This window comes from Dendrobates tinctorius, unplaced genomic scaffold (assembly GCF_039654945.1).
Source record: "Dendrobates tinctorius isolate UK_male_01 unplaced genomic scaffold, ASM3965494v1 ptg000021l, whole genome shotgun sequence".
In the NCBI taxonomy this organism is placed as follows: domain Eukaryota; kingdom Metazoa; phylum Chordata; class Amphibia; order Anura; family Dendrobatidae; genus Dendrobates; species Dendrobates tinctorius.
The window spans coordinates 37,522,384-37,594,472 of NW_027361689.1; positions in this window are offsets into that span (position 1 = coordinate 37,522,384).

Sequence of the window (72,089 nt, forward strand, 5' to 3'; positions counted from 1 at the left end):
TTGTCGCTTACAGGTGCAGATAACCCGCTGAACAACGTTAGTGATGGGGATCACTGATTACAATTATTACCCGCGAACAATGATTTCCCAGTAAGTGCAGGTCAACCGCAGTTCCGGAATTAGGCCTAACCGTCATTCCTGAAAAAATGAAAAACTTACGTATGCAAACCACAGGTGCTGTAGCTTGCTTAACAGCTCGCCAGCCGTTCTCACGCCCAGTATGGATTACACGTGATTGCACAAAGGTGAGAAAGGGTACCGTATCCCCAGATAACATGTATGGATAGCGTACACATTCAAAATATATGTCTATACATCAGGAGGCAGGCTCAGACGGTGTTAGGCCCAGTATGGATTGCACGTGATTGCACAAAGGTTAGAAAGGGTACCGTATCCTCAGATAACATGTATGGATAGCGTACACATTCAAAATATATGTCTATACATCAGGAGGCAGGCTCAGACGGTGTTAGGCCCAGTATGGATTGCACGTGATTGCAGAAAGGTTAGAAAAGGTACCGTATCTCCAGATAACATGTATGGATAGCGTACACATTCAAAATATATGTCTATACATCAGGAGGCAGGCTCAGACGGTGTTAGGCCCAGTATGGATTGCACGTGATTGCACAAAGGTTAGAAAGGGTACCGTATCCCCAGATAACATGTATGGATAGCGGACATATTCAAAATATATGTCTATACATCAGGAGGCAGGCTCAGACGGTGTTAGGCCCAGTATGGATTGCACGTGATTGCACAAAGGTTAGAAAGGGTACCGTATCCCCAGATAACATGTATGGATAGCGTACACATTCAAAATATATGTCTATACATCAGGAGGCAGGCTCAGACGGTGTTAGGCCCAGTATGGATTGCACGTGATTGCACAAAGGTGAGAAAGGGTACCGTATCCCCAGATAACATGTATGGATAGTGTACACATTCAAAATATATGTCTATACATCAGGAGGCAGGCTCAGACGGTGTTAGGCCCAGTATGGATTGCACGTGATTGCACAAAGGTGAGAAAGGGTACCGTATCCCCAGATAACATGTATGGATAGCGTACACATTCAAAATATATGTCTATACATCAGGAGGCAGGCTCAAACGGTGTCAGGCACAGTATGGATTTGACGGCCCAGACTACACAGCGGAGGAGCAGGGAGAGGTAAAGATTGCAAATGCTGGGGCCCTGCCCAAGCAAGGGGGGCCCACTCATGGGCGTCGGTACTGGCACTGGGCCCCTCATAGTACGGCGGTGTGTCTGACGGCGGGTGTGCACCACCACCGTCAGAGACACTTGATTGCACTATGAGGGACCCTGTGCCAGTGCCCGCGCCCAAGAGTCGGCCTACCCACCTGTCCAGGGCAACGGCACTTGCACGGTGTCGTGCGCTAGGTGGTGACCCCGGCCATGGGGGAGGGAGGCAGCACAGTTAGGGAGTTTTAGAAAGTGGCATATGTTGATGTTGGACATTCAGCTGATGCAAAAGGTGAAATAGGTCAAGTCCCAGGAAGAGGTGGACCAAAGCAAGCCATTTTTCTGTCACCCTATGTGTCATCAGGGGAAGGTGGGACAAAATCCTTGGAAACCCATGCGTGGTTCATTTTAATGAAGGTTAGATCATCCACATTTTGGGTTGACAGACGGGTCCATTTTTCTGTCAGGATTGATCCAGCTGCACTGAAGACTCTTTCCGATAGCACACTTGCAGCTGGGCAAGCGAGCTCCTGTAAGGCATATTGTGCCAATTCAGGCCAGGTGTCCAGTTTAGCGGCCCAATAGTCAAAGGGGAATGACCTGTGTGGGAGAACATCGATATGGGAGGAAAAGTAGTTTGTAACCATAGTTGACAACTGCTGTCTCCTGTCACTTTCCATCGATGCAGTATTACCAGTTGTGTGAGCGGTACTTGAAAAATCAGTCCACAACATTGTCATGAAACCCCTGTATCCAACGCCACTTCTGCTGTGTGCACCACGAACTCCTCTGCCAAGCTGACCCCGGCCCGTACGGCTCGTGTGAGAACCATCACCGCTGCTGTGTGCTGGGAATGCCTCAAGCAACCGATTTACCAGAGTTGCTTGTTTATTAGCCAATATTAGGTCAAGGTTCTCCTGTGGCATGATGTTTTGTAATTTGCCTTTATAGCGTGGATCCAGGATGCTGGCCAACCAGTAGTCGTCATCGTTCATCATTTTGGCAATGCGGGGGTCCCTTTTTAGGATCTGCAAGGCATAATCTGACATGTGGGCCAATGTTCCCGGTGTCAATGATGCACTGCGAGTGCTGGGTGGAGGAGCACTTTCTGGCAAATCCACATCCCTCCAGTCACGCACAAACCCTGTACCAGACCTTGCCACGCCAACATTTTCACTTGCCCCACGAGATGCATCCTCCTCCCCTAAGTAATCATCCCCATCATCCTCCTCCTCCTCCTCTTCTTCCTCCACCTCGTCCAGGAGAGGTCCCTGAGCAGACAATGGCTGAATGTCATCAAGGATTCCCTCCTCCTTTTCCTCCTCATCAACATTGGCTGCAGAAGCCTGCTCCTTAAGGTGCGTCAAAGTTTGCATGAGCAGACGCATAAGTGGGATGCTCATGCTTAGGATGGCGTCGTCTGCGCTTACCAGCCGTGTGCATTCCTCAAAACACTGAAGGACTTTACAGAGGTCTTTCAGATTCGACCACTGCACACCTGTCAACTCCATGTCTGCTCTCAAAGTGCCTGGCCGTGTATCCTCCCACAAATGCATTATGGCCTGCCTCTGCTCACACAGCCGCTCCACCATGTGCAGGGTGGAGTTCCACCTTGTTGCAATGTCGATAATGAGGCGGTGGTTGGGAAGGTGGAGCAATCGCTGCAGCTTCTGCATACGAACGGAGTGTACAGGCGACCGGCGGATGTGCGCGCACAGTCTTCGCACCTTCTGGAGCAGGGCTGTTAACTCCGGATAATTTTTGAGGAAGCACTGCACCACCATGTTCAAGGTGTGAGCCAACCAAGGTATATGGCTGAGTTTTGAAAGGGCTATGGCTGCCACAAAATTACGGCCGTTATCACTAACTACCTTGCCTGCCTCAAGATGTACACTGCTCAGCCATGACCCAGTTTGTCGCTTCAAGTACTCAGCCAGCACCTCGGCGGTGTGTCTGTCGCCCAAACACATCATCTGCAACACAGCCTGCTGACGCTTTCCACTAGCTGCTCGATAGGGGGACACCTCGTGTGCAACAGTGGCAGCTGCAGATGGAGTGCTCGTACGACTGCACTCTGTGGACGAGCTTTCGCTTCTGGAGGAGGAGGAGGAGGAGGAGGAGGGTCGAACGCCTACAGCCAACTGTTTCCTATACCGTGGGCTAGGCAGCACTGTCCCACCACCGCTGTCCCCTGTGGACCCTGCATCCACCACATTAACCCAGTGCGCAGTGATGGACACGTAACGGCCCTGGCCATGCCGACTGGACCATGCATCAGTTGTGAGGTGCACCTTTCCGCTCACTGACTGCTTGAGTGCATGGACAATGCGGTCTTTCACATGATGGTGGAGGGCTGGGATGGCTTTGCGAGAGAAGAAGTGGCGACTAGGTAGGTCATAGCGTGGTACTGCATAGGCCATGAGTTCGCGGAAAGCTGTGCTTTCCACCAACCGAAAGGGCGTCATCTCAAACGAGATTAGTTTGGCAATGTGGGCGTTCAAACCCAGTGTACGCGGATGAGAGACTGAGTACTTTCTTGACCTACTCATAGCGTCTGGGAGGGTGAACTTGACTTGAGAGCTGCATATGGTGGAAGTAGCGGTGGACAGGGCGGACTGAGAGAGGGTTGATGATGGTGATGGAGTTGGTGTTCTTTCTGATGGCCTAGAATCAGTCTTTCGTTGATATAACAGTGGGATTCCCTGACTGCTGTGGCCTTGCAACGACACCTCAAAATTTGCTGCTGTGCTAACCGGTGGGCTTACAGTGGGGGAAACAATGTAGCGTTGCTGACTACCTTTGTTGTGATCAGTTGCACATGTGGCACTTGAGGTTTGGTGTTGTGTCCACGCTTGCAAGTGCATGGTGTTTAAATGTCTAAGCATGCAACTGGTATTCAAATTTTTCAGATTTTTCCCTCGGCTAAAGGTCTTTGCGCACTTCTTACAGATAACCTTGGCCTGATCATGAGGATTTTGTTCAAAAAAGTGCCACACTGCACTCTTCCTACTTTGGCAGACATTTTGCGGCCTAGCACGCTGTGATCTTTTGACCCTCTGGACAAGCTGTCCAGCAACTCTTTTGATTTTTGGAACCTGTCTTTTGAGTGCTCCGGGCCTGCCAGATAACAGCTGTTGCGATGTCGATGTCTGCTGTGGATGCTCCTCATCTGAGCTATTGGAAGCAGCACCCTCTTCCCCCAATGGATGCCAATCTGGGTCAACAACTGGGTCATACATCACCTCCTCTTCAATGTCATGTGCACCTTCCTCTGTGTCACCGTGTATGGTGGTATAGTGTGCGGGAAGGGGCACCTGAGTCTCATCAGGGTCAGAATCTGGCTCTGTACACTGCGAGGACAATGTAGTGCTCTGAGTGAATGTACCAGCAGAATCATCCATCAGCGGCTGTGCATCAGTGCACTCCATGTCAGATTCATCTTGGCCTGGGTAATTCACCATTTCACTTGATAATCCAGGCATGGTATGTGAAAACAGCTCCATGGAGTAATCAGTAGTATGGCCTGCGTCATCCTTCAATCTTGGTTGGGGTGAAGGACACAAGGAAAGGTGTGGTTCATGAACATGAGCCTCCAATGACGACTCAGTGCTTTTACTTTTTACAACTGAAGAAGAGGAGGCGATAGAGCTGGAGGCTGAGTCAGCAATGTAAGACAAAACTTTTTCCTGATGCTCTGGCTTTAAAAGCGGTTTGCCAACTCCTAGAAAACTAAGCCTTCGAAGCCTTATGGAGCCAGACGATGACGCAGGCTCAACACCTCCTGCATTCGGTCCTATTTTGCTCTTGCCACTACCATCAGATCCACCACCAACACCATCATTACCAGCTGCCAACCCCCGCCCAATTCCACGGCCTCTTCCACCACCCTTCCTCATTTTTGGTAGAAATGTAGACAAAATCCAACAAACTATATAGTAATGTAAAACAAGGTACAAGGTGTCTATAGGACAGGGGAGATTTTGAATTTATGCTCACACTAGTGGACAGTGGACACTTTTGGATTGTGTGAGGCCCACTGAATATCTGAGCGCTATGTCACAGGCTCGATGGCACAGCTGTGACCAAAGTGACTAGAGGATAAGTGAGATTTTGAATTTCTGCTCACACTAGTGGACACTGGACAATTTTGGATTGTGTGAGGCCCACTGAATATCTGAGCGCTATGTCACAGGCTCGATGGCACAGCTGTGACCAAAGTGACTAGAGGATAAGTGAGATTTTGAATTTCTGCTCACACTAGTGGACACTGGACACTTTTGGATTGTGTGAGGCCCACTGAATATCTGAGCGCTATGTCACAGGCTCGATGGCACAGCTGTGACCAAAGTGACTAGAGGATAAGTGAGATTTTGAATTTCTGCAGACACTTGTGGACACTGGACACTTTTGGATTGTGTGAGGCCCACTGAATATCTGAGCGCTATGTCACAGGCTCGATGGCACAGCTGTGACCAAAGTGACTAGAGGATAAGTGAGATTATGAATTTCTGCAGACACTTGTGGACACTGGACACTTTTGGATTGTGTGAGGCCCACTGAATATCTGAGCGCTATGTCACAGGCTCGATGGCACAGCTGTGACCAAAGTGACTAGAGGATAAGTGAGATTTTGAATTTCTGCAGACACTTGTGGACACTGGACACTTTTGGATTGTGTGAGGCCCACTGAATATCTGAGCGCTATGTCACAGGCTCGATGGCACAGCTGTGACCAAAGTGACTAGAGGATAAGTGAGATTTTGAATTTCTGCAGACACTTGTGGACACTGGACACTTTTGGATTGTGTGAGGCCCACTGAATATCTGAGCGCTATGTCACTGGCTCGATGGCACAGCTGTGACCAAAGTGACTAGAGGATAAGTGAAATTTTGAATTTCTGCTCACACTAGTGGACACTGGACACTTTTGGATTGTGTGAGGCCCACTGAATATCTGAGCGCTATGTCACAGGCTCGATGGCACAGCTGTGACCAAAGTGACTAGAGGATAAGTGAGATTGTGAATTTCTGCAGACACTTGTGGACACTGGACACTTTTGGATTGTGTGAGGCCCACTGAATATCTGAGCGCTATGTCACAGGCTCGATGGCACAGCTGTGACCAAAGTGACTAGAGGATAAGTGAGATTTTGAATTTCTGCAGACACTTGTGGACACTTTTGGATTGTGTGAGGCCCACTGAATATCTGAGCGCTATGTCACAGGCTCGATGGCACAGCTGTGACCAAAGTGACTAGAGGATAAGTGAGATTTTGAATTTCTGCAGACACTTGTGGACACTGGACACTTTTGGATTGTGTGAGGCCCACTGAATATCTGAGCACTATGTCACAGGCTCGATGGCACAGCTGTGACCAAAGTGACTAGAGGATAAGTGAGATTTTGAATTTCTGCTCACACTAGTGGACACTTTTGGATTGTGTGAGGCCCACTGAATACCTGAGCGCTATGTCACAGGCTCGATGGCACAGCTGTGACCAAAGTGACTAGAGGATAAGTGAGATTTTGAATTTCTGCAGACACTTGTGGACACTGGACACTTTTGGATTGTGTGAGGCCCACTGAATATCTGAGCGCTATGTCACAGGCTCGATGGCACAGCTGTGACCAAAGTGACTAGAGGATAAGTGAGATTTTGAATTTCTGCAGACACTTGTGGACACTGGACACTTTTGGATTGTGTGAGGCCCACTGAATATCAGAGCACTATGTCACAGGCTCGATGGCACAGCTGTGACCAAAGTGACTAGAGGATAAGTGAGATTTTGAATTTCTGCAGACACTTGTGGACACTGGACACTTTTGGATTGTGTGAGGCCCACTGAATATCTGAGCGCTATGTCACAGGCTCGATGGCACAGCTGTGACCAAAGTGACTAGAGGATAAGTGAAATTTTGAATTTCTGCTCACACTAGTGGACACTGGACACTTTTGGATTGTGTGAGGCCCACTGAATATCTGAGCGCTATGTCACAGGCTCGATGGCACAGCTGTGACCAAAGTGACTAGAGGATAAGTGAGATTTTGAATTTCTGCAGACACTTGTGGACACTGGACACTTTTGGATTGTGTGAGGCCCACTGAATATCTGAGCGCTATGTCACAGGCTCGATGGCACAGCTGTGACCAAAGTGACTAGAGGATAAGTGAGATTTTGAATTTCTGCAGACACTTGTGGACACTGGACACTTTTGGATTGTGTGAGGCCCACTGAATATCTGAGCACTATGTCACAGGCTCGATGGCACAGCTGTGACCAAAGTGACTAGAGGATAAGTGAGATTTTGAATTTCTGCTCACACTAGTGGACACTGGACACTTTTGGATTGTGTGAGGCCCACTGAATATCTGAGCGCTATGTCACAGGCAGAAATTGGCTAGTGTATCACAAACTACAAGGTGTATGTAGAATTGGGCAGAGTAGGAATCTCCCTAGAGTGCAGGTCTGTAAGAACATGTCCTCGACTTATTCTCACAGAGTGACACAGATAGCTTCACTGTGGCTGTGATAACAGCCGTTACACGGTACTGTGTGAGGAGCGTACACCGCTGTATGGTGTGAAAAAATGCACGCTCAGTACCTCAGCAGGACAAAAAAAAAAAATTGGGATTGCTTTTAAAAAAGCAGTTTGCAGCTCAGTACCTCAGCAGGACGAAAAAAAAAAATTGGGATTGCTTTTAAAAAAGCAGTTTGCAGAGCAGTGGGTAAACAGCAATGCAGCTGTCAGGAAGCCTTAGAAGGCAACCCAACAACCAACACCACTGATACACCACAATATAGCCTCCCCTTGCACTGCACACACAGTGACTGGTGTGTTGTACAGGCACAATCGCTAGCAGCAGAAGCAGTTTTTTTTTCTTCTTCCCTGCCTAACACTCTCCCTACAGAATAAGCAGCAACCTCTCCCTATGCTAAGATCGGCAGAAGTAAGATGGCGGTCGGCGTGCACGCCCTTTTATACCCCCTGTGACGCCCACCAAAGCAAGCCAATCACTTGCATGCCCTTCTGAAAGATGGTGGTGACCCGTGCCTATGTCATCACGTTGCCCACAGTGTCCATGGATCCTGATTGGCTGAAAAAGAGCGCAAAACAAACTTTTGAAACGCGACTTTGGCGCGTAAGTCGCCGACCTCGTGGCCGACCTCATCCTAGGGTCGGGTTTCGTTTCATGAAACCCGACTTTGCCAAAAGTCGGCGACTTTTGAAATTTTTCGACCCGTTTCGCTCAACTCTACGCCATGGTTCCGTCACAATCTCCTCCTGAAATTACCTAATTTACAGTCAGCTTCCAGCATGTCACTTCCAGTGGAATGTCACGTGCAAATTTTAAATTGCTCCTCGGGGCTCCGCCGTGTACTCCTGTGTCAACGGGAAAAGTAGCCTCCCGGCCGGAGCAGTAGGCTAGACAGAAAATCAGGACTGTCCTGCTGGATCCGGGACGGTTGGGAGGTATGAATACTCCCAACCATACACCCTGTACATGCATGGCTCTGCACACCTCATACACACATGGTTCATCTTTGTATGCCTCGTACACACACGGCTCCGCTCCGTACACCTTGCGCACACACATGGCTTAATCCGTAAACCTCATACACATGCGACTCTGCTCCGTACACCTTGAACACACGCGGCCATGCTCTGTACACCTTGTACACACATGGCTCCACTCCTTAAACCTTGTACACATGCGGCTTTGCTCCATACACCACGAACATACGCGGTTCCGCTCCATACACTTTGTACACACAGGACTCCATTCCATACACCTCATACACACGCGGCTCCGCTCCGTACACACGCGGCTCCGCTCCGTACACGCCGCACACATGCGGCTCTGCTCCATACATGCCATACATAAGTGGCTCCGCACACACACGGCTCCACTCCGTACACGCCGTACACACGTGGCTCCGCTCCGTAACCCCGTACACATGCGGTTCCGCTCCGTACACCTCGTACACACCCAGCTCCACTCCGTTCACACACGGCTCCTCTCCGTACACCTCGCAAAAACTTGGCTCTGCTCCGTACACCTTGTTCACACAAGGCTCTGCTACATCCACCCTGTAAACCCCTCCTTACCCCACACATAAACTTCCCTCATCCAGGACCATGACAACCAGCACAGCAATGTCCTGCAGACACGGAGGCTCCTGATCATGCTGCTGACCCCTGACTCCTCCCCTCCTGTGACCTCATCACAGGTCCTGTGCCACAGAAAAGAACACAGCCTAGCAACCCCACTGGCTGTATGGGGCTGCGGTGGGTCTCTGGGAGGGTGAGGATGGGGTCGGTGCATGGGGGGGCGTGCAGTTTATCTATCTGCAGTGCGGGACAAGTTGAGTTCCGGGTGGGACAGAGGGTGGGTGGAGCAAAAACGGGACTGTCCCACAGAATCCGGGAAGCTTGGGAGCTATGTAGATCTGGAAATATAGGCTGAACTGGATGAACAAATGTATTTTTTAGGCCTTGCTAACTATGTTACTATGTTACTATTATTGAAAAATTTGCAAATGGAAGAGATATTTTAAATAGCATACACAGATGAAGAGAAGAGAAGAAAAATATCACCTTAATAAATTTAATACGTGTTCCCATTGACATAGATTCAAAAGAAGGAGAACCAATGTCAAGATCAAAAGTCTATGGCATAAATTCAGGGGCACATACAGTGGGGAAAAAAGTATTGTCAGTCACCAATTGTGCAAGTACTCCCACTTAAAAAGATGAGAGATGCCTGTAATTGACATCATAGGTAGACCACAACTATGAGAGTCAAGATGGGTAAACAATCCAGAAAATCACCTTGTCTAATTTGGCAAGATTTATTTTTCAAATTATGGTGGAAAATAAGTATTTGGTCATTAACAAAAGTTAATTTCAAGATTTTGTTATATATCCTTTGTTGGCAATGACAGAAGTCAAACGTTTTCTGTAAGTCTTCACAAGGTATGATAATGTATGCAAACTGTAAAGCACTGCGAAATATGTTAGCACTATATAAAAATAAAGATTATTATTATTATTAAGATTGGCACACACTGTTCGTGGTACATTGGCCTATTCCTCCATGCAGATCTCCTATAGAGCACTGATGTTTTGGCCTGTCGCTGGGCAACATGGATTTTCAAATCCCTCCAAAGATTTTCTATGGAGTTGAAATCTGGACACTGGCTAGGCCACTCCAGAACCTTCATATGCTTCTTACAAAGCCACTCCTTCGTTGCCCTACCGGTGTGCTTGGGATCATTATCATGCTGAAAGACCCATCCATGTTTCACCTTTAATGCCCTTGCTGATGGAAGGAGGTTTGCACTCAAAATCTCATGATACATGGCCCCATTCATTCTTTCATGCACAAGGATCAGTCGACCTGGTCCCTTTGCAGAGAAACAACCCTAAATCATGATGTTGCCACCCCCATGCTTCACAGTAGGTATGGTGTTCCTTGGATGCAACTCAGCATTGTTTCCTCCAAACACAACAAGTTTTATTTCTGCCAAACAGTTCTACTTTGGTTTCATTAGACCATATGACATTCTCCCAATACTCTTCTGGATAATCCAAATGCTCTCTAGCAAACTTCAGACAGGCCCGAACATGTAGTGGCTTAAGCAGGGGGACACGTCTGGCACTGCAGGATCTGAGTCTCTTTCGGTATAGTATGTTACTGATGGTAGCCTTTGTTATGATGGTCCCAGCTCTATGCAGGTCATTCACTAGGTCCCCCCCGTGTGTTTCTGGGATTTTTGCTCACTGTTCTTGTGATCATTTTGACCCCACAGGATGAGATCTTGCGTCCAGACCCTTATCAAGGGAGATTATCAAGGGTCTTGTATGTCTTCCATTTTCTTATTATTGCTCCCACAGTTGATTTCATCACACCAAGCTTCATGCCTATTGCAGATTCAGTCTTCCCAGTCTCGTGCAGGGCTACAATTTTGTTTCTGGTGCCCTTCGACAGCTCTTTGGTCTTCACCATAGTGGAGTTTGGAGTGTGACTGTTTAAGGTTGTGAACAGCTGTCTTTTATACTGATAACAAGTTCAAACAAGTGCCATTACTACACGTAATGAGTGGAGGACAGAGGAGCCTCTTAAAGAGGAAGTTACAGGTCTGTGAGAGCCAGAAATTTTGTATGTTTATAGGTGACCAAATACTTCTTTTCCACTGTAATTTGAAAAATAAATCTTGCCAAATCAGACAAAGTGATTTTCTGGATTTGTTTCCTCATTTTGACTCTCATAATTGTGGTCTACCTATGATGTCAATTACAGGCCTCTCTCATCTTTTTAAGTGGGCGAACTTGCACAATTGGTGGCTGACTAAATACTTTTTTTTCCCCACAGTATATAGTGGAGGAGATGAAATAGGAAAAATCAAGAGTGGAGAACAAAAGTTACAAAAACAATATGTACAAAAATAAGCATAAAAACTGGACGCAACATGCAAACATAACAATTCAAACAGAAAAAAGATATATCAATATGCTCATTGAAATTTGGATGAGAGGAACCACAGAACAAACAACAAAAGTCAAAAGGAACCCATATAAAAAAAGACCATAGACTATAATCAAATGTTGATGGGATGAGTGTGGGGCAGAAGAAAAAAGGAAAATGTTGTGGGCAACCTTTACACTCAAGTGGACAGGCTTCATAGGAAAAATTCATAGAGGAATAGATCATGGGTGTACATAAAATAATGGAAGCATCATAAAAAAAATCTAAAGTGGAAGAGACAAGCTCATGGGTGTAAATTAAAAGAGCAAAACCAAAAGCAAAAAGTAAAACTGTACAACATATGCCAATGGCCATCTATAGAGAAGAGATGGAACAGCAACTGAAATTAGAAGTTGATAGCACATTCTTCTAGACATATATGGTCACTTCCAGAAAATGAAGTATTATTCCCAGAAAATTATTGCAGTTACAAGTGTTGTTTTACATATGTTTATTTCCTTTGTGTGTATTGGAATAACACAAATATAGCAGAGAAAAAAGACAAATTTAACATAATTTCACATAAAACCTAAAAAATGGGCTGAACAAAATTGTTGGCATTTTTCCAAAATTGTGGATAAACAACTTTATTTAAAGCATGTGATGCTCGTTGAAACTCACCTGTGGTAAGTAACAGGTGCGAGCAATATGAAAATCATACCTGAAAAAGGGGAGAAGTTGATTCAATCTTTGCATTGTGTGTCGGTGTGTGCCAAACTAAGCATGGATAACAGAAAGAGGAGATCTTTTGTCTACAGTGTGCAACATAATCAAGAAGTTTACAACCCATGGCACTGTAGCTAATCTTTATGGACGTGGACAGCAGAGAAAAATTAAAGGTTGCAACGCAGGATAGTACGGATTGTGTATATGCAACCCCAATAAAGTTTTAAAGAAATTCAAGCTGTCCTGCAGGCTCAGGGTGCATCAGTGTCAGTAAAAACTATCTGTCAATATTTGAATAAAATGAAACGCTATGGCAGGAGATCCAGGAGGACCCCACTGCTGACACAAAGACTTTAAAAAGCTAGACTTCAGTTTGCCAAACTGTACATGAGTAATCCAAAATCCTTCTTGGAAAGTGCCTTGTGGATAGATTAGACCAAGATAGAGCTGTTTGGTAAAGCACATCATTCTACTGTTTACCAAGAAGTGAATGAGGTCTACGAACAAAAGAACACAGTACCTACAGTCAAATATTGTGGAGGTTCAAATATGTTTGGGGTTGTTTTGCTGCTTCATGAACAGGGTGCCTTAACTGTGTGCAAGGCATCATGAAGATTACCAAAGGATTTTGGGTCACAATGTAGTGCCCAGTGTCAGAAAACTGGATTTGTATCCTAGGTCATGGGTCTAACAGCAGGACAATAACCCCAAAATATATTTCAAGAACCACCCAGAAATGGATGGAAACAAAGTGCTGGAGAGTTCTGAAGTGGTCAGAAAACAGTCTGGGTCTAAATTCCATTGAACATCTGAGATCTTAAAATTTCTGTTGGGTGAAGGCACCTTCAAATATGAGACCTGAAGCAGTTTGCAAAAGAAGAGTAGTCCAAAATTCCAGGTGAGAGGTTATAGGAAGTGATTGATTGCAGTTATTTATTCCAAAGGGTGGGCAACCAAACATTAAGTTGAGGGTACCAACAATTTTGTCCTGCCCATTTTGGAGTTTTGTGTGGAATTCTGTTCAAATTTGCCTTCTTTTCCTAGGTTTTTTGTGTTGTTCCAATACACTCAAAGGAAATAAACATGTGTATAATAAAACATGTGTAATTGCAATAATTTTCTGGGAGAAATACTTCATTTTCCGGAACAATTTCAAGGGTGCCAACACTTTCGGCCATGACTGTACATCAACATAGAAAAAGTGCAATTGGCATGGTTAGTGGTGGTCAAAGAGAAGGCACCATCACAGATATCAAAAGTGAAATGGAAATGCTCATAAACGTAAACAGAAGAGAGGAACACCATAACAAAAATCTACCAAAATACACGTTTGGTCTACTTTTGATAGACATTGACACATCATTAGAGACAGAAGTATTTAAAGGAATGTTCATGTTATTTTGGAATAATGCTGCTACACATGATTGTGGTGGATTTCATAAGCTCCTGATTACAATCTAAAATGGTTACTTAGGTAACTGAGGTAAACAACCAAAAACTAATAATAAAAGAACTATGTGTTTCGGGAAGAATTGTGCGTAAACTCTACTAGAAATGGAACAACATTGGAGGTGGTTGATGGCAGGATCTTCTGAAGCGCTCTTCACGAGTGATGTAGGGAGAGTCTCACGTACATGGTAACACTTGAGACAAATTGAACATGACAAGGTTTCTGAAGTGCAGTTCTTCCAGCTACTGTGGGATTACAACAAATAGCAATAGGCATTATAAATAAAAATTAATATGTTCAATGTGCAACATGTCGACTAATCAACAGCAGATGATCTACATTCGAGCCTGTGGAGAGAGGCCAGCGGGAAATGATCTAATGAATACATTTATTGAAGGCAGTGGAAAATACATAGACCGGTTTAGGAGTCACGAGTGTTTTGTTGTCATAGTTTTTGGATATTGATGGTATATGTACAAAGAGTTTTTGGAGGACTCTTTTGGAGCATGTCTGCTCCAAAAGATGTCTGAAAAATAGCTAAAAAAATGCTTGAAAGACTCTTCCTATTCATTATTTTAAAACCACTTTGCTGATAATCTGTTCAGGCTTTTGAGCATTTTTCTTCGCTTTCAGATTCTGAAAAATGCCTGACGGGAAAAAAAGTCATTTGACACACTGATAGCAACACCGCAGAAGAATTGCTAGTACATGCTTCCAGTATCCGTTGTTTCAGATGCTGCACATCTCGTATCTTCACAGCATAGACAATTGCCTTCAGATGACCTCAAAGATAAAAGTCTAAGGGGCTGAGATCGGGAGACATTGGAGGCCATTCAACTGGCCCGCAACAGCCAATCCTCTTTCCAGGAAACTGTTCATGTAGGAATGCTCAGACCTGACACCCCTAATTGATGGTATGGTGTGGTATATGGGGTACAAAGATAGTGGGGCCATTCTTCATCAATGGAAACCTCAATGCCACTGGATATCTGAAATTGCTACATGATGATGTGTTGCTCTCTTTATGCACTAAAGATTGCACATTCCCTGAGTTTTTCCAGCAAGATGGTGCACCACCACATTATGGGTGTCATGTCCGAGGATTCCTACAAGCAATCTTACCCCCTTGGACTAGTATTTCTTCTGCGGTGTTACTATCAGTGTGTCAAGAGTGGGAGAAGAGGGTTGCATTGACAATCCAACACAATGGGCATCACTTTGAACACATTTTATAAGTGGTCATAAACTTGTAAATAACTCATGAAAGAATAAAGTTATGTTAAAACCAAGCACACCATTGTTTTTCTTGTGAAATTCTCAATAAGTTTGATGTCTCAAATGACCCTCTTCCCATTGGAAAAAATAAAGTTGGATCCAAAATGGCGGTCATCAAAATGGCCGCCATGGTCACCACCCATCTTGAAAAGTTTCCCCCCCATATACTAATGTGCCACAAACAGGAAGTTGATATCACCAACCATTCCCATTTTATTTAGGTGTATCCATATAAATGGCTCACCCTGTACAATCAAAAGACTGCAAACAAATGCTTCGGGAAAAGAGAAAACTCTCCAAAAACACTTAGAAAAACTCTTCAGAATCACTTTTAGGAAATGCTTCAGGAAATGAAAAACTCCCCAAACTTCCATAAGAAGGAGCGTTTTCTGAAGCGATTTCCACAAGAAAGCATGTAATTTTTAATGGGCTCATAAAAACTGAATGTGCACATACCGTATTTACACACATCTTTTTCAGGTGAATTTTGCCTTGAATCTCCCTGAAAAAGTGCTGAATAAACATCCAGTTGAGGTTTCTGCTGGAGTCAGTGGTCCGCAATCGTTATGACGCTGTCCACAAGTGATGTGGTGTCATTGTAAAGCCTAATCTAGCTGTAGTCTTATTAGAAAATGTTCTTAAAGGTCCAAAAGTTTATAGAAGATTAGTGGGCATTTCAATTAGGTCCAAGACTAGACTATAGCCTGCAAAAGGTCTACAGCTAGTGACTATGTATAGATGACCTATGCTAATTCTGAAGACGTTCTAGGCTTCTATGGCTTATGTTAAGAAGATGCTTCATATAGCAATAAGTGTCTGAATATTTCACCTGTCATAGCCTAATGGAGGTCGCTCAAAGAAAAAACCTATGTTGATATACAGTACTTACAGCAGTTTGCCAAAAATATGAGTTGAGCAAAAAGATTTGTAGTGCTGTGGCCACCAGAGTGCAGAGAACCTTCTTCTATCTACGACATCCCTGACACCTCTTCCAATGTGTATGGCTTACTAATTAGAAGTGGCATTGAGGTTGTGTTCTGGTCCTGTGGCTATTGACTGCTCAACTGTACCAAAGATATGTTGTAAATTCTGTAACTTAGGAAAGAACTATGATTAGCTAAATCCAAAACTACACAGGAATGATGGAAAGCCCAAATTTTGACTGTTAAAATACAACTTCGTAAGAAAAAAAAATCAGCACTACAAGTGCCCGACATTCAGCCAACAATATAATACTAACTTCTCCATAATCTGACCTTCCCTTCCAATGTTAAAGACTTTTCTCAAGCTGCACCACGTCTCTGGAATGTGCTATCCCAGAAAATCTTTCAAAGCCTTACTAGGTCAGGTGGATACTCAAAGTCCAAGGTACAGGTGGGAACATGGGCTACTAGCATCGGTGTAGCAGGTGGGTGATGCATGCGGGAAACAGATAGCAGAGCTACTAGAAGCCGCAGGCAAATCAGAAGCATCAGGGACACTGCAAATAGGTAGCAAAGTTATTGGAAGCTGCAGGCAGGCAAAAGATGTCCTGAAAGCTGCATGCAGACACATAGCAGACGTCCTGGAATCTGCAAGTAGACATGAGACATCCTAGAATCCGCAGGTGCACATATAGCAGAGGTCCTCGGAGACTGGGAACAGGTTGTGGTGTACTGAAAAACTAAGATATTTAATACCAAGACAAAGGTGTGTGTGTCTTTGTAGGCCTTATATAGGTCAGGCACATGATTACATGAGATCATGCCAGGTCACCTGCAAATCTCAACATGGAGGACAACAGAGTTCAGTGAGCCGGAGTGAGGGAAACACAATCCGGATCTGGGACAGGTGTGTAACACAATCAAGTCAGGCTAGGTTCACATTAGTGTTTGAGTGTGCATTGTATCATCCGCATGCGCAAACACGTGCAAAAAGGCATGCAGAATGCATGTTTATGCAGCGTTTTTTATGCGCATCATCTTACGCATGACAGGAAAAACGTTGCATGTTCATGCGTTTATATGCGTTTTTGCATGCGTTTGCGTTGTTTATGCGCATGCGTTCAATATGACACCAGACAAAAATGGGCATGTCTTATGGGATTTCTATATGTATTTTGAATAACACATGCATATCGAATGCATGGGTATGCATGTCCTTGTGTACCAATGCGTTCCCATAGACAGTAATGTGTTTTTTTAAACGCACTCATCCGCATGCGCATGCCTGCGCATATTTGACGGATTTTTGATGCCTCAAAAAATGCAACATGTTGCTTTCGCCGCACACCGCGAAATGACGCATGCGTACGCAAATGCACGTGAATGCATGTCCCTGCATACACCACGTTAAATATATCTACGCATGACACATGTGGATCTATGAGGATCAAACGCTGCGCACACAGACGCAAATGTAAAACCAGCCTTATTTCCATAGTATTAGGCCTATTTCACATTTCCGTCTTTTCATGTCACTCAAAATCCTCCAGAGTGTTAAAAAACGGATCCATTTCCGTTTTGGGCCAAACGGATGCCTCTGGATCCGTTTTTTGGACGGATCCGCTGCAGCCGGCATATGGCTGAAATTTAAAGCAACCGCGGTCGAGAGAGAGAGAATTTTTACTGCGTTTCCAGAACGCTATTCAGGGTTAAAATGCTTGGCAGAGCAAATCGGCCGGCCTTGCGCAATTGAAAATAGCGGTCCGTTGCTCCAAAAAAGTTTCAGAGTCCGTCTCCTCCGCCCGGGAGATGCTACAATTCTAACGGATCCGTCAAAAAACGGATGCGACGGACGACCATCAGTCAAAATCCGCCGCTAATGCAAGTCTATGGAGGAATAAAAATGATCCGCAAAAAAGGGGCGGATCCGTTTTTTCTAAAAGTGGCGGATTTTGACAGACGTCAAAAAATGGAAATGTGAAACAGGCCTTAAGCATGCTCTGAAAACACATTTTTTTACAGGCTTTTCATATTCCCTAATCTGACCCTCCATTCACCCAATTCTTCATTATTTCTCTGATGGTTAGCTCATCTATACGTACCTTTATGTATACTGACCTACTTTTATTTTAAGATAACTGTACCATTGTTATCTTCTGTTATTTTTTTATGAATTTTATTTAAAGAGTAGCCATTGTATACATTTTTATTTCAAGAATCAATAGTACATATGAAATAAAGTAAGCAACTTTGTATTATATGTTATCATTGAAAGCAATTTCTTTCTCCTCATAGATTGATATTTCAATTTAATGATACAATCTGTATTTATTTTAGACAGATTTTCACATTACTGGGATAGGAGATGATAGCTGACGCTCATAAGATTCTGTGACGAGGGGAGAAGGAGGAGGAGGGAGGAGCTAGAGGCAGAGACATACATTCTGCTGAAAATTCTCCTAAAACAACAGTTTAAATCTATGGTAAAAAAAAAGTTGAAATGTAATTGTTGTTTTAGGAGAACTTGCAGCAGAATATCTAAGTCTGCCTCTAGCTCCTCCTCTCTACATAGAATCCTATAAGCACCAACTGTCTCCTCCTTTCTCAGTGATTTTTCTTCATTGAAAAATAGATTTTTTTAATTTGTTTTTATTGAAAATATTATAATACAACATTAGCATAAATGTGCAACACAGGTCAATGTAACATAAATACGTAATTATACAACCATTGCAGTGTAAACAAAGAGCTCCGGTATCAACCCTCTCCTCCCTAGGACTCACTCCGACCTTTATTTGACTGGTTTAACTGTGACTCGCTGACTGTATGGCTATCCAAGCCTGCCAATCCCTGGTGAACTTCTGTAAGGCGTTATTTTTGTGGGCTAGCATTTTTTCAAAAATAAACGTGGTAATAACTGCTTGAGCTATGGCCTCTTTCTTAGGAATAACATCTGTTTTCCAATGTTTAGCTAATAGGAGTCTTGTCGCTAACACAATATGAGCCGTTACCACTCTAGAGCACAGGGAAAATGCATGTAGGTGTGAGAGGAGGAGCGCCACCTCGGGAGTCGGCGGAACGATCTGCAAGTGAAATAAGTCTAAAAGCGTGGTCCCACAAAGAAGTTATAAGTGGACAATCCCAAAATACACTGCTCAAAAAAATAAAGGGAACACTTAAACAACAGAATATAATTCCAAGTAAATCAAACTTCTGTGAAATCAAACTGTCCACATGGGAAGCAACACTGATTGACAATCAATTTCACATGCTGTTGTGCAAATGGAATAGACAACAGATGGAAATTATTGGCAATTATCAAGACTCCCTCAATAAAGGAGTGGTTCTGCAGGTGGGGACCACAGACCACATCTCAGTACCAATGCTTTCTGGCTGATGTTTTGGTCACTTTTGAATATTGTTTGTGCTTTCACACTCGTGGTAGCATGAGATGGACTCTACAACCCACACAAGTGGCTCAGGTAGTGCAGCTCATCCAGGATGGCACATCAATGCGAGCTGTGGCAAGAAGCTTTGTTGTGTCTGTCAGCGTAGTGTGCAGAGGTTGGAGGCGCAACCAGGAGACAGGCCAGTACACCAGAAGACATGGAGGGGGCCGTAGGAGGGCAACAGCCCTGCAGCAGGACCACTGCCTCCACCTTTGTGCAAGGAGGAACAGGAGGAGCACTGCCAGAGCCCTGCAAAATGACTTCCAGCAGGCCACAAATGTGCATGTGTTTTCACAAACGGTTAAAAATCGACTCCATGAGGATGGTCTGAGGGCCTGACATCCACAGATGGGGGTTGTGCTCACAGCCCAACACCGTGCAGGATGCTTGGCATTTGCCACAGAACACCAGGATTGGCAAATTCGCCACTGGCACCCTGTGCTCTTCACAGATGAAAGCAGGTTCACACTGAGCACATGTGACAGGTGTGACAGAGTCTGGAGATGCCTTGCAGAGCGATCTGCTGCCTGCAACATCCATCAGCATGACCGGTTTGGCAGTGGGTCAGTAATGATGTGGGGTGGCATTTCTTTGGAGGGTAAAAGAGTGTGATCTTCAATTATATTGCTTAATACAGTGATCCCTCCTATCTTCCACTGGTACAGGTCAAGGTCCTCTGATAATACCTCCAGAAGTTCTAAAGGTGCCTGCAGAGGCAACGCAGGAATGTGTGGGTGGAGGAGTGAAACTGAAGCCAATTTGACAGGGAATGCTTAGTCAGTGGGAGGAGGGCCCCCACGTTCCGTGGGTTAACCAGAGCTGCCCATAGCTCCGCCTTGACATCGTGTGAGGGTGCAAAATGTGCCTCTATTTGGGACCTCCTATTTTGGGGGATCGTAATTCCATCAGTTCTTCAACCGGCTGGGTTGAGTTGCTATATAGCAATCATTTGAAAAATCGATTTTATCCCAGAATTGAGGGTTAAAGAACAATCCAGCAGGTAAAAGAAGCAGATTTCTCTAATAAGATATATTACAAAGTTGCTTATTTTCATGTGTAAAATTGACTTAAATATAAATTAAAACGATGGCCACTTTTTAAAGATTATTTTATCTTGCTGAGGAAACTGGGGATGTAATCCCAGTGAATCACGGGACAAATTTTTCTTTAAAATTTAGAAAGGATTAGCTATTTGAAAACATTTTTAGATGTCTTAACATTATTATTTCTAAAGATCTATGTTTTTTCATTTGATCTCTGTAAATCTTTTTAAACTGTACCTTTGATGTCAGTTATTAATATAATTTATTTTCCAAATTCAGCAGATTATTTTTGCATTGCATATCTTGGCTGCCAGGGGAATTTTGTTTATGATGTCATCGCTTCCACCATCATGGGAACTGTAATGAATGAGAACATGGAGTGATAATTTGTTGAACAGATAATCTCAGAGATACATAAAGCAATGGATATTAGCTGGGCTTCTTTGTATAGCGGTAGAAGAGTTGAGTTTTACAGCAGAGCTATTTTATGGAGGACTATGGACTGTGCATTATACTACATGGATGACTATGAGCTGTGCAATATGTTATATGTAGGACTATGGGATGCATTATACTATGTGGAGAACTATGGGATGCATTATACTATGTGGAGGACTATGGGATGCATTATACTATGTGGAGGACTATGGGATGCATTATGCATTGTGGTGTGTCAGCAATTGATGGACATTGGAAAACTAAGCCTGAATGGGCATGGTACTCACCACAACATTGCAGCATCATGGATCAGGAGTAGATTAAGAGTTGTCTGGGCCTTCAGGCATTAAAGAGGATTTCCCATAAACAAAGATAATTTTAATGAGTAGCTCTTGGAATAATAAGATCCACAATTGGATGTGTTTAAATAAAATGTCCCTGTGCTGAGATAATCTTATAAATGTGCCCCTGCTGTGTACTGTGTAATGCCCGTGTCTGACCGCCCTGGAACATGGTGTGATCATACCACATCTCCTGGGCGGGAAGGAAAGAAAAAGAGCGTGTTCAGACATTAAAGAAGGGGATCACAAATGATTCTCTCTTTCTTTCTTTCTTTGGGGTAAAACATTGTTTAAAAATAGGCAGTGAAATGTTTTACCTCACACAAAGAATCATCTGTGATTTTCTGCTGTAATACCCTCTTTTGCTTTCTCCCCTGCCCATGAGCTGTGGTATGATCAGGCCATGTTCCTGTATGGTCAGACACAGCCATTACACAGTACACAGCAGGGGCACATTTATAAGATTATCTCAGCACAGGAATATTTTTTTAAATACATCCAATTGTTGAAATTATTATTATTCCAAAATGTATCGACTAAAATCAACTTTAAAATTAACTTTTTTCAAGGGAAAATACCTTTAACCCTTTTATGACATCAGGCGTACATTTACGCTGATGTCAGATTACCTTCCTTTGATGTGGGCTCAGGCGGTGAGCCTACATCTTTCCCAGGACATGTCAAATGTTTTGAAGAGCTGACATGTGCCAGCAATAGCCGCGGGTGGAATCACGATCCACCCGTGGCTATTAACCCGTTAAATGCCTCTGTCAAACGCTGATAGCGGCATTTAACAAGCGCTTCCGGCCATCGCAACGGAAATATGCCCACCGGTGGCCCACGTCATGTGATTGCGGGTCACCGGTGTGTTGGCATGACCACTGGAGGTCTCCTGGAGACTTCTATGGTTGTCACTGCTGACTTGCAGTGAGCGCCACCCAGTGGTTGGCTGCTCATAGCAAGTGAGTAATTCTACTACATAGAGGCGAACTGATCATCGCCTCTATGTAGCAGAGCCGATCAGGTTATGGCAGCTTCTAGTCTCCCATGGAGACTATTGAAGCATACCAAAAGTAAAAAAAAGTTTTTAAAAAGATAAAAAAATATAAAAGTTCAAATCACCCCCCTTTCACTCCATTCAAAATAAAACAACAAAAAAATCAAACATACACATATTTGGTATCGCCGCGTTCAGAATCGCCCGATCTATCACTAAAAAAAGGAATAACCTGATCGCTAAATGGTGTAATGAGAAAAAAAGTCAAAACGCAAGAATTACATTTTTTTGGTCGCTGCGACATTGCATTAAAATGCAATAACAGGCAATCAAAAGATCGTATCTGCACCAAAATGGTATCATTAAAAGCATCAGGTCGGCATGCAAAGAATAAACCCTCCCCCAACCTGAGATCACAAAAAATGGAGACGCTACAGGTATTGGAAAATGTAAAAAAACCTACAAAAACAAAATGAGCAAAAACCCTGCTGTAACTAAATAAGTAAAAGCAAAAGTGCATTTAAATAACACAGAGTTCTTAATAATACTGTTTTAGTTCAAAAATAGCATACAAGCCATCCCACCTCGGCACGGTGACTCTGATCGGGATGGTCCCACACTTTCTAATATTAAAAACGTTACCATGTGTTAACGTTGACCTCAGTGTGTGAATAAGGGCAGACAAATGGTCACAACTAGTGGACACCAGTCTGGTGAAGCAGTTAAGTGTAATTTCCAGCTCAGAAAAGGGTGGCCACGCCCCAGCTTGCACATAATGCAGAAATACAAAGAAAAAAACACAAAGATTGAGCATGGCTTGAGTTGGTATACATGCAGTACATAAACGCATGTTCACATTGGCCACAAAACATAAAAAACCTACAAAAACCCAAAGGAGCATGTGAGCTGAAACAGAATATCAAGACCATTTGCTGGGCCACTTGCAAAGCCCAACAAAAGCACAAAAGAGATCAAAGTTTGTAACACCTGTGCAATCACATCTTCTGCTACTCCTTGAAGGGACCAGCAATGACCCTTAAAATGGATCCAGTTCCATATTGTAGTTAATTGATTGGATAATTTTATTAAGTCAACCTTGGCGTAGTGTTATTTGGTGACCATATGGCAATATTTTGGCACTATATGTCTGCAATCTTTGGGCTATGCTGAATATGTACCACCTTGAGGAAAGACAATAGAGAAGTATAATATTTAGGCAGGCCATGTTATTACAATATACTGGTTGTTATTGAGAGGATCACCATGTTTAAGAAAAATGTTCCCTGTACAGTTACACAGATACTACCAGTCTGAAATGAATTTGTAAGACAACACTGGTGGGGCTTCCATGATACCACACATCTCACCATCGCATATCCCTTACTTCCTGACGTAGCTCCAAGGCCCAGTAGGGCTCCATGTCTATTGGACCAGGGTGGCCACTTCTTGGTCAGATCTGAGTTCACACGTAGACACTCCTTTAAGGCCTGCCTTAGGTAGGGGTCCCATAGTCCGACAACCAGTTGGTCCCACAGCACTTCATCCAATGGCCCCAACCCTCTGTACCCTTCTTGTGTCTTCTTGGTGATATGGGCCATCACTTCCTGCAACACATTTACATATTGAACTACAGTTTCACCATCCCGATGGTGTTTGGACTAGGGGCACTAACCAGGTCCCTAGAATTACAGGTACCCTAGTTTACTCCTGACAGTGAAGATGCCAGATTCACATGCCTTGCTATGGTCCTATATCATCCCTAACCTGTCTCCTCCCCCACCCAGAGTAGTGGGAAACTGAAGTGTGTAGGAACATACTAACCAGACAAACAAGGAAAGATGGACAGGGATAAATGAAAATACCAATCATACAAAATATTCACACCAAACAATAGAGAGGCACACAGGGGAGTTAAAGGAAAAATAAACTGTCATGATCTCAATGCGGGTTTGACTCGCACATGTGGTGTTAATGTCTGGAACCAGTGCTGATGACTGGCATTTCTGGGGTTACCTGCACACCTGGGGCTTATGATTGTGGCCTCTCCCTGGTTCTGGGAAAGGCTTCATATAGCCTCAGGAAGCTCCTATCCCCGTCAGTTATAATTTCGCCCTTGGCATAGTGTGGTGACCCCTGAGTGTGTTTGTGCTGTGTTCTTGTTTATCTGATACTCTGTGTACGACGCGGTCTGTTCTCTGGATACTGCTTGTTGGATTCTGCTTGGTACCTTCTATGTCTGTTTGGCTTTGACCACTGTCTGGCCCCGACACTCCGTTCTGTCTCATTCCTGGTACTTTACTGTTATCTCTGTGTATGACCCGGTTTGTCTGACTTTGAGAATTCCTGTATTAGTGTTCTGCCTATCTCTGACAGCAGGACGCTAAGCCCCACCCCCTTGCGGTCGCATGACCATAGGTCCTTCACTGCTCACTGACTTTAGCTTCTCCAGGTCCTGTTTGCCTGAACTATCCGGCCGTGTCTGACCCTGGGCCCCTCTGCAGTGTGGGTGAGTCCTTGCTCAGCGGTGGCTGCACGCCGACCTTAACAGGAACGTGACATAAACAAAATAGGAGAGGATGAGGATGTGCACACAGACAAAACTATAAGCAATTCTCCTGAATAAACTCCAAACCAACTCCAACCATGAGTTATACCTCCAACTCTGGCAATCCCTAAGTGAGAGAGGCAAGCAAATATAGCAGAGGGGAGTGGTCAACACTCAACAGCTGAGACAATCCAAGTAGAAAAGCTCCAGGAGCTTCAACTGAACAAGTTAACTCTAGCACTGCTAGCAAGGGAAAAACCTGCACTGTTTAATAGGATGGTGAAGTACTTCTAACTAGTACGGGGGAACGTGAATCCAAAAACTGTGTATATGGCCCCTCTCTGTTGCAGTATCCGCAGGGCACTCACTTTCCCCTTGGACTCGCCTCAACAAACACATGCGGAGAAGCCCTAAATCCGTGGTGTCACCATGCATGTCCTAGGCTTGCGGTACATAATCGTCTGTCAGGCATCTCCAACAAGGATCATTAGGGCTAACTCAGCCTCTATAGCAGGGGTCAGTGGGTACATGTGCAGCATGCTAAAAGTCTCTCCACCCAATCCCATAGTGATACTCTGCTTCCTGTGAACTTGTGAATATTGTTGAGCATATCCCTCAGGGGTGTATGTTCCCTGATCGACTCACTGACTGGTCCGCCATGTCTGTGTTTAAGTGTTGCATCTTTCAGATGACACCAAATATAATGCATGTGACCGAATGCATTGCACAGAAGACACGAGGTGGAGAACAGTCAATGAACTATTTACTTCTCCCCGATATGGAGGGAATTCACAGTGGTTAAGGTACTCTCACACTTAGCGATGTACCAGCGATCCCGACCAGCGATATGACGCGGTCAGGATCGCTGGTACATCGCTAAGTGGTCGTTAGTGAGCTGCCACACAGTCAGATCTCACTAGCGACATCGCTGGGGACGGGGATCGCTACTTACCTGTCACACCAGGCGATCCTGCGTCCTCCCGCCCGGCTCCACGCGTCGCTCGTCCTCACAGCAGGAAGCGCCACAGGAAGCTGACGACAAGAAACAGTCCTGAACGTTCTCGCGCGATCAGCGATAACCAGCGGGGGAACCGGTCGGAGGTAAGTATCAGACACAGCGATATCGCTAGCAATATCGCTATAACGTCACAAGTTATAGCGATATTGCTAGCGATATCTCTTAGTGTGACATGCCCTTTAGGGAACAGTTAATAATACGGAATAGTGCAAAGAGCAGTACACCATACGACAGTAAACATATAATAGAGTTCAGAATACTATTGAAATAACGAAAACGTGCATCAGGGGTTATACTGGTGTTCTTCGTGTAATGGTGGTACACCCATACCTGAGGAGCTACTACATTAGCTCTTTCTGCAGCAAGGGTCCTAGCGGGGGGTCATCGAGTTTTCCCGCTGGGCTGCAAGTCCTTCTTACAAAGTCTATCAAGGAATGTTGAGCTTGTCATCTAAAAACAGACCCCCACCCCATCTGTTGTCTTAACCCAGGCCAACCCCTGTACCATATGTTAATTCAGGAAGTGATGACCCGACTCCCTTGTGTTGTCTTTCTGTAACCGCAGGCGTCCTCTCCCAGGTGGAGACTCCTGAGGGGTCTTCGGTGCTTGATCGACAACAGTTGTCTCATGGATTTGGGGAGAAGAGAGCTGAGCTCTGGATCTTGACTGGCATCATCAGGGTACAGTATATTGACTGGCGCAGGTCAGTTATTTGGGCCTTGACCAGCACAGTCTAGATTCAGAGTCTTCACTGTAGTTAATCGGGTCCTCGGGTCTTGAGCGGTGTAGTCGGGGCTCTGAAATCTGATTTGGTGTCATCTGGATTCCGTCCATAAGTGGCCATTTCCTTGATGGCACATGGTTCCTGCTGCAGCCTGTCACTCTGCAGCGCCTTTTCTGGTGCGCGTCTGCACCTTAAATTCTCTTGGTGCCAAAGCCCCCAGTGTTTTGGCATGGAGGTTTTTATATTCGGAAACTCTGTCATCTAAGACACCTGACCTGGTTCCGCAGTTGAACTGCAATTCTTCTGGTGCCAATAGGTTCCACATGATCCCATCTAGCCAGTTGATGCCAGCCTTCCTGCACTGATGACACTTCACACAGGGGCTCTTCAAAGGTACCGTTGTGTCCTGTTACACATACACAATATCAAATACCTTAATTTATAACTGCATAATAAGTAAAAGATACTTAGTTAAACCCATCAACAGTTTCCTTTTTCTATTCAGTTCTTGTGAGTGTAACCAGACTGAGATTTGACAGTCCTAAAACCATTAAATCCTTTTTTACTCTAACACCACATTAGTTCAGCCATCCAATGCTGAGACATCCAACCTACGTGATCCCCACACATTGCCATCCACCACTTTAGCGGCTTCATATTTTCACTTAGTAGACCATTGGTAGGCACCTGGCCCCAAACTTTTTTTTCTTCAGCATAAGAAACTGGATGGAAGGCGCGACTGAAGGTTTAGTTCACTAGACGCTGACATCTATAAACATCATTTTTTTATTTTCCTCGTTCATCCAAGTATTCCAACATCGGGTGTGTATATTCCAGAAGGTCCTCATTAAGTTCCAGTGCTCTTGATTTTATGCGAGGGCTGAACACATTCATGCATGTTCCTTATAAGCTGGGATACTATAGTATATTGTTTCTTCATGATTCTGAGTTGCATTCCAGTTCTGAATTTGTTGATGTCGTTAAGACTTGGTGTTGATCTATGTTTCCACAACACATGCGATACATTTGCTAAGTGGCATAGGCTTAAGTTAACATGACACAAAGTCCATGTTTATAGTATTAACCAGAAGCTTTGGCAAATGTAATACGTAAAACAATAGAAAAACTGGATTTCAACCAATATGAGTTTAAGTAGAAAAACAAAACTGCCACTGGAGGTTTGTAGAGTGAAGCTCTTTGTGCAGCCTTCCTCATGTAAGCTCCACTCTTCATTCTCGACTTCCTCCTACTTCCTGTCAGCCATATTAGCTTTTATGGGGCAATTTCCTGTCATGGTTAGGACATGGTTAATGTCCTGTTCTCACAGGGTTAACTTTTGCCGGCCTCTCTTTGGATCTGGGAGGGGTATTTATACTCACTCCAGACTAGGATTCCCTGTCAGCTATACTGTTATTCTGGCTGTGTGTCTAACCCCCCTGGTGTGCGTGTATACTGCATTGCTTGTTTGATTCCCGTGTATGACCCGGTCTGTTCCCTCACTCTCTACTCCGTCTCTCGTTTTGGTACTATTGTCTTTTCTGGTTCTGACCTCCTGGCTTGGCTATTGTTACTCCGTTACAGTTTGTCCCTATTGTACCGTCCATTGCCCGTTCTGGTTTTCTGATCTATTGCTACGTCCTGACTATTTGCTCTGTCTAACCCTTTGGTACTGTATTGCTATCTCGTGCTTTGACCCGGCTTGATCTGGTTTACGTCCCTGTCTATGCCCCTTTGTAACTTGTCCTGTAGTTACCATTCTAGGAGTTTCCCTGCAGCTCCTAGCTCTGTGGAGCTTAGGTCACGCCCCCAGCAGTCACGTGCTTCAGGTCCTGATAGTGTGAAGCACGCATCATCACCGCTGCTGCCCCACTCCACAGGTATCTTTGAGCACTGTTTTTTGTACTCAGGACACGCGCACTGGCTCAGTAAGCAAGTGCAGTGCGGTGTTCCTGACATTTCCTCTGTCACAGAGTCACCCATATATCAGAAGCATAGATATTCCCTCTGCCATTCCTTACATGAGCACTTTGTAAGCTACAAAGGATGGGATTGTGCGGAATCAATGAAATGTGAAAATTGAGTTAAAATTGCAGCATTAGAGAACGTTACAAAAGTTCATATCTTGCACATATTTTCCTCCAACACTTCAAGAGGTAATAAGGACACTTCTTACCTATCTCCTCTATCTTGTAGATCCTACACTTACAGCCCGGGGTCTGTCTGCCTCATGGCTCTTTGTCTCCTGCTCCCAGAGTCCATACTACTGTCACGGGACTCACCACAGCACGTTACCAATGTCTTCTTTCCAGCTCCAGCCAACAATCAGCTTGTTTCCAGTTGGAATGAGCACAGGACAGGTTGTCTACACTGTTTATTTTTCCAGTTCAGTAACTTAAAATGGATGTCCACTTTGGGTATATTTTTTTCTTACTTAAATGTTTGTAATTTTAGCTAAAATCATTTCTGTAATTGGGGTTTCATTAATATTTTGTGCACCGTTTGCCTTTCATACCCTCTATGTTGCACTCTACAGTATGGGTTAACTGAGACCCTGTTAGAGAGCTCATTATGACTGTCCAATGACTCAAATTGTAACTCTTTTATCTGTGTCTTTTAGAGATGTTTCAGCTGAGTTATGGTCACAGACCAGATCAAAGTTGAATGTTCAGCAAAATAAAGAGCCTGTAATTGCCAAACGCTGCAACATTTTTAATGAAACTCATTTACAAAAATTATTTTTAACCCTAAATACATGTGTTTAAGTAAAATAAAATGTCCCCAGAGGTGGACATCCCCTTCAAGGTCACCATATAGATTCGCCTAAAGTCGTTCAAACCCACGTATATCAGTCGGATTGACAGTTTAATGTGGGGACCTTGAAATCTCGACAGGTGATGTCAAGTGAGAGAAGGAACTGGAACATTGTATTTCCGACAGCTGATCCTTTCATTCTCCTTGAGGTAAGCCACTGCCGGAGGAAAACTGGCTTTCACATAGAGTGTTTGGCTGAGCGTTCCAGTGTAAAGGTAACTCTAGAGAGATAGTAGCTGTCAGCTGAGCAAGCATTTGGCTTACAGGTATCTTATGTGTATGTAAGGGGGTGGACAAGAGAGAAGACGAGTACAGCTCATGCCTGAGTAACTGCAAGCGAACCCAGCCATCTGCTGGACAAAGGAGAAAGTGAAATTAATGAATGAATTATAGTTATAGAAACCCCAAGTGTGGAAGTGCATATTCCCAGGAATGAAATTGAAGATGAAACCAGGTCAAGAGACCCCTGTGTCGAAATTGCTAATTATAAAAGGCCTGGGCAGGCCAAGAAGGGAGTGGTTGGCACCAGAACCTGCACCAGGCAGGCTATGTGGCTGCAAGGTGAGCTTACAGACACCATCGCCACAGAAGGGTCTTATAGTGGTCAGATGCCAGAGAAGTCCTGAGCTGTAAGGAAGATCCATGACCAGCACCAGTAGAATAACCATAAGCAGTGCCAGAAAAGGACCGTAAGTAGAGCCAGTATAAAACTTTAAACAGCACCAATAAAAGACTGTGACCAGTTCTGAACCAGGCTCGGGAGACAAACCAGCTGTATCAGAAGACCGATACTGTGGGCGGGTACATCCAGCGTAGATGTACATTATTGGGGGTGGAAATAGAAGAAAGGAATTGAGTAACCATAAACCACAGCAAAAGAGTATGAAAAAAGTAAGAACAATCTTTATTTAATCACATTAAAAGAGAATATCAAACATTCATAATTACATTTGAGGTGAAAAAAGGAAAAGACAGTCCTGATGACAGAGAGGGTAATCACCCCTACCTACAATCAGAGTGACAATAGGCCATACAGACCACATACATAATTGAGGTCATAACGCATAAAAATTGCTTAGATAATAGACACAACAGTCAGTGACTGGCAATAAATGGCCCCCAAAAAATATATAACATCGGTAACAAATACCTTAAGTGACAGCAGCTTGTACTTCCAAAATAAAGGTTAATCGGTTAATGCCAAAAACATACCCAGTACCCAGCTGCCATAGTCACTCACCCATGATGTTGTTGTATAGGAGGGGGGACGGCCCACTCGACCCCAACACACGTTTCGCCACGGCTTTCTCAAGGGGAGGTGTCTATCTGGCAACATCTATCCATGTTATGTAAGCGGCGTTCCAGGTGTGGGTAATCAGAGCAGCGTATGCCCAGCTGAACCGAGCGGTTAGCTTACGATGCCTCACCGCCATCCCTGAGTCACGCGCATAGGTGGAAAAATGTCCACTCAGACATCATCAATATGCGCGCGACCCACGTCATGATGGCCCGAGCATCGCACACCATAATCGGCCAAGCCGCGCATGCGCACATGATCAGCGCCATTTTCATGAAGACTCACTGGGAGCAGCCATAATACAGGTGTCTAAATAAGGCCACAATGTCGTCCAAATTCGTGCTATTATCAAAAATCGGGATTAAATATATTGTATACCCAATGCATCCTCACATAAATCTCCACAGCCCATAGTATAATAACCAGGCAGTATGTGACATATCTGTGAGGAAAGCGCGCACACATTAAACGTCATATTTAGGGGGATCTTTAATAAATTACCATAAAAAATAACCACTATAACTCCTCTAAAATTATAACAAAAAAAAAGGCGCCTAATACGTGGAAAAATCTCCCTAACAGATAGCACAATAGGGTGAAAACTTAGGCATAGATAATAGAATCAATGCACAAGATCAACATAAACCACAGACATCTATTATATACGATAATAAATAGCATTGTATATATAATTCGACAAACATTAAACCTTACAGGCTTAAAGAGACATTTAGGCTTATGACTATAATATTAGTAAGTACATCATAAACATATCAGCCCAACAAAATAACATCCCCACCCAGACGAGTTACATCTCCTCCTTGGATGGAAGATGGCGCGAAGAGATCCCCAAGGATATTCAATTCTCGAATACTTGAAATGTCCACTTCAATATAACTTCATGTGGTTATATTGAAGTGGACATTTCAAGTATTCGAGAATTGTTACTAATATTATAGTCATAAGCCTAAATGTCTCTTTAAGCCTGTAAGGTTTAATGTTTGTCGAATTATATATACAATGCTATTTATTATCGTATATAATAGATGTCTGTGGTTTATGTTGATCTTGTGCATTGATTCTATTATCTATGCCTAAGTTTTCACCCTATTGTGCTATCTGTTAGGGAGATTTTTCCACGTATTAGGCGCCTTTTTTTGTTATAATTTTAGAGGGGTTATAGTGGTTATTTTTTATGGTAATTTATTAAAGATCCCCCTAAATATGATGTTTAATGTGTGCGCGCTTTCCTCACAGATATGTCACATACTGCCTGGTTATTATACTACTAGATTATGGCCCGATGCTATCGCATCGGGAGGATGCGATAGCATCACACCTCTTGCCATGTTAACCCTCAACACACACACTCCTCAACACACACTCCTCTCACCTTTCACCATCTCCACTCACTCTTTCACTCCACATACGACCCCTTCTCTCACTCCGTCTCTCATACTCACGCCGTCATCGCCGCTGCTCCACGATCCCCGACATCTTCTTCCGCCGGCGCCATCCTGGATCCAGACGTTGTCCACGCCGGCGACATGTTCTTGCGGCGACGCCATCTTGAGTATCGTGAAATCCCGCGATATTCAAGATAGCGTCGCCGGAAGAACATGTCGCCGGCGTGGACGACGTCGGGATCCAAAATGGCGTCGGCGAAATCTCGCGAGTTTTCGCCGACGCCATTTAGGATCCCGACGTCGTCCTCGCCGGCGACATGTTCTTGCGGCGACGCCATCTTGACTATCGCGGGATTTCGCCGATCCAAAATGGCGTCGCCGCAAGAACATGTCGCCGGCGTGGACGACATCGGGATCCAAAATGGCGTCGGCGTAATCTCGCGAGATTTCGCCGACGCCATCTTTTTGGATCCCGAGTCGTACACGCCAGCGACATGTTCTTGCGGCGACGCCATCTTGAATCTCGCGGGATTTCACGAAATCCAAGATGGCGTCGCCGCAAGAACATGTCGGCGGCCTGGAGAACGTCTGGATCCAGGATCGCGGCGGCGGAGGAAGATGTCGGGGCAGCGACGATGACGGTGTGAGTATGAGAAACAGAGTGAGAGAAAGGAACGTATGTGGAGTGAAAGAGTGAGTGGACGTGAGTGGAGGTGAAAGGTGAGAGGAGTGTGTGTTGAGGCGGTGTGGTGTGTTGAGAGTTAACATGTGCGTGTGTGTGGTGACGTCACCGGTTAAAACTGGACGGAAGTTGTTACAACCGGAAGCTGCTTAGGGCATTTATTATTATAGATGATGAGGAAGAAGCCGTCTGTTGTTGGCGGTGATGGCGTGTAGAGGCTTCTTCAGCCAATGTAATAGATTTAGAGTTAGGGGATTCGTGTGTGAGACGACGGCGTTTATAAGCCTTAATCTTGTCAAGTCGATGCTGTTTTTCCTCAGGAGTCTCATTAGCACGGCATTGTTTTTGTCGTAGTGCTAAAGCTGCTTTCCTTTCACTGGCATTGGCATACTGTGCATCGGTATTGAATGGTGGTATTGATAGGGCAGAAACAGATTGCTGATTAGTTATGTCAGTGAACGGCATATGGGATGAAGTGTAGCAGTAAATTGTTCCACATGCTGATGTGGAAGCATCCTGTTGTGAGTCTAATAATAATGATGAGGAAGAGGCCGTCTGTTGTCGGCGATGACGGCGTGCAGAGGCTTCTTCAGCCAATCTTATGGATTTAGAGTGTGTGAGGCGACGGCATTTATAAGCCTTAATCTTCTCAAGGCGATGGTGTTTTTCCTCAGGAGTCTCATTAGCACGGCGTTGTTTTTGTCGTAGTGCTAAAGCTGCTTTCCTTTCACTGGCATTGGCATACTTTTTGTTATGACTCATGTTGGCACAGGTAAAGGAGTCTATTTGGCAGTTATCTGGCAGTGAAGAAGGCGTCCTGGAGTATTGTAGAGTAAACAGATACTAATTGACCCTGTAATTGCCCAGCAGTAGTTATGAAGTGGTAGTGGCAAATTGGCCCTGTAGTTAGACACCGGCAGAGGAGCAAGGCAGCAGTAGTTATGGCGGTAGAGGCAAATTGGCCCTGTAATTAGACACCGGCAGAGGAGCAAGGCAGCAGTAGTTATGGCGGTAGAGGCAAATTGGCCCTGTAATTAGACACCGGAAGAGGAGCAAAGCAGCAGTAGTTATGGCGGTAGAGGCAAATTGGCCCTGTAATTAGACACAGGCAGTGAACAGTCAGAGGAGCAAGGCAGCAGTACTTATGGCGGTAGAGGCAAATTGGCCCTGTAATTAGACACCGGCAGAGGAGCAAGGCAGCAGTAGTTATGGCGGTATAGGCAAATTGGCCCTGTAATTAGACACCAGCAGAGGAGCAATGCAGCAGTAGTTATGGCGGTAGAGGCAAATTGATCCTGTAATTAGACACCGGCAGAGGAGCAAGGCAGCAGTAGTTATGGCGGTAGAGGCAAATTGATCCTGTAATTAGACACCAGCAGAGGAGCAAGGCAGCAGTAGTTATGGCGGTATTGGCAAATTGGCCCTGTAATTAGACACCAGCAGAGGAGCAATGCAGCAGTAGTTATGGCGGTAGAGGCAAATTGATCCTGTAATTAGACACCGGCAGAGGAGCAAGGCAGCAGTAGTTATGGCGGTAGAGGCAAATTGATCCTGTAATTAGACACCGGCAGAGGAGCAATGCAGCAGTAGTTATGGCAGTAGAGGCAAATTAGCCCTGTAATTAGACACCGGCAGAGGAGCAAGGCAGCAGTAGTTATGGCGGTAGAGGCAAATTGGCCCTGTAATTAGACACCGGCAGAGGAGCAAGGCAGCAGTAGTTATGGCGGTAGAGGCAAATTGTCCCTGTAATTAGACACAGGCAGTGAACAGTCAGAGGAGCAAGGCAGCAGTACTTATGGCGGTAGAGGCAAATTGGCCCTGTAATTAGACACCGGCAGAGGAGCAAGGCAGCAGTAGTTATGGCGGTATAGGCAAATTGGCCCTGTAATTAGACACCAGCAGAGGAGCAATGCAGCAGTAGTTATGGCGGTAGAGGCAAATTGATCCTGTAATTAGACACCAGCAGAGGAGCAAGGCAGCAGTAGTTATGGCGGTATTGGCAAATTGGCCCTGTAATTAGACACCAGCAGAGGAGCAATGCAGCAGTAGTTATGGCGGTAGAGGCAAACTGATCCTGTAATTAGACACCGGCAGAGGAGCAAGGCAGCAGTAGTTATGGCGGTAGAGGCAAATTAGCCCTGTAATTAGACACCGGCAGAGGAGCAAGGCAGCAGTAGTTATGGCGGTAGAGGCAAATTGATCCTGTAATTAGACACCGGCAGAGGAGCAATGCAGCAGTAGTTATGGCGGTAGAGGCAAATTAGCCCTGTAATTAGACACCGGCAGAGGAGCAAGGCAGGAGTAGTTATGGCGGTATAGGCAAATTGGCCCTGTAATTAGACACCGGCAGAGGAGCAATGCAGCAGTAGTTATGGCGGTAGAGGCAAATTAGCCCTGTAATTAGACACCGGCAGAGGAGCAAGGCAGCAGTAGTTATGGCGGTATAGGCAAATTAGCCCTGTAATTAGACACCGGCAGAGGAGCAATGCAGCAGTAGTTATGGCGGTATAGGCAAATTGGCCCTGTAATTAGACACCGGCAGAGGAGCAAGGCAGCAGTAGTTATGGCGGTAGAGGCAAATTAGCCCTGTAATTAGACACCGGCAGAGGAGCAAGGCAGCAGTAGTTATGGCGGTAGAGGCAAATTGGCCCTGTAATTAGACACCGGCAGAGGAGCAATGCAGCAGTAGTTATGGCAGTAGAGGCAAATTGGCCCTTTAATTAGACACCGGCAGAGGAGCAAGGCAGCAGTAGTTATGGCGGTAGAGGCAAATTAGCCCTGTAATTAGACACCGGCAGAGGAGCAAGGCAGCAGTAGTTATGGTGGTAGAGGCAAATTAGCCCTGTAATTAGACACCGGCAGAGGAGCAAGGCAGCAGTAGTTATGGCGGTAGAGGCAAATTAGCCCTGTAATTAGACACCGGCAGAGGAGCAAGGCAGCAGTAGTTATGGCGGTAGAGGCAAATTAGCCCTGTAATTAGACACCGGCAGAGTAGCAAGGTAGCAATAGTTATGGCAGTATAGGCAAATTGGCCCTGTAATTAGACACCGGCAGTAAACAGGCATAGGACCAAGGCAGCAGTAGTTATGGTGGTACAGGCAATGCCAAGCGTCCGCACAGCAAGTCGGCGTGAGGTAAATGACGCAATTTCACGAATGCAAGATGGCGTCGGTGAAATCTCGCGAGATTTCGCCGACGTCGTTAAGGCTGTGTGCACACGCTGCGGATTAGGTGCGGATTCATCCGCGCGGATTTTGTAAAATCCGCAGGTGAAACCTCAGGTCAAAAGACCTGCGGTTTTTCCTGCGGATTGCTCTGTGGTTTTGCCCTGCGGTTTTTCATCTCCTCAATAGAGGAGATGGCAAACCGCAGGAGAATCCGCAGAAAGAATTGACATGTCAATTCTTTCTGCGGATTGAAAACCGCAGATAATCTGCGCGGAAAATTCCGCACCGTCTGCACTGCGGTTTTTGATTCCCATAGGGAATCATGGTACTGTACACCGCAGCAAAAACTGCTGCGGGTCCGCAGCGGCCAAAACCGCTGCGGAACCGCAGCAAAATCCGCAGCGTGTGCACACAGCCTCACACCTCTTGCCATGTTAACCCTCAACACACCACACCGCCTCAACACACACTCCTTTCACCTTTCACCTCCACTCATGTCCACTCACTCTTTCACTCCACATACGTTCCTTTCTCTCACTCCGTTTCTCATACTCACACCGTCATCGTCGCTGCCCCGACATCTTCCTCCGCCGCCGCGATCCAGGATCCAGACGTTCTCCAGGCCGCCGACATGTTCTTGCGGGACGCCATCTTGGATTTCGTGAAGTCCCGCGATATTCAAGATGGCGTCGCCGCAACAACATGTCGCTGGCATGGGCGACATCGGGATCCAAAATGGCGTCGGCGTAATCTCGCGAGATTTCGCCGACGCCATCTTTTTGGATCCCGATGTCAGCGGCCTGGAGAACGTCTGGATCCTGGATCGCGGCGGCGGAGGAAGATGTCGGGGCAGCGACGATGACGGTGTGAGTATGAGAAACGGAGTGAGAGAAAGGAACGTATGTGGAGTGAAAGAGTGAGTGGACATGAGTGGAGGTGAAAGGTGAGAGGAGTGTGTGTTGAGGCGGTGTGGTGTGTTGAGGGTTAACGTGCGTGTGTGTGTGGTGACGTCACCGGTTACAACTGGACGGAAGTTGTTACAACCGGAAGCTGGTTAGGGCATTTATTATTATAGATGGGCTGTGGAGATTTTTGTGAGGATGCATTGGGTATACAATATATTTAATCCCGATTTTTGATAATAGCACGAATTTGGACGACATTGTGGCCTTATTTAGACACCTGTATTATGGCTGCTCCCAGTGAGTCTTCATGAAAATGGCGCTGATCATGTGCGCATGCGCGGCTTGGCCGATTATGGTGTGCGATGCTCGGGCCATCATGACGTGGGTCGCGCGCATATTGATGACGTCTGAGTGGACATTTTTCCACCTATGCGCGTGACTCAGGGATAGCGGTGAGGCATCGCAAGTTAACCACTCGGTTCAGCTGGGCATGCGCCGCTCTGATTACCCACACCTGGAACGCCGCTTACATAACATGGATAGATGTTGCCAGACAGACACCTCCCCTTGAGAAAGCCGTGGCGAAACGTGCGTCGGGGTCGAGTGGGCCGTCCCCCCTCCTATACAGCAACATCATGGGTGAGTGACTATGGCAGCTGGGTACTGGGTATGTTTTTGGTATTAACCGATTAACCTTTATTTTGAAAGTAAATGCTGCTGTCACTTAAGGTATTTGTTACCAATGTTATATATTTTTTGGGGGCCATTTATTGCCAGTCACTGACTGTTGTGTCTATTATCTAAGCAATTTTTATGCGTTATGACCTCAATTATGTATGTGGCCTGTATGGCCTATTGTCATTCTGATTGTAGGTAGGGGTGATTACCCTCTCTGTCATCAGGACTGTCTTTTCCTTTTTTCACCTCAAATGTAATTATGAATGTTTGATATTCTCTCTTAATGTGATTAAATAAAGATTGTTCTTACTTTTTTCATACTCTTTTGCTGTGGTTTATGGTTACTCAATTCCTTTCTTCTATTTGCATATGATTGTGAGTACTCTACGATTGTTGGTTAGTCCTTATTATTCGGTGGGGGAACTACTTTGGTACTTCTAACTGGTTCCTGGCCACTTTTGATTAACATGTTAGTTTTGAACTTTTTTTTTAAATTTTTTATTATTGGGTGTGGGTTGAGGCCATGCTTCAGGGAACAGAGACAGCCAGTGCGACAAGCACACTGTGTACAGTGACTTGCATATCTAGGACTTACGGCCTAATGGAAAATACCAGTGACCCACGCTAGGGCCACTGTAGTCATCAGAGAAGCATACAAAGACCACTACAGGGACAGGTCTAGTACCGAGAGTGACGCCCATTAATCCCTTCACGACCGGAGGTATTTTCAGTTTTACATTTTCGTTTTTTGCTCCCCTTCTTCCCAGAGCCATAGCTTTTTTTTATTTTTCCATTGAAATGGCCAAAAGAGGGCTTGTTGTTTGCAGGACGAGTTGTACTTTTGAACGACACCATTGGTTTTAGCATATCGTGTACTGGAAAATGGGAAAAAAATTCCCAGTGCGGTGAAATTGCAAAAAAATTGCAATCCCATAGTTGTTTTTTGTTTTACTTTTTTACTAGGTTTATTAAATGCTTAAACTGACCTGCCATTATGATTCTCCAGGTCATTACGAGTTTATAGATACCAAACATGTCTAGGTTCTTTTTTTATCTAAGTGGTGGAAAAAAATTACAAAGTTTGTTGAAAAAAAAAATATTGCACCATTTTCCAATACCCGTAGCGTCTCCATTTTCGTGATCTCCGGTTGAGTGAGGGTTTATTTTTTGCATGCCAAGCTGGCATTTTTAATAATACCATTTTGGTGCAGATACAATCTTTTGATCGCCCGTTATTGAATTTAAATGTAATGTTGCGGTGGCCAAAAAAATGTAATTCTGGTATTTTGACTTTTTTTCTTGATACACCGTTTAGCGATCAGGATAATCCTTTTTTTGTTGGCAGCGGATTACTCAGGATACTCTCCAAGCCCGTGAGAACAGAGCTTCTTTATTCAGGAACAATATATGATAAGCTTAATAGATCAGGAATAAATCATTTATGTGTCTCTATCTGTGCAGCATCTACAGCAGGCTGCTTCTCTCATACACAGACACAGGAAAAACAGGAAATACAGACACATACTCTCCCTGTGTGAGCCTCTGGGAGTTTTTTTTTATTGCTCTAACTTTAAAAACAGCATACAAATCTAGCAGCTAAACACTCACAGACAAGAATGGAGTTGTTGCACAAAACATATTCCAACATTTTTTTTTTACAGATAGATCGGGCGATACTGAATGCGCCAATACCAAATATGTGTATGTTTGATTTTTTTATTGTTTTATTTTGAATAGAGCGAAAGGGGGGTGATATGAACTTTTATATTTTTTTATTTTTTTGCATTTTAATAGACATTTTTTTTCACTTTTGGCATGCTTCAATAGTCTCCATGGGAGACTAGAAGCTGCCATAAATAACCCGATCGGCTCTGCTACATACAGGCGATGATCAGATCATCTGTATGTAGCCGAATGCCTCACTTGATATGAGCGTTGACCACCGGGCGGCGCTCATAGCAATTTAGCAGTGACAACCATAGAGGTCTCCAGGAGATCTCCAGTTGTCATGCCAACCTATCGGTGACCCGTGGTCACGTGACGGGGATGGGCGGATTTCCAGCACAATTGTCGGAAGCACATGTTAAATGCCGCTGTCAGAGTTTGACAGCGGCATTTAACGGGTTAATAGCCACGGATGGATTGCAATTTCATGTGCAGCTGTTCCGGGCACATGTCAGCTGTTCAAAGCAGCTGACATGTGGCGGGAAAGATGTGGGCTCACCGCTGGAGCCCACATGGAAGGGAGGGCGTCCGACATCTCTATACTATTACGCCTGATGTCGGAAAGAGGTTAAGTTGAAACATAAAGGCATTAATAGTTGTTTAACCAATAGATAATAAGAAAATTAAGAATAGAACATTGCATATATATTACATTTAGTCACATTGTTGTGTTCTGATAGTGTCATAACAAACTGTATTGACCTTGCTACTGTTACCCATAATATAGTGCTTACTTCTATATACAGTATACAAAAATGGTCAAAATTGTTGGTACCCCTCGTTTAATGACAGAAAAACCCACAATGGTGACAGAAATAACTTGAATCTGACAAAAGTAATAATAAATCAAAAATCTATGAAAATGAGCAAATAAAAGTCAGACATTGCTTTTCAACCATGGTTCCACAGAATTAAAAAAATAAATAAAACTCATGAAATAAGCCTGGACAGAAATATTATTATTAAACGTAATAATTTGTTGCACAACCTTTTGAGGCAATCACTGCAATAAAACGATTCCTGTAACTGTCAATGAGACTTCTGCACCTCTCAACAAGTATTTCGGCCCACTCCTCAAGAGCAAACTGCTCCAGCTCCAGCAGTTGTCTTGTGTTTGAAGGTTGCCTTTTCCAGATGGCATGTTTTAGCTCTTTGCAAAGATGCTCAATAGAATTTAGATCAGGGTTCATAGAAGACTACTTCAGAATAGTCCAATGTTTTCCTCTTAGCTATTCTTGAGTGTTTTTAGCTGTTTGGTCATTATCCTGTTGCAAGAACCATGACCTGCGACTGAGACCAAGCTTTCAGACACTGAGCAGCACATTTCTCTCTAGAATCCCTTGTGTTATGAGCTCATTTTCTCCTTCACCTTTGATGTCTGATGAACTCCCTCTGCTGGTGAAAGGAGGTAGTGAAATTGATTTGGATGGGAAAAACCTGTCATCTGAACAGGTGGAGTGTGATTGGACATCCGGAATCTCTGAGTGGATATAAGGCTGCCGACGCCCTGCTGGGTTGCTGGTGATCCTCTCTGCTCTGAGCTCTGGCCTCCAGTTTAGTCCTGTCTACTAAAGCTAAGTTTTTGCTCTGCTATTGTTCCATGAGATTTTGTCTGGTTTACTTAGTGTTTGTGTTCAGCCAGCCCTGGTTGGGACTGGATGAACTCCATTTTTGTCTCTGATCAGTTGATCTCTTTGCTCTCTTTTCAGAATATACCTGAGTGCTGATATAGTGATTTTGAAGTCTAGTGCCTTCAGGGCCTTTTCTATCAAACGTGTTGGACATTATTTTTGGCAGGTTTTTTGCGTGATTGCAGACAGTTGCTTTTCTTTCCTGTCCTATCTAGTTAGTGAGGGCCCCATCGTTTGCTCAGCCTGTCTTTCTGTCTGTGTTTGTGTTTTCATCTGTTTTCACCGTCAATACATGTTGGGGGCTGTCTATTGCTTTGGGGTCTGCTCTGGGGCAGTTTAGATTTCCCCTTTCTTTCTTTAGGTTTATTTAGTTCTCCGGCTGTGAACGAGGTGTCTAGGACCACCGTAGGAACACCCCATGGCTACTGTTAGTTGTTGTGAATAGGATCAGGGGTCTGCAATCCACCAGCTACCAACATCTCCGGTTTTCTGGACTTAGCTTGTATTTTTGTTTTTTCCTCCTCTGGTGACTCATTCATAACAGAATCACCAGCCATACCGCAGATTCTAGGGTACTCAATAGCAGGAAAGAATTGTAAAATAAAAAAAAAAAAAGTGTCAGAATTTTTTTTATTATGTATATTTTTTCCTGTTTTTCTCTGGGGCTGTAGGAGGAATTTTCTTAATGGAGATTAAACAATTGTCTGATCGTGTGGAGCAGCTGGCTGCTGAAGTGCGGGGAATTTCCGCCTATCTTTCTCATTCACATGCTGCTGAACCAAAGATTCCTACTCCTGATGTGTTTTTTTGGGATCGGTCTAAATTTTTAAATTTTAAGAATAATTGTAAATTATTTCTTGCCTTGAAGCCTAACTCATCGGGGAGCTCTGCGCAGCAGGTTAAAATTGTCATCTCTTTGCTGCGCGGCGATCCCCAGGATTGGGCGTTTTCTTTGACACCTGATGATCCTATTCTAACTAATGTGGACGCATTTTTTCAAGCCTTGGGGTTGTTGTATGATGAACCTAATGCTATTGATCAAGCTGAGAAAGCCCTGTTGGCATTGAGCCAGGGTCAGAATTCTGCAGAGTTATACTGTCGAAAATTCCGAAAGTGGGCGGTCCTTACTACCTGGAATGATGGTGCCTTGGCAGCTCTCTTTCGGAAGGGTTTGTCAGAAACCGTAAAAGATACTATGGTGGGATTTCCTGTTCCCTCTGGTCTTGACTATTCTATGTCATTAGCCATTCAGGTTGATCGGCGTTTACGTGAATGTAAAAGTACACGAGAAATGTTGCCACCTGTTGAACAAATGTCTGAACCTATGCAATGTGATAGAGTTTTGTCTAGGGCGCAACGTCAGGAGTTCAGAAGGCGTAATAAGCTGTGTTTTTTCTGTGGAGATGCCTCTCATATGATTTCTGTCTGCCCTAAACGAGAGAAACGTTTTGCACACACATTTGCTGTGGGTGGTGTTCAACCTAAGTTTCTTCTGGCAATTACTCTGATCTGCTCCCTGTCCACATTTTCCACTAAGGCTTTTGTGGATTCGGGAGCGGCTCTGAACCTGATGGAGTTGGATTTTGCTAAACGTTGTGGGTTTCCTATGACACCTCTGCGGACGCCTGTCCCTTTGAGGGGTATTGATGCTACTCCTTTGGCGAAGAATAAACCTCAGTTTTGGACTCAGGTGGTAATGCGGGTCACCCCAGACCATCAAGAAAATTGCAGATTTTTGGTGTTGCATAATTTGCATGATACCACTGTTCTGGGATTTCCCTGGTTGCAAATCCATAATCCAGTTTTGGATTGGAAATCTGTGTCTGTGGTGAGTTGGGGTTGTCGGTGTGCTCTTGGTGACGCTCCTGTTTTCTCCACCTCTCCCCAGTCGCATGATGTTCCTGACTATTTGGCTGATTTTTATGATGTATTTAGTGAGAATAAGTCTGCGTCTTTGCCTCCTCATAGGAGTTATGACTGTGCAATTGAGTTGAGCCCTGGGTGTAAATTTCCTAAGGGTCGACTTTTCAATTTATCTGTACCCGAGCACGAGGCTATACGATCTTATATTAAGGAGTCGTTGGAGAAGGGTCATATTAGACCATCCTCTTCACCCTTGAGTGCTGGTTTTTTTTCGTGGCCAAGAATGATAGTTCATTAAGGCCTTGTATTGACTATCGTTCCCTCAACAAAATTACTGTTAAATAACAGTATTCGTTACCCCTGATTTCTGATCTATTCTCCAGAGTTAAAGGTGCTTGCTGGTTTACCAAGCTTGATCTCAGGGGGGCGTATAATCTTATTCGCATTAAGCATGGGGATGAATGGAAGACGGCGTTTAATACTCTGGAGGGACATTTTGAGTACCTGTTGATGCCATTTGGGCTCACTAATGCTCCTTCTGTCTTCCAGTGCTTCATGAATGATATTTTCCGGGACTTTGTGGATAAATTTCTGATCATCTATCTGGATGATATTTTGATCTTTTCCAGGGATTGGGACTCTCATGTGGAACATGTTCGGACAGTGTTCCAGATTTTGAGGGAGAATTCCCTGTATGTTAAGGGATCGAAATGCCTTTTTGGTGTACAGAGGATTTCATTTTTGGGATTTATTTTGTCTCCGTCAACTATTGAAATGGACCCGGCCAAGGTACAGGCCATTTATGATTGGGTTCAGCCCACTTCTTTGAAGGCCCTCCAGAAGTTTTGGGTTTTGCTAATTTTTATCGGAAATTTATAGCTAATTTTTCTGGTATTGCCAAACCATTGACTGATTTGACTAAGAAGGGTGCTGATGTGCTGAATTGGTCTCCAGAGGCTGTTTCTTCCTTTCAGGAGCTGAAGCGGAGGTTCACTTCTGCTCCGGTTTTGCGGCAACCTGATGTCTCACTCCCGTTTCAGGTAGAGGTGGACGCTTCTGAGATTGGTGCAGGAGCTGTTTTGTCCCCAAAAGATCCGGTAACATCTAAAATGAATCCCTGTGCTTTCTATTCCCGAAAGTTCTCCCCATCCGAACGCAACTATGATGTGGGGAATCGGGAACTGTTAGCCATGAAATGGGCATTTGAGGAGTGGAGACATTGGTTGGAGGGAGCTAAACATCAAGTCGTGGTCCTTACTGACCACAAGAATTTGATTTACCTTGAGTTGGCCAAACGCTTGAATCCTAGACAGGCTAGGTGGGCCTTGTTTTTCACACGTTTTGATTTTGTGGTCTCTTTTCTTCCGGGCACTAAGAATGTCAAGGCAGATGCCCTCTCTAGGAGTTTCTTTGCTGATTCTCCTATTATGACCAAGCCTGCTACCATCTTAGATGAGGGGGTAGTTCTTTCTGCCATCTCGCCTGATTTGAGACGTGCTCTGGAAGAGTTTCAGGAGAACAAACCTGAGTGTTGTCCCATTGGAAAATTGTATTTTCCTGACCAGTGGAGGAAGAGAATGATGTCTGAAGTTCATTGCTCCGCATTGGCTAGTCATCCAGGTATTTTTGGTAATAGAGATTTGGTGAGTCGGTCTTTTTGGTGACCCGCCTTGTCTCGTGATGTCAGGAATTTTGTGCAGTCCTGTGGGACTTGCTCCCGGTCTAAACCTTGTTCTCGCTCTAGTGGGTTGTTGATGCCTTTGCCGGTGCCCAGGAGGCCATGGACCAATATTTCAATGTATTTTATTTCTGATATGCCTGTCTCTCAGAGAATGACTTTTATTTGGGTGATTTGTGATACATTCTCTAAGATGGTCCATCTTGTACCACTCCCTAAGTTGCCATCTTCCTCAGAGTTGGTGCCCTTGTTTTTGCAACATGTGGTTCGCTTGCATGGGATTCCTGAGAACATTGTGTCTGAGGCTGGTTTCACACTTGCGTTTTTTTTCGCGGTATTTTAGCACTAAATAGCGCATGCGTTTCTTTTTCCTATACTTTGCATGGGATGCGCTTATGTGCGCATACACATGCGTTTGTACGCGTTTTTCCGCGCATGCGTTTTTTTGCGGTATGCGCTCGGGCGCACAAAATGCAACCTGTTGCATTTTTTGGGCGTCCGACTTGCCTCAAAAAAACGCATGTGCGCGCAATGCGTTTTTTTACAGCAAGACACCCATTATAAGTCTATGGTGAGCATATGTGCGCATTGGCATGCTTATGTATGCGTTTTTTTGCACATGCGTTTTTTTTTTTACCATTAGTTTAGACAATGGAATTTAGGGGTTTGGGTTAGGGTCAGGGTCAGGGTTAGGGTTAGGATCAGGGTATGGTTTGGTTGAGGGTTAGGGTTAGGGTCAGGGTCAGGGTTAGGGTTAGGGTCAGGGTTAGGGTTAGGGTCAGGGTATGGTTTGGTTAAGAGTTAGGGTTAGGGTCAGGGTCAGGGTTAGGGTTAGGGTTAGGGTCAGGGTTAGGGTCAGGGTCAGGGTTAGGGTTAGGATCAGGGTATGGTTTGGTTAAGGGTTAGGGTTAGGGTTAGGGTCAGGGTTAGGGTTAGGGTCAGGGTTAGGATCAGGGTATGGTTTGGTTAAGGGTTAGGGTTAGGGTCAGGGTTAGGGTCAGGGTGAGGGTTAGGGTCAGGGTATGGTTTGGTTAAGGGTTAGGGTTAGGGTCAGGGTCAGGGTTAGGGTTAGGGTCAGGGTTAGGGTTAGGGTTAGGGTCAGGGTTAGGGTCAGGGTTAGGGTTAGGGTTAGGGTCAGGGTTAGGGTTAGGGTCAGGGTATGGTTTGGTTAAGGGTTAGGGTCAGGGTCAGGGTTAGGGTTAGGGTCAGGGTTAGGGTTAGGATCAGGGTATGGTTTGGTTAAGGGTTAGGGTTAGGGTCAGGGTTAGGGTTAGGGTCAGGGTTAGGGTTAGGGTCAGGGTTAGGGTTAGGGTTAGGATCAGGGTATGGTTTGGTTAAGGGTTAGGGTTAGGGTCAGGGTCAGGGTTAGGGTTAGGGTTAGGGTCAGGGTTAGGGTTAGGGTTAGGGTCAGGGTATGGTTTGGTTAAGGGTTAGGGTTAGGGTCAGGGTCAGGGTTAGGGTCAGGGTCAGGGTTAGGGTTAGGATCAGGGTATGGTTTGGTTAAGGGTTAGGGTTAGGGTTAGTAAAGTCATGGTTTGGGTTAGTGTGAGGGGCCACCTAATGTTGGAAAAAACCGCAAACGCGGTAAAAACGCACTAAAAACGCATACAAACGCATAAAAACGCTGCGTTTTTTTCATGCATGCTCATAAAAATGCTTGAAAAAAACGCAGCATCTGTATGCGTTTGTATGCGTTTTTTCAATGCGTTTTTTTGCGGGAAAAACGCGCTGCAAAAAAAAGCAAGTGTGAAACTAGCCTGACAGAGGAGTTCAGTTTGTTTCTAGATTTTGGAGGACTTTTTGTTCCAAGGTGGGAATTCAGTTGTCCTTCTCCTCTGCGTTTCACCCTCAGACCATTGGGCAGACGGAGAGAACAAACGAGACTTTGTAGTCTTATTTGAGATGTTTTATTTCTGCTGATCAGGATGATTGGGTTTCATTTTTGCCCTTGGCCGAATTTGCTTTAAATAATAGAGCTAGTTATGCCACTTTGATGTCACCTTTTTTTTGTAGCTTTGGGTTTCATCCTCGATTCTCTTCAGGGCAAGTGGAGTCTTCTGCCTGCCCAGGTGTTGACACTGTGGTGGAGAGAATGCACCAGATCTGGGACCAAGTGGTGTCTCTCTCCCAGGAAAAGGCCCAGCGGTTTTCCAACTGGCATAGGACCATTGGTCCCCGGTTTACGGTGGGTGATATGGTTTGGTGGTCATCAAAGAATATCTCTATGAAGGTGGCTTCTCCAAAGTTTAAACCTAGATTTATTGGACCTTACAAGATTTTGGAGATTCTTAATCCGGTCTCTTTTCGATTGGCTTTTCCTGTTACATTCAAGAACCATAACGTGTTTCAAAAGTCTCTGTTAAAGAGGTTCATGCTTTTCATCGGGCCCATCCTGACCGCCCTGGTGGCGTGGATGAGGGTTCGGTGACCCCTCCTCAAGGGGGCGGTACTGTTATGAGCTCATTTTCTCCTTTACCTTTGATGTCCGATGAACTCCCTCTGCTGGTGAAAGGAGGTAGTGAAATTGATTTGGATGGGAAAAACCTGTCATCTGAACAGGTGGAGTGTGATTGGACATCCAGAATCTCTGAGTGGATATAAGGCCGCCGACGCCTTGCTGGGTTGCTGGTGATCCTCTCTGCTCTGAGCTCTGGCCTCCAGTTTAGTCCTGTCTACTAAAGCTAAGTTTTTGCTCTGCTATTGTTCCATGAGATTTTGTCTGGTTTACTTAGTGTTTGTGTTCAGCCAGCCCTGGTTGGGACTGGCTGAACTCCATTTTTGTCTCTGATCAGTTGATCTCTTTGCTCTCTTTTCAGAATATACCTGAGTGCTGATATAGTGATTTTGAAGTCTAGTGCCTTCAGGGCCTTTTCTATCAAACGTGTTGGACATTATTTTTGGCAGGGTTTTTGCGTGATTGCAGACAGTTGCTTTTGTTTCCTGTCCTATCTAGTTAGTGAGGGCCCCATCGTTTGCTCAGCCTGTCTTTCTGTCTGTGTTTGTGTTTTCATCTGTTTTCACCGTCAATACATGTTGGGGGCCATCTGTTGCTTTGGGGTCTGCTCTGGGGCAGTTTAGATTTCCCCTTTCTTTCTTTAGGTTTATTTAGTTCTCCGGCTGTGAACGAGGTGTCTAGGACCACCGTAAGAACACCCCACGGCTACTGTTAGTTGTTGTGAATAGGAACAGGGGTCTGCAATCCGTTAGCTACCAACCTCTCCGGTTTTCTGGACTTAGCTTGTATTTTTGTTTTTTCCTCCCCTGGTGACTCATTCATAACACCCTTGATAGTTTTGAGATTTCATTGTACCCTGACTCCTCCATGTTTCACAGTAGGGACAGTGTTCTTTTCTTGATATGCTTAATTTTCCATCTGTGAACATAGAGCTGATGTGCATTGCCAAAATGTTCCATTTTTGTCTCATCTGTCTATATCACATTCTCCCAGAAACTTTGTGGCTTGTCAACATGTAGCTTGGCAAATTCCAGTCCACCTTTTTTATTATTTTTTTCAACAATGATGTTCTCCTTGGTTGTTTCCCATGAAGTCCACTTTGGCTCATACAACGATGAATGGTGCGATCTGACACTGATGTTCCTTGAGCTTGAAGTTCACCTTTAACCTGTTTAGAAGTTTTTCTGGGCTCTTTTGTTACCATTCGTATTATCCTTCTCTTTGATTTGTCACCAATTTTCCTCCTGCGGCTACGTCCAGGGAGGTTGGCTACAGTCCCATGGAGCTTAAATTTCTGAATAATATGTGCAACTGTGGTCACAGGAACATCAAGCTGCTTGGAGATGGTCATATAACTTTTACCCTTAACATGTTTGTCTATAATTTTCTTTCTCATCTCCTGGGACAACTCTTTCCTTCGCTTCCTCTGGTCCTTGTTGAGTGTGATACACACCATGTCACCAAACAACACAGTGATTATCTGTAACCTCTATACAGGCCCACTCACTGATTCCAAGATTGTAGACACCTGTGATGCTAATTAGTGGACACACCGTGATTTAACATGTCCCTTTTGTCACATTATTTTCAGGGGTACCATCATTTCTGTCCAGGCCTATTTCATGAGTTTTATTTTTTTTTTAAATTCTGTGGAAGCATGGTTGAAAAGCAATGTCTGACTTTAATTTATTCATTTTCATAAATTTTTTTATTTATTATTACTTTTGTCAGATTCAAGTTATTTCTGTGACCATTGTGGGTTTTTCTAAACAAGAGGTACCAACAATTTTGACCACGTGTGTATACGTACTTATAGACAGATAATACCACTGTCTCCTCATTGTCTGCGCTATTGCATCCAAGTAACTTGCTTACATGTATGAGTGACTTTACGTTCATCAGGGAGTTACCACTTCTCTGCAGTCCTGCTCTTCTGGGATCAGGTAAGAAGCTTCCTGATGAAATCTTCCTGGCTTGTTTTTGGTGGTTCTCCAATCCATCTCTGCAGCATCAGTTCACCTATTAGGGTATGTTACAGTCAGTAAATGCTACGGGTTGGATGCTGCATACATCCACAGCGTCCCACCCACAGTGGCCCGATGGTACAGCATAGTGGATGCGTGCTGAGACGCACATGCAGCGCTTCTTTCCAGACCACAGCATGTCAGTTTATGTAGTGCAGACACTCGGTCTCTGCTGCATAAATTAGCCATACACTTTCATTAGATGCGGTAAAATGGCATTATCTTCTAAGTCACATGCTTATTAAATGACAGGACAGGTAAGGATATTGCTTCTTTATTATTTTAATTCTCTTCCCAGGAGACAAGTGTGTCAGTGGAATAGGCGATGCAGTAGGTATGGTTTAATTAAGATCTATTAAAGGAGTCTGTGTCATTATTTCAATTAAAAGACTTTATTCAGGCTGTGTCTTTATTACCATGTAACTATAGGATTAGTAATGGAGAGGTGTATTATAGACGCTTCTCCAAGCCGTGGGCTTGATGTAGCTGACAATACAAAGGTGACATCAAGACATCCAGTTGTCTTCTATCTGATGCCTTTAAGATTCCTCCTCTTTTTTAGGAGGACCTTATCTTCTGTCCCACTGGTCTGTAATTTGCAGAGGACCTCTACAATGAGCTCCTGCTTAAGGCCGGGATCACACTTGCGAGTCCAATGCGAGAAACTCGCGCCTCAATACCCGGCACTGCCACCGGCACTTGGGACCGGAGTGTGCAGGTGCATGTCTTTCTATGCAGCTGAATGCTCCGGTCCGAACCGCCGGCGGCAGTGCCGGGTATTGCGGAGAGAGACTCGCCCGAGTTTCTCGCATTACACTCGCAAGTGTGACCCCATCCTAACATTGAATCTATTCCAAGCTGTTGGAGAGGTTTACAAGGTAAAGTCAAATGCTATGTGGGAAGGGACAGAATTCCTGATATTCTGTATAGTAGTGTAGCTGAATGTATTCTTGATCATGTATCCTGGTTGGAACCGTACTAATGGCTTATTTAAGGGGTTTGTTGAGTTTGGAAAATTTCTACTTGCTACAAGGGTCCTAGGATAATTAGCTAATTAAAAAGTATCCCTCTGCTTGGAAAACAGTGGACTTTAAAGGGTTTTTTCCAGTTTTGGAAAAACCCCTGTCACCCGACTGGAGGTTGTTTAAGGAAAAAAACTACACTTTATTCACCCTCCCCTGGTCCGCCACTGAGTCTTTGCCACTACTCCCGGTGATTGTTATTGTCTGCAGTGCTGACGTCATGTTGACAGTGTTGCAGCCATTAAAGGAGCTCAAGAACTTTGAACAAATTATGCCATCAACTTGGGCAGAGCCGCCGAGAACAATGATTGGCTGCAACATTGTCAACAAGACGTCAATGATGCAGATAATGACAGAAACCAGGGCAGTCACGGAGACTCAGTGCTGAACCTGGAGAAGGGGAAAAAATACGCAATTTGTTTTTATTTTAAAAAATTACAGCTGAGTGAAAAGAGTTTGCCAAAACTGGAAAACCCCTTTAAGCATTACACAATACTGAGCGTTGTCTGTGTAATCCAGACAGGACAGGTCTTCCAGTCTGCGGCACATTATTACAACCCCCGATGGAAGCCACACACTTTTAGGCCTCACTTGAGTAAGTAAGGGCCTGTGGTAAACATATTATGATGTAAGCATGGCCTAACTAATATGTTCCTATGATATTTATGCAAAACTTACAAAAATCTATTGTGCCACAAATAAAAAAAGAAAAATATGAAACCGAAGACTTTAATAAAACTTATAGTGACGGCTGGATTTTATTTGGTTTCAAGGATGCTAAGCTGTAGGCTGGCAGAGGCCCACTTTAGTGTTATTTTAGCAATTTGTGGGCAGCTTTTGGGTATGGCGAGATTCCAAGGCAGTACGTGGAGTGTAAAGTAAAACTTCAAGGACCAGTATGTCTGATATTGCGTTCACATAAACTAGTCTCAATGTGAAAACAGTTTCAACTACATTAATATATTGCAGTCAGAAGTCAATAGAAATTTCTATGTACTAAAGATCACGCTTACTTTATGGGGGTTAGATAAAGACCCTTTGCGTACCATAGCTGTTTTTTTGAGTCAAAGAACCAATGAAGCTAGAATTACATCCAAATAAAGGCCAAAATACCTGCAACCTCCATAAAATATTGATGATGCCACATCTAAACTATGAAATCTCTCCATTTCTAACTAATGAGATCACTGGACCTTAAGGAATGGCATTCTTGGGTCCAGGGCCAGACTGGCCATCTGGCAAATGCCAGAAGGGCCTGTCTGGCTGTGGGCCGCCTTGTCTGCTACATTGTTAACAGAATTGGTGTTTCCAAAAGACCCATACTGTTAAAAGTTGTGACAGAGCACAAAGTCACTTACCCCACCAGGTCATGGGCAGGGCCGGACTGGGACTAAAATTCAGCCCTGTCATTTGAAGTTACACAGGCCCACTAGTCACATGGTGACTATATAATATCTTTGTACACTTGTAGGTTACAAGAAGTGAGAGGAGATTAACACGACTATATAACATGTAGTCAGAGCTGTGCCCAGTATTTCAGCTCAGTCCTATTTATTGCTTTTAGGTACAGTACTCCTCCCAAAGCTCTGTCCCCTTTTGTATGCACGGTGACAGAATTCCTGGCAGAACTCCTAACCATTGGGCAACCAGACCCCCTGGTCATAGCTGCCCCTACAATACCTCCCAACTTTTGAAAGAGGGACAAATTTTGGGCCACGCCCCGGCCACATCCATTTCGCAACTAGTCACACCCATGTCCACGCCCAACAGCACCCATTTAGCACTGCTGATCACACTGACTGGTACTGAGGGCACAGTGGCTGGCATTATGGGCACACTGACTGACACTAAGGAAGAGAGAAAACAGAGAGAGAGAGAAAAGAAAATAGAGAGAGAAAGAAAGGAGAGCGAGAGAGAAGGAAAGAACAGAGAGAAAGAGGAAAGAAAGAACAGAGAGAGACAGAGAAAGAACAGAGAGAGAGAAAGAAAGAAGTTACGAAAAGAAAAAAAGAACAGCGAGAAAGAAAGAGAGGAAAGAAAAAGAAAGAAAGAGGGGAAAGAAAGAACAGAGAGAGAGAGAGAAAGAAAGAACAGAGAGAGAAAGAAAATGAGGGAAAGACAGAACAGAGAATGAGAAAGAAAGAACAGAGAAAGAAAGAAAAAGAGAGAAAGAAATAAAGAAAGATTCTATAAAGATACTATAGCAGCCCAGCTCCCATTGTAATGCCCACCTGAGCCTCCCGATGCAGGACATATCATGATCCGCGCACATGGCCGACATCCCCGATTCCAAGGCGATCCTGCTGTCTGCGCTGTCGGAGGAGGACATAGTGATGGATCTGAAGCATTCCTAGTTCCGTCGCAATCTCCTCATGAAATTATCTAATTTCCGGACAGCTTCCAGCACATCACTTCAGGTGGAACGTCATGTGTGTGTTTTAAAATGCTCCTCGGGGCTCCGCCGTGTACTCCTGTGTCCGTGGGAAAAGCCCGCTTTGTATGCTTCGTACACACTTGGCTCCGCTCCGTACATCCCGTACACATATGGCTCCACTCCGTACACACACGGCTCCGCTCCGTGTACCCCAACACACGCAGCTCCGCTCCGTACACCAGGTACACACACGGCTCCGCTCCGTACACCTCGTACACGTGCGGCACCACTCCGTACACCTCGTACACACGGTTCCGCTCTGTACACCTCGTACACACATGGCTCCTCTCCGTACACCTCGTACACGCATGGCTCCTCTCCATACACCTCGTACACGGGTGGCTCCTCTCCATACACCTCATACACGTGGCTTCGCTCCGTACACCTCATACACACGCAGCGCCGCTCCGTACACCTCGTACATGCTCGGCTCCGCTCCGTACACCTCGTACACACGGCTCTGCTCCGTACACCTCGTACACACGGCTCCGCACCGTACACCTCGTACACATGGCTCCGCACCGTACACCTCGTACACGCGGCTCCACTCTGTACATCTCGTACACGCGGCTCCACTCTGTACATCTCGTACACGCGGCTCCGCTTCGTACACGCGGCTCCTCTGCGTACACCGAATACACACACGGCTCCTCTCCGTACACCTCGTACACGCGCGGCTCTGCTCCATACACCTCGTGCACGCGACTCTGTTCCGTACACCTCATACACACACGGCTTTGCTCCGTACAACTCGTACACATCCGGCTCCGCTCCGTACACCTCATACACACACAGCTCTGCTACATCTACCCTGTAAACCCCTCCTGACCCCGCACATACTTCCCTCATCCAGCACCATGGCAACCAGCACAGCAGAGTCCTACAGACACCAAGAGGCAAGGCTGAGCGCACAGGACCTGTGTTGAGGTCACAGGAGGAGCGGAGTCAGGGGTCACATGATCAGGGGTCTGGACAAAGGCTCCTGATCATGTGACCCCTGACTCCTCCCCTCCTGTGACCTCATCACAAGTCATGTGAACAGAGAAGAGAGCAGGCAAGCGACGCTGTGAGTGGCTGCGGGGGGGGCGGGGGAGGTTTTATGCTACGGCAAGGATAGGGTGCGTGGGGGGGGCATGTCGTCTTATCTCCCTGCAGTGCGGATAGAAAAATCCCGGGAGGATTGGAAACCATAACTGCCGTGCCTGCAGGAACAACAGCCAGGCCAGCGGCCGCATCAACTGGCAAGCGGCCAGATGAGCTGGCGCTGCCGCCGGCGGCCCACATGACAGCGGCCCAGCAGGAAAATGCCAGGGTGGGTACATTACCAATCCGGGCCTGGCCATGGGTGTCATTATAAATATTAGTATTGTAGTAAATCTTGCTTTCTTCAATCCAGGGTAATATTAGTAATATATTCCATCTGGTGCTTGGTGATGGGGATAGCCTGTGTGATTTAAAATGCCAGGGCTGAATTTCAGCCCCAGTTCGTACCTGCTTGGGTCCTTTTGGACAAAGTTATTTTTTTGCAATTTCTAGTTTAGAAATCAATTTTGACCTAACAATCAATAGATGTAACAATTAGCACGTTTTTACAACAATTATTATTTAATAGCTTTTGGATTGGTCTCGAGCCAGGGAGACTTGATGGCTGAACGCTCTGTAGGAATATCACTCTTTACAAGCCTACATAGGTCCTCTATGGTCTTCTCCGCCATTATCTTGATAGTATCAAGCCCTCGGGTTGCTGGTCTTCCTCTTCGCCTTGTTCCTTCACCAATACAGGAGAACACAGTTCGATAATCTACAGTTTTATCTGCTCATTGACACACTGGGTGCCTGATGAAGGTTGGGATGCATTGTTGCAGCAATGTGTCTCCAATGACTCTGCTGACTTTTCTTCTTATTGCTTTATTTAAGTGGTGTCTGTCTTTGCAACCTCCTGTAGGGATTCCGCTAAGTTGGGGGAGCACAATTTCCACTGCCTTGGCTTTGTTGCAAGTGAACCATGAGAGTGACATGACACTTCCATTAATCGCACCCTATTCTTGTCCTTACATTATGGAGAACCAAAGGGGTTACACATTGTGTGTTCAGTGCATTTTTGAGTCTGTATTACTGCTATAAATCCCAGACAGGCCGATGAATGAATAATTTTTACTGATAACTTCATTGATTCCTTTGAAGTTGTCTGTTACTATTGTAATGCTTGCATGTGGATCATGAGCCCATTGTGCAACTATCCAGGCCCAACCTGGAGGGGCGTAACTAAGCATCCACCTGTTTCTTCACTAGAGCCACAGATGGTGTGGTTAGACTTTAATCCAAGTGGATGCCAGGTGCTAGACCGGAACAGAATAGACCGTAACAAGGAAAGGTTTAGGATCAGACAGAGGGAGATCAGACTAAAGGATGTAGGTTAGTGGTATTTGCTCAGACACAGCAGATAAAGGAAAAGGTACTGCTTTAGGCACAGCAGGTTTAGAGGAAAACACAAGAGAAATAAAGCACAAAAAGTCCAGAATAAAAAATGTATCAAAGTTTATTCAGAAACTTATTAAACATAGAAGATAAAAAGTGGTAATAGTCAAATTTTAGGCAAAATGAATAGTTGTGAATAGTTGAATACACAGATGTAATATACAGTGTCCACCTTTATTTTAGTGGATGGGAGGAACAGAGTGTAGTAGAAAATTGCCTGAAGTGATAGTGCTAATCAGGTCAAGGTTCTCATGCGGGTACATGACTCCATGGGAAAAGCAACACTCACCATTTTTAGTCTGATCTCCCTCTGTCTGATCCTAAACCTTTCCTTGTTACGGTCTATTCTGTTCCGGTCTAGCACCTGTAAATAATAAAGTAATACAAAATATATATTAAATAGTTGTTAGGGTTGGCGGAACGCACTAAATGAAATATAATAATATGGTGCTTTTGCAACCTGGGGTCCACCGTGCAGAGATGTCTATAGGACAGTCATAGGGGTGATGAGGCGGCAGGGTCTCTGCTGCCTCCTTGGAGAACACATCCACGTATGGCCAATACTGTTTGGGTAGGGAGGTTAGATCTGCGTGGATCTAAGATGACCCAACATGAACATGGGCCTTGTGACACTGTCCCTGGCATGCCCTACTCCACCCCTGGATACTCCCCGTAGCCCAGTCAATATGGGGTGAATGGTGTCGCAACCAGGGCATACCTAACAACACCTCCTCAATACCCTCAGGAATCACTAACAGTGATATTATCTCCTGATGACTTGGAGGAAACTAGAGGGAAAGAGGAATGGTTTGATGGGTGATTTGATAAGGTAGCGCTGAACCATTCACCACTCTGATGGTAACGGGCTTAGAGAGCATCACTAGGGGTATTACGTAGGGCAAAAGAGGAGGACATAAAATTACCCTCATGGAGATCAACATCCAACACTGCGGAGACACCATCACATGTTTCTCAACGCAGTGATTCTAGAGCAATGTCCCCATCCCTTATGGGAAATATGTAAAAACATGCAAAACACAAGCCGCGGAGACACTATCACATGTTTCTCAATGCAAGCAATGACTAGCCTGGTCTTTCCCCGGGAAGGAACAACCACGGGAAGGGCAGTCTCCAATGAAGGAAACCACCTATGCCAAAACATGGTCTCCATCCACAGACAGCTGTTTCGGGGTATTGCCCCTCATCAGTGTGGAGTAGGAAACTGGCCAGTAGGAGCAATGCCATATTTCCCATAAAGGATGGGGGCATTGCTCTACAATCGCTGCGTTGAGAAACATGTGATGGTGTCTCCGCAGTGTTGGATGTTGATCTCCATGAGTTCATTCATCCTCATTTTTCACAGTCTTCTACTAGGCATTGCTCCTACTATCCAGTTTCCTACTCCACACTGATGAGGGGCAATACCCCGAAACAGCTGTCTGTGGATGGATACCATGTTTTGGCATAGGTGGTTTCCTTCATTGGAGACTGCCCTTCCCGTGGTTGTTCCTTCCCGGGGAAAGACCTGGCTAGTCATTGTTTGCTTTGAGAAACGTGTGATGGTGTCTCAGCGGCTTGTGCTTTGCATGTTTTTACATATTTCCCATAAGAGATGGGGGCATTGCTCTACAATCACTGCGTTGAGAAACATGTGATGGTGTCTCCGCAGTGTTGGATGTTGATCTCCATGAGTTCATTCATCCTCATTTTTCCCAGTCTTCTACTAGGCATTGCTCCTACTGGCCAGTTTCCTACTCCACACTGATGAGGGGCAATACCCCGAAACAGCTGTCTGTGGATGGATACCATGTTTTGGCATAGGTGGTTTCCTTCATTGGAGACTTCCCTTCCCGTGGTTGTTCCTTCCCGGGGAAAGACCTGGCTAGTCATGGCTTGCGTTGAGAAACATGTGATGGTGTCTCTGCGGCTTGTGTTTTGCATGTTTTTATTAAATTACCCTCAGTCCTGGAATCCAAGCAAGCCTCTGCGACGTGAGAGGTCGCCCCGTAGGACAGCGTCACTTGGAATGTGATTTTGGGAGACATGCCAGGTGACTCAGGAACACCCGCTCTAATGGACACTAGAGACGACTGTTTTCTCTGATGCCTGGCATGGCAGTTGGCTACAGGACCAGTCTGCCCTATGTCAGAAGGAGATGTGTAGCATGAACAGACTGGGCTTTAGTCTCCGTAAGCTGATCCCTCTGAAATTTAGTCAGTTTGTTGGACCGACTAGGAGACCCCAAAGGAATGGCAAAACTTGGTGCCAACCTAATCCTTTGACTACACTGGGCTCGTTCGAACCTTCGCTAGGCAAACCGAAGGTCGATACAAGTGAATATGGTGATCAATTCCAGTGTAGTGGGAATCTCCCTTGTGGCCAAAGCATCCTTGACATGACCAGCAAGGCCTCTCCAAAAAATTGGAATCAGGACCTTGTCTGACCATTCCACTTCGGAGGCTATGGTCCGAAACCTTATGGCGAACTGGCTGGTTGGTAAGGAGCCCCGTGTAAGAGCCAGAAGTTGGAGTGCGGCATCGTGGGTGACCTGAGGTCCTAGGAAGACCTGTTTCAGAGCGGACAAAAAGCGTATGGTGCTCCGAACTACCAGGTCCTTACGTTCCCACAATGGCGTAGCCCACTCCAACACCTTGTCCGTTAAAAGGGATATCATGAATCCCACCTTGGCCCTTTCGGCCGAGAATCGTGAACTCAGTAACTCTAAATGAATCGAGCACTGGTTCATGAATCCTCTGCAAGCCTTGCTATCCCCAGAGAACTTATTGGGGATTGGGAAATTTGATAGAAACGGGACAGGAGGCGCAGCCAGAACCCTGGTGGCGACTTCACCGGCCACCTGCATCGCTACCACGGACAAATCCACAGCTGAAGCTGCTCATTCTAAAGCGGACAGCCTGCTCTCCAACTGCTGGACACTCCATAGAAGCTGAGGTTCGTCCACCATTGCTATCCAGACCCTAGCGCTACTATAATGTTGGGGTTGGCGGAACGCACCAAATGAAATACAATAATAATAATAAGATGCGCTCGTATAGGGAAGGTGACCTGACGGATGGACAGACTAGTCAGAGTGAAGAAGGAAAGGTCTGCACAGTGTAGGTAGGTGTTAGTTATTACAGTGGGGAAACAGCTAGGAAAGTGTAGTGGACGTGCAGTACCTTGGGTTGACCATTAGATGGCAGGGAGGAGTGTGAGCAAAGGACTTGACAACAGCTTAGGGCTTTAGAAACCGTTGGTCATGGGGGCGTGGTTACAGTGATAGGGGACCGGGAGAGCTATAAATACTAGGGGGGTTCCAGAAGGTTCCAGTCCCCAGGGGGAGCTCCAGTGACAGGAGGACTGCTACAGTCTGTGCTCTGTGAGGAGAATCCAGACCAGGGGGACTGAGGAGAGAGAACGTCAGGGGGGTGGTCCTGACAGATATACCGCAACAGAGACGAGTTAAAGAGAATAGGCATACCGTGTAAAGAACGACGTTTGACCAGTGAACGGACTGTTGGTCATTAAGCTTAAGGCAGCCACAGTGTCGGAAGCTGTCAGTGCGTCAGGAAAGGAAAAAAGGACAGGACGTATATATACGTCCCAGGCGAGAAACACGGTGTGTGAAGCGGCTCTGGATACAGAGGGCCATGAGTGAGGTACTGTGCTGTATTGTGAAGCGGCTCTGGATACGGAGGGCCGAGAGAGAGAGAGATATGGCGATGTGCTGCGAGGGCCATCAGGCGGACGGCGCGTGAAAATAAACTTGGACCTGTTGCACCCAGAATCTGCCTCCATTTCGTCTCTGTTTCGTCTCTGCGCGGTAAGAAGAGGGACCACCCCCCCCAGCTCGACCCACACCCACCTCTACATTCGCAACCCCCAGGGTCCACCATGCAGAGATGGAACTTGCTGCTGAGCCATGGCGGAACAAGATGGTGGTTGAGCGCCGAAAACACGCGGGTTAGATGTCACCCGGTGTGAACTGTGGCTAACTCTGTTACTTCACAGAGCCACAGCAACTACGTAATAGAACGCTGCTCCCTGTTAAATGTCAAAGGGCTCAGCTGATATGGCACGAGTGAGGTCTCTAGCCTCAACCCCAAGAAGGCGGGGATTAGAGTCTGACCGGATCCACAAAGCGCACGGCGTCACACAAGCAATGCCTCTACTTGGCGCTGATACTAGGTATTGACTCTGCCTCCTACCTGCACTATCAGCCTAGGCACTAACTGGCAGGGCTGAGCAACACCTGCATACCAAGGGTAGGGGTTTCATAATGAGTCAGTCACCAGAGACAATCATACGTGCATACAACACACACACCACATGGTCTATACTAGTGCACGGCCCTGCGGCCATGAGATCCCTTTATAGGTTTCAGTCTTGTTAGCAGACCAATCTGAACTTGCTTGAAGACCTGAGCAGCTGAATGCCAACCACCAATGAGTGATTGTCTCAAGGGCATGCTCAGAATGGCAAATCCTAGACTTAGTCCCAGGAACATCTGCTGCCTGCTGTTTGCTGTTGATTGCTGCTGCTTCTCCAGGTTCAGCTATAGCAATCAATCGCACAGCAAGGGCCTGAGTAAGACGTTGAGACTGACATCTCTGCTGAGCAGGATCCGCTGCGGCCGAGATAGAATGGGAGATCGCAGGAGAAGACATGGCTTGGAATTCCTCCTGTGCAGAGGGAGAATCCTGGTGCCTAACAATAGTAATAAGCTAAAGAGACAGAGTGGAGAGTCCACATATGAGAAATGTACATCTTTAGTAAAAAAAATTAGGTGTATATCACTTTAAGGAAACAAGAGGTAGTGTGTACCATGCTAAAACTGGTCTTGCCCATTGTCTCCACTTTAGGACACTGTGCATGCAGCCTCAACACACGTTTGGCATGGACTTTCTTAAGGGGGCTGTAACTAACTGTGTGTCATTCCCCATCTTAAATAGGGGTCAGCTGTTATGTTGGCGCATGCGTGGTGTATCGTATCCCGGTAACTGCATCACATCATGGCGTGGTGGGGCCTGGGAAACCCTCGGTGATGTCATTGCCCAGACCACATCAGGAAGCAAAAAGGCCATCAGCAATGCTATGAGAAGCCGCACCCACCCGGCATGCACACTGCTATAGATGGCATCATCTTTTGCAAAGGCAGGAGCTGCAATGAACATGTTAGAAATAATATAAAGAAAAGGTGTGAATAACCCAAGTATACAAACTACTGAATTAAAAAGTAGTTTTGTTATTAATTTATAACTCAATAAAAAAGAGTGTAAATAGCATAAGAATTGAATAAGAAACAAAGCTAAGAAAGGAACAGTGATGTGAAGTACAAATGTACTAACCAAGAAACATTTGGTGTGTCACTGAAAAAATCTGGGTAAGTGTAAAAGGTAGATGGTAGTAGAGTATTTACCAGAGATACACTGTGGTGCCTGGAGTCCCAACGTACGTTTTGGCGTACAAGCCTTCTTCCGACTTTGTTCTGTGACATTTACACTGTTTTTAATTGAGTTATACATTAATAAAAAATTACTTTTTAATTCATTGTTTTGTGTACTTGGGTTATTCAAAACTTTTCTTTATATGATTTCATCTTGTGGTATAGAACCATATTTTTCAGTCCTATATTCTTAACAAGTCAACTCTCCTATTTTTTCCTTTCACCTGATGCATCATTTTGCCAGTGGACATATTAGATAAGGTAGGGCCTGATTCAGACATTGCAGGTGTGGATGAAGATACTGATTCAGACACTGCAGGTTTAGAGATAAGTACTGATTCAGACATAGCAGATGTGGAAGAATTTACTGATTCAGACACTTCAGTTTTAGAGATCGGTACTGATTCAGACATGGCAGGTTTAGAGATAGGTACTGTCTGATTCAGACACAGCAGGTTTAGGGACAGATACTGAGTCAGACACAGTAGGTTTAGAGATCACTACTGATTCAGACACAGCAGGTTTAGCGATAGGTACTGATTCAGACACGGCAGGTTTAGAGATAAGTACTGATTTAGACATGGTAGGCTTAGAGATGGATACTGATTTAGACATGGCAGGTTTAAAAATATGTACGGAGTCAGACACGGCAGGTTTAGAGATAGGTACTGATTCAGACACAGCAGGTTTAGAGAGAGATAGGTACTGTCAGAACTCGAAACAGCTCTTGTGCATCAGGCTGCAGCTCTTCCCTCTGAGCTATTCAGCTCACTGGACAGCATCTTGCTAACTCAGCTATTAGTACCTGTGTTGTTTCTGATTGTCTGCACCCTGAGTTCCTGATTGGCTCCCCTTGATTGAACACCCTACTGAAACCTGGCATTGCGGCCGTCGGTGAGCTTCCAGAACCCCTGGCCCTGGCTAAAGTTAACTAGGGGGGGGAGAAGATGTCCGCGCCAAATGGCGATGCAGCGGCAGGTGCCGGTGCCAACCCCGCAGCACCGCCAGGAGGAGCGCCTGCCACAGCGGTCTCCATAATGCCGCTGTCTATGCCCTATATACCGGAGCGGCCTGGCTACCGCAGTACTCGGGTGAGTCGCATACCCTGAGTGAATTTAAAGAGAGACTGTGCAGTTTGTTTAAAGTATACCCTCTGTCTGAAAGCCAGAAAGTGAATATCCTAATTGGACAGCTAGCGGGTGCAGCACAGAGAGAGGTGAAAGCCTGGCAGGACACTGATAAAGAGACTGTTGCAAAGATCCTGGCCAAGCTGAGGAGCACCTTTGACACTCGCACTGCAGCTGAAATCAAAATGAGGTTCTTTGGCTGTAAACAAAAGGCGCAGGACAGTATCAGGGACTATGCTCTCAACCTGCAGGAGGCGCTGCGTGCAGTTAAGCAAGTTGATCCTGACAGTGTAAAGGAGGAAGATAAACTGTTAAAGGAGCAGTTCATTGAAGGACTCCTATCCAGTACCCACAGAGGACAGTTGCGTATTATAACCCTGCAAAACCCTGATCTGAACTTTGCTGATTTTAAGGACAGGGCTATTCGGGTACTGCAGGAGTCCACTGATAGCCGTCCAGCGCCCCCTAGGCGCCCAGCGATCACCTGCCATCAGGAAGCAACATCTTTTCCTTCCATCCCTGTGGTGGCTGATGCACAGACTCTGGATAAAGATCCAACTGAGGAGCTGCGTCTTCAGGTCCAGGAGTTGACCAAAGGAATGGCTGCGCTTACTAAAACCGTGCAGTCCCTACAAGTGTCCTCCAAAGAAAAGATCCAGCTTGCTTCCAGTCCAGAGGATGTCCCGTGGCTCCCGAGGAGGAGAACCCCTCCACTTCGAGGAAGGAACAATGATCGCTATGATCAGGACGGATGTCCCATCTGTCGTCGCTGCTACAAGGCCGGTCATCTTGCCAGATATTGTCCTTTAAATGAGCAACCCCTGGGGCAGAGGGCCCATCCCCAGGAGTAGGATCCCCAGGCCCAAAGAACTGGAGATCCAAGTATGTGGGAGGGAGACCAATCCTTCCTGTGGTGATTGACGGTATCCCCATGAACGCTTTGCTGGACACTGGCTCCCAGGTGACCACGATGCCGTACATTCTGTACAAGAGGTATTGGGCTGATTCAGAACTTACCCGTGTCCCAACTGATGAACTAACAGTAGTTGCTGGTAATGGTCAGTCTTTACCGCAGATAGGATGTAAAGAAATTACTGTCAAAGTGGGGCGGGTAGAGCTAAAATCTCAAGGTTTAATAGTTGTTGATATTGACCGATGTGAATGTAATCCCATGATGACTCTTGGTACAAATGTAATTGAAAACTGTCTGTCCGAGGTTATAGTCTTGTTGCAACAGGTGGCTGAGACTGCTGGTTCCGGAGAACAACGAGTCCTGCAGAAGGAGATCCGAGCCCTGATGCAAAGGCAACAGGTAGAAATCTCTGGCGGAGAAATTGGCAGTGTCAGAGTGAGTGACCCCTTCCCCATTGCAATACCCCCCAGATGTAAAGTGTTGGTTTGGTGTCGGGCAGCTATAGGTCTTAGAGGGAGAGATTACCAGGCGTTGGTAGAACCAGTATACTCTGAGAGCAGGCCCACTGTCCTGACAGCCAGAGGGGTGGTTGACGTACGAAAGGGGTGAGTACCTGTACGCCTTTTGAATTGTGGGGAAGAGGAAGCCACAATACCTCGGTATGCCACAGTTGCTAAGCTGCTTACTGTTAATAACAACTCTTTGCAGGCAGCAGAACCCTTGATCTCATCTGATCAGGTGGAGGACAATGGCTTTGTGAAGCAGCCAGATGAGTGGTGTCAGCAACTGCAGGTGGGAACTGACTTTACACCTTCATACCAGAAAAACGGGGTTTACAGAGTGACACAAGAGTATGAGCGGGTATTCAGCAAACACCCACTAGATTTTGGGCAGGCAAAAGGGGTTCAACATCATATCCCCACTGGAGACCATCCACCCATAAAGGAGAGGTACAGACCTATACCCCCAACACAATACCAGTGTGTTAAGAGTATGTTGAGAGAGGTGAAGGAGGCAGGGGTCATCAGAGACAGTTGTAGCCCCTGGGCAGCTCCAATAGTGTTTGTAAAGAAAAAGGATGGTACCATGAGAATGTGTGTTGATTACAGGAAAATTAACAGCATTACACATAAAGATGCCTACCCATTACCTAGAATTGAGGAATCATTGGCTGTACTTAAAACTGCTAATTACTTTTCCACCTTAGATCTCACTAGTAGGTATTGGCAGGTTCCCGTGGCAGAGGCAGACAAGGAGAAAACAGCATTTACCACTCCAATGGGTCTCTGTGAGTTCAATTATATGCCTTTTGGGCTCTGCACTGCTCCAGGAACATTTCAATGGCTGATGGAGTGCTGCATGGGACACATGAACTTTGAGACGGTCCTGTTGTACCTGGATGACATCATTGTTTTCTCCAAAACCTATGACGATCATCTGGAGCACCTGGCTGAAGTGTTTGAAGCTTTGTCCAATTTTGGCCTGAAGGTGAAGCCCTCCAAGTGCCACCTCCTGAAGCCCAAGGTGCAGTGCCTCGGTCACGTGGTCAGTGCAGAAGGTGTGGCACCAGACCCAGATAAGGTCACAGTCATCCGGGACTGGCCGAAGCCCAGCAACCTTCATGAAGTACGCTAATTCCTTGGATTGGTAGGCTACTACTGAAGATTCATCAAGGGCTTTACTGAAATAGCCACCCCTATGCAAAATCTCCTAGTGGGGCAGTCCAAGAAGACCAAACAGAAAAATTCCACCTTGGAGTGGACTGAAGAGTTGGAAAGGTCCTTCACCAGAATGAAGATGGCTCTCACAGGAGACGAAGTTCTGGCCTACCCAGGTTATGACAAACCCTTTGTGCTGTACACAGATGCCAGCAACGTGGGACTAGGAGCAGTACTGTCGCAGGTACAGAATAGGAAAGAAAGAGTGATCTCCTATGCCAGCAGGAAGCTGCGCCCCACTGAAAGGAACCCTGATAATTACAGTTCTTTCAAGCTGGAGTTCCTTGCCATAGTCTGGGCTGTCACCGAAAGGTTCAAACATTACCTAGCCTCTGCCAAGTTCACTATCTTCACGGACAACAACCCGTTGACGCATTTGGACACTGCAAAACTAGGTGCACTGGAACAGCAATGGATGGCTCGGCTATCGAACTATGAGTTTACCATTAAGTATCGGGCAGGGCACAAGAATGCCAATGCTGATGCGCTGTCGAGAATGCGTAACCTACCAGATGCAGGAGAAGACCCTGAGGCTCTTGAAGAGATAGACTACCTACCTTCCACCGGCCACTTGCGGCCCAACGTGCTAAAGGAGTGAGGAACCGATGGTCTGGCTTGAAGGAGGTCACCCTGAATCCATTGCCCCATCATGACTGGGCAGAAACGCAAGATAGTGACCCTGCAGTCCACCTGGTGAAGGAGCTTCTGACACAAGCTGACTCACATCCAGAGTCGGATGCTCCTGAAGAAACTCAGCAGTTGTGGAAGGAGAGAGGCCGGCTGTTCATTTATGAAGGGAAGCTGTGTCGGAGGAGTATCAATGCCCGCACTCATGAGCTGGTTTGGCAGGTGATAGTCCCAAAGAGAGAGGCATCAATGGTCCTGGAAGCATACCACAATGGAGCTGGACACTTTGGATGGAAGAAGTTGGAAGTATTGCTCCGGGAGAGGTTCTACTGGGCTGGTATGAGGAAAGCCATTGAGAGGTGGTGTTGGGAGTGTGGACAATGTAACCTGCGCAGGAAGGATCGGGACAGCCAGAGAGCTCCCCTACAGCCAATTATCACCAAACAGCCCCTTGAGTTGGTAGCCCTGGACCATGTGAAGCTGGTTCCAAGCCGGTCAGGCTACATCTATGCACTTACCATTGTGGACCACTACTCAAGATTCCTGGTAGTTGTGCCTGTCAAAGATCAGACGGCCAGGACAGCAGCCAGAGCATTTCAACAGCACTTCTGTAGACCACATGGATATCCTGAAAGAGTGCTGACAGATCAAGGTCCAGCTTTCAAGGCAGAAGTGTTCCACGAATTCTGTAACCTGTATGGTTGCAAGAAGATTCGGGCAATGCCGTATCACCCACAGACCAATGGCATCTGCGAGAAGATGAACCAGGTAGTGATGGATCTCCTGAAGATTTTGCCCTTGGAGGAGAGGAATCTGTGGCCAGAGAAGTTGCCCGATCTGGTGGACCTCTACAACCATATCCCAGTGAACTCCACCAATTGTACCCCAGCCTATTTAATGAGAGCAAGACCTGGTAAGCTGCCTATTGACATAGACATGGGAGTCCTGACACCTGAGGTGGCATCCCCAGATGCTGATTGGGACACGGAGAGGCAGCAGCAGTACAGGATTGTTCAAGAATGTGTGCAGAAGAGTTTGGCCCAGGCAAGGCAAAAGCAGGAGAAGCTTTACAATCAAAATGCACCTGCCGTCCTTTTATCGCCGGGAGAGCAAGTCTTGAAAAGAAAGAGAAGATTGCACAAATTGGATGAACAATGGGAAGCTGAACCTTATACCATTCTGCCCTCGAATTTTGATAATACTAAGGTATGCCTTGTTAGTAAAGATGGAGGAAAGACCTCAGCAGCGGTATCAAGAGATCAGTTGAAGTTGTGTCCTGACCAGTTGAAGGAAAGGAAAGAAGAACCAGATAACATCCAACCCATGGTGGAAGAAGAGAAGGTCAGCACAGTGCTTGGAGAATTCCCTGCGAATTGGACTAGAGTGAACGATGCTATAGTGGTGCAGTGTTGCTGTTTCCCCACTTGGTAGCACAGGAAGATGTGACTCAATAGAATCAGGAAAATCGGGTAGCAGATGCCACACCAGCAGAGGAGCCAGAGAACCCTCGCCCTGCCAGTGGTGAACCTGTTGTACCTTTTGGTGAGTCTAAGAAGTCACAGTCAGTCTAGTATCCCTGTGTTACATAGAACCCCCAGTAGTGTATCCAGTACATTACCCACTACACCAGTCTTACGCAGGTCTACCCGCACCACACAAGGTATACCACCCCTTAGATATCGCATATAAATAAGTTAAAGTAATGTTCACCTATACCTGTAAATATGTAACTTTTCTCAAGTTTTGTGCCTACAGGTAACCTGTAAGAGTTTCCTTTGGAATTTGTTTTATGGACACTGAACCACAGGACTTGTGTGTGGTCAAAAACTTTCACCATTTGCCCAGGAATGGACCATGGACATTGATGCTTGGACTTGCCATCATAGGACCATTTTTGAATCACTTGGTTTTTTTACATTTTTCATTTTTAAATCTTGTACAATTCTTATTGTGTAACTGTATATATGTGCAACTGTTATCATATATTCCTGTTTTGTTCAGCCCAGGAGTGCTGACTTGCACTAGGGGGGAATGTGGCGCCCCCAGGAGTATGGCCGCCACAGTAGCTTTTTCTTCCTCCAGGGGAGGGTAATGCCAGGCTTGGAGGCAATGATGGATCTCTCTCGCAGTCAATCCATACATGCAACACAGTTCCACTCCAGGACAGCAGGGGGAACTCTGAACCAGGATTAAGGGGAGGAGTGTTATCTGAGGGCCAGGAGGAAGGGGGTCAGTTAGTCTGCAGAGGGTGAAGTGTGCAGATGTGTAGAGAGCTGCTGGAGGTTGAGCTAGGAAAGGAGAGCTCCCTCGCAGCGAGAGTGCAAGAACTGGAGCCTGGTCTCCACGGCTGTACAGATACTAACAGTCCTACAGCAGATACCAGAGGAGCAGGAGGCAGTAAATGCCCTACTCCCATCTAAGACTTGAGGCACAACAGCAGCTTGGATAGAGAGCCAGGACTCTGGAGAAGGGAGTCCCCGAGAGAGGCTATAGCTGTCTGCCGTGCACATAAGGTTCTTGGGAACATCTGACAGGAGGAACTTCAGAGTAACTTAGTACTGGAGTACTTCATTCAAACAAGCGCTAGGAAGGAGACTGCACAGCCCATCTGCCAAGAGAGAATCCCTGAGTTGCTTCCAGGCTAGCCTGCTCCCTTACCATCATTAATCAGGACCCTGGACTGCAGTTATCAAGTAAAGGTACAGAAATTGCACCCCGCTGTGTCTTGTCTGCTTCCTACCCTTACAGCACTGCTACATCCCCGGCCAACCACCGCTACACTGCCCTGGGACTATAGCTTCACCTGTGGGGAGCTTTTACATCCTTGCTGCACCCTACCATCAGTCCCAGTGGATCTGCACGCAGCATCGGCTTAACACCTCCCTTGCCAAGCACCACAGGTGGCGTCACGAACTATTCCATTCCATTAACTACATTCCCCCATTACTTGGGCGCCCAGGGCCACGGACCGGGTCACCGCTGCTGTGACACATCCCACTGACACCGGCTCGATACCGAGTACCCCACAGCCCTGGGAGGGCGACCCACACACACAAAAAAAAACACAGCTGTATATTTTGCAAGGGACTGAACAGCCCTAATTCCTGTTTAAAGACTGTATTCTGCCACTGTACCTGCTCCTGCAACTTTCTTTCCCTCCCTAGACTAAATGCAGAATGTTTGTGATATAAACAGCAAAGCAAACGATTAGCCCTTAGAAGGACTGTTAATATGATGGCTCAGCTCCAGCACCAGTATCAACACTACTGGCCTCTGATTCATTTTACTGTGTGCACATGCCTAGACAAACACTCTCTCCTTCCAGTGTTAAGTGTCACAAAGCTATGCAATGGTGTCAGTGTGCCGAGCAGGACGGCGCTTGTCCTTTTATAACCAATGATGATGAGACACAGAAGAAAATCTGTAGTGAAACAGCAGGTATCCCTGTAATTGGGTACATCCAGGTGACAAACAAAATATAGTGTAGAGCCACAAAACTGGATAAGCAGTGAAAAGGCATTTATTATACTCACAAAAGTAATTAAACAGCTTTTAAAAAATAAGGTCATGGAGCAGGACACCTCATAGGAGAAACCGACTGTGTTGCCTGACCCAGGGTTTTGCCCTACCAATGACGGCTTTTTATGAGTCTGACCCGGTAGAAATCATCATTTATTACTTTTGAAGAAAAATTACTTGAATGTATCAGAATGGCATGACGAGGATTTGTCATTCCTTCTTGCTGTCAGAAGGAAGTCCTGTCCAGCTGCTGTACCTGGTCGCTATGGAGGCTGTCCTGGAGGAGCTGCATCAGAAGTTGGGAAGGGACAGGGCACTCGCTTGCTTGCAACGCTGCCTTAGGGATCCAGAGGACAATGTTGCCAGACCAAGCGCCGGATGTCGAATGAGCGGGAAGCAGGAAGCGCTAAGAGAGGATGTCACCGGTGAAGCACAGGAAGCTGTTTTGACGTCATCCCGGGGAGTGAGCATGCGCACTGGATCCCGGAACAAAAGAAGGAGAGTTTTATACTCTCCTCCTGTACGCGGCCAAAGGAGCTCCGGCAGATGGTGAGGACATAGGGCATCATCTGACGCCCTAAAGAAAGAAAGGACAAGGCTGACACCGGTTGACAACCGGCCGGACATGGCCGTTGCTGGTCCTGGGGCTGCCAGTCCCACAGCTGAAGGACCAGCCGAGGGAGAGGTCTTCAGGTGGGACCAAGCCCAAGACACCTTATAAGAAGGTGAGTATGAGCCTCAATATGCACACACCTCACATACGTTACACAAATTGTCACAGGTGCTAGGCTAACTAAGGCATTTACTCCAACTCCCGTTTAACACTACATGCTCAGTCAGTGTATCCCCTGGAGACCCAGTGGTAGCGGAAGTATGGAAGAACCTGAACAAAGAGAATACGGGTTTTCAATTACTCCTGTAGCATATGGTGTTAAAGGGGTGGGAGGGGATCCTTTCAAGGAAGCACTAATCTGTAGAGTCTCTCCATTAGATTATCACTTGTCTGCAGCTATTAAAAATTAATATGGAACAATGAGTTTATTGATATCCTGTCCTTGCTACCAGCCTCTTGGAAATTTTAATCAAGGCTGAACAAGGACGAGGATATGTGTAGACCCATTGCAAGGTCTTTAATAATTGGCTTCAAGCAATCTGTATATATGCCAGTGTTATGTGGGAAAAGTTCCCCAAAAAATGCTCGATGCTATTTCAACATGTCAAAATAGTTTTGGAGGCATACAAAAACTTTGGTAATTTGAGTTGGTATTTTTATGATGAAATCTTTAGAAAAAAGTTAGCAATATACCCATAATTGAAATGGGGTGATAAAGATGTAGGTTTATGGCTCAACCTAATGCTTCTTGGTAAGCCATCTAACTCACAACGTCAGGTACCAACTCAAACCAACTTCAGAAAAGGTACACGTTTTACTTTCAATGAAGCAAAATGTAAATGGCTTAAGGGTCCCGTCACACACAGCGATCTCGCTAGCGAGATCGCTGATTTTGTGACACATCAGCATTCTCACCAGCGAGATCGCTGTGTGTGACAGGGATCAGTGACCGGCCCCCCTGCCGGTTATCGCTGATCGTGGTCGAGTGGCTTGGGCTATTTTTCGATCGCTGGTCTCCCACTGCCCAGCACGCATCGCTGCGTGTGGCAGCGAGAGATCAGCGATGCTGGATGCTGGATGTTGGTTTCTAATGTAAACGTCGGGCATCCAGGAGCCGTGGCTCCTGGATACCCGCTGTTTACCTTGGAAACCAGCGTACACGCTGGTTTCCAAGGTAAACAGCGGTTATCCAGGAGTCACGCGGCTCCTAGATACCCGACGTTTACATTAGAAACCCGCATCCAGCGTCGCTGGTCCTGATCGCTGGTGCTGTCTATGTGACAGCTCACCAGCGATCAGCCTAACGATGTCCCAGCGATCCCATCCATGTTGGATCGTTGGTGGGATCGCTGGGACATCGTTATGTGTGATGGGGGATTAAGGCTTGCAGGTATAAACATGAATGATCCTTTTGTGGAGGGTTGCATCCGATGGCCAGGTGTTTTAAAAAGCAAACATGGCGGGTCGGCCCTCCACAAGGGAGTATTTCAATAAAGGGATCGAGTCCAGTAAATCTGGAGAAAATGCAACAGTGGTTACTGTAGCAATATGTTAAATGTCGATGTGGCCTCTAGGGGTCTCACTACTTTGATGTGTGTACTATAGAGTGTAAGAACTTGTTGGTTAGTTGTTGTTAGCAGACATCTTGTAATGGAGGAATGTATCACAAGTCTCATTTAATAAACAAGCCTGGAGATATCCAAGGAGTGTGATCCTTGACCGGAAATACATAACAGAACATCGTGGCAGCTGGGCACAGAACCTGCAAATCCTCAGAGCTTGTGTGAGGCTGGGACTGTACAGAGGATCACAGAGAATCACAGCACCTGTAAGTACAGACTCCCTGATATTACTGCAAAATGGAGACTGGTCTGAAGCCCCCTCAGGGACTGGATGTGACTTCATGTAATTTGTCCCAGACTTGGAGACATTGGAAGGAAGAGTTTACACTGTATGTGGATCTCACAGTGGCCCCCACTGATGACAAACGAAAAGTGAAGCTGTTTTATTACCTTATTGGGGAAAATGGCAGAGAATTAGCCCACACCTTACTCGCACACACAGACAACCTCCTTCTAGCAGATATTGTGCATGCATTTGATAAACACTGTGACCCAAAAAAGAATGAGACAGTGGAAAGATATAACTTTTTCACAAGACATCAAGAGGATGGTGAAAATGTGGACAGATATCTGACAGAGCTGAGGAGGCTGGCAACAACATGTGGTTTTGGAGAGATCAGGGACAGTCTAATCAAAGACAGAATGGTGTGTGGCATAAGAGACAGTCATCTCAAAGAAAGATTAATGAGAGAGGAAGACATGACTTTAGAGAAATGCATGCAAATCTGCAGGGCTGCTGAACTGACAAAACACAGCCTGAAGATGATGGCAGGCACCAGTGATAATGATGATGATAAGGTACATGCAGTATCTATGAAAGGAAAGACAAGACCAAGTTCCCCTATAAGCACTGTCCACTGCAAGTATTGTGGGAAAAGACATGAGAGAGACAAAACCAAGTGTTCAGCATATGGTGAAACCTGCAGATTGTGTGGAAAGAAGAATCATTTCTCAGCTGTCTGCAGGCAAGGAACAGGCAAACAGTACAGACAGCTCCACACTGTGACACCAGACACTGACAGTGCAGAGGACATTACATGGCTAGAACTGCAGCCTGTGGCAGAGAAAGTCAATGTAGTCAGGCAGTCAGTAGGCAAGAATGCCAGGCAGCTTTATGCAACATTCTTGTTGGATGAGAAGCCCATTAGATTTCAGCTGGATTGTGGAGCAAGCTGCAATGTAATTCCATCTGCTCTGCTGAACAAACAGGTTTCTATTGAGCCAACTGACAAGGTACTGGTGAAGTACAACAAAAGTGTTCTGAAACCGATGGGGACATGTAAGCTCAAAATACGAAACCCATGTAACAGAAAGAGTTATAGAGTTGAATTTACCGAGTTGCGTGGTGGTAACCATGTACCATAATTGGGAGTAAAAGCTGTTCAGGCAATGGACTTAATAAAAGTACAGTCACAGAATATTATGTCTGTTGAAGTTTCCCAGGATATACCAAATCCCAAACTAAATGCAGAGCACAACTGATATATTCAGAAAATAAAAATGAAGTGTGCTGATTTATTTGCAGGTGATGGGTGCTTTGAAGGTAAATATAGGCTAGAAATTGACAACACCATACAGCCTACCTACAAGGAGAGTGCCTGTAGCTTTAATGCAACCGCTGAAAGTACTGTAGAACTGCAAGAT